At 40.2% G+C, this 72,089-nt stretch overlaps 1 long non-coding RNA gene across 1 annotated transcript; it reads left to right on the forward strand.

The window, feature by feature from the left end:
- The first annotated feature begins 21,126 nt into the window (after positions 1 to 21,126).
- LOC136750617 (uncharacterized) lies at positions 21,127 to 42,357 on the forward strand. The gene is made up of 4 exons (XR_010816919.1): positions 21,127 to 21,208; positions 22,004 to 22,068; positions 40,706 to 40,749; positions 42,057 to 42,357. It is a non-coding gene; the product is annotated as an uncharacterized LOC136750617 (long non-coding RNA).
- Positions 42,358 to 72,089: the final 29,732 nt, after the last annotated feature.

The following is a 72,089-nucleotide window of genomic DNA, read 5'->3' on the forward strand; positions in this document are numbered from 1 at the left end:
TCTCGGTGCGTAAAGGGCAAGGCCGAAAACCACTTCTGAATGCGCGTGATCCCATCCCTCAGACGTCACTGTCTTAAAACCGTCATGAGTCTGTAATGGATATCTTGACATGGGCTCGGGAATACTTTGGTAAAACTTTGTCAGTCAACACCATTCGCCGCTGCATCCACAGATGCAAGTTAAGGCTTTACTATGCAAAGCAGAAGTCATACATCAACACTGTCCAGAAGCGCCGCCGACTTCTCTGGGCTCGGTCTCATCTGAGATGGACAGTAGCACAGTGGAATCGTGTTTTGTGGTCCGACAAGTCAACATTTCAAATAGTTTTTGGACAAAACAGCCGTTGTGTTCTCCGGGCCAAAGAGGAATAGGACCGTCCAAGCTGTTATCAGCATCAGGTCCAATAGCCAGCATCTGGCATGGGTAACTTGCACATCTGTGAGGGCACCATTAATGCAGAAAGATACGCACACATTTTGGAGCAACATATGCTGCAATCCAGACGTCGTCTTTTCCAGGGATGTCCCTGCATTTTCCAGCAGGACAACGCCAAACCACATTCTGCCCAGATTACTAGCGCATGGTTGCGTAAGCAGAGAGTGCGGGTGCTAGCATGGCCTGCCTGCAGTCCTGACCTGTCTTTGATTGAGAATTTGTGCTTCATAATGCGCCACACAATAAGGCAACGAAGGCCCTGTACAGTTGCACAGCTGAAGAAATGCATAATGGATGAATGGGGGAAAATTCCGCTTGCTAAACTTAACCTTTACTTTACTATGTAAGACCAATATAGTGCACTATTCTCTACAACCTTGTTATTCACAGTGTATTTTTAACAGTGTAACATAATCATTTCCAATTCAGTGCAAATAAGTGTAGCTTCACAACTTTAAATTCGTTTATTTTCACAAATATGAGAACACTGTAAAACTGCACACACACATATGAGATATAGATATATAGATATAGATAGTAGACTGAGTAGACTCTGCTCTCTCTTTTACATTTTACAGGCCTATGAGACTCAACTTTACCTGGATCACAATAAAAAGCAACCTGTAAGGCTATGACATGGAAACATATTTTGACTGAAACAATGTAGACTTTTTCCATGACAAAACATGCAGTCTTATTTTATATTCTTTTCATCCTATTCCCTTTCCATTGTGGTCTTTGTATGTTTACTATTCTATTATTACTATACTATTAATGATAAAAAGCATAATAGGTCACTAATATGTGGGTATAAATATTGGTGACATTGGAACTAATATATCTAGTCATGTTAGATTGTTCAGTGAACAATGTTCACACACTGTGGTACAATAGCTCTACCTTCCACAGCAGGGATCCTTCTGGGCACATTACTGGGTCCTGGCACTGTCTCTAACACTAAATCAAATTTTAAAAATTAAATTGTTATAATTTAAGCCCCTCCTCCCTACAAAACAAAAGTATTCGTCTTTAACATTTAGCAGTCCTACCTGCCCACTCTGGAGTTATGGGCTCATGGCTGGCGTTTGGTACTGCCTCTTCCTCAACGCCAGCAGCAAACTGGTCTACTGGCTGCTGCTTACTAGAGACTACAATAGACAAGTCTCCCACATGCGTCGTGACATACCAGTGTAGCGTAAGGTACACTTATACATTTCAATTAAAGAAATTAAATTCAATCACGAATCCTGGAATCTTGTAGAACTCAATTTCCGTAATAATTGGACGCAGACACCAATTCTAAAGATATAAATTGTCAAATTTATTAAAAACAAAGACTAAATGTAGCACTACACTAATCATACAAAAAGGGAAAAACTAATAAAAATTCAATTCTAGATCAACAAATCAAAGACAAATCACTTCCGTGACCAAATCAAAGACCATGGGATCGCATATGATAACACACAAATCATTTAACAAAAAAGGTTATAAACACATTGACTACAATACCAGTTAGTAAGACGAAGGTGAGTCTCTCATTAGTATTGTTAGTCGGACATCAAATAACTACGCAGGATAGTATTTATGTCAGGTAACTTCTCGTTATATATATATCAGTCTCATTTACATTTAGGTGCCAAGAAAGATCCTATCATTACTTGTTACCACAATTTCCCTTAACTGATTATTATTCAATGATTAAGGATAGGCAGGGCCACCAATAATCTAATGTCTATTAACGTGTGTCAATTTCAGACTAAACAGTTAAACAGGAATGAGAAGATATTTCTCTGCGTTTACAGATTTTATTTCTAAAATTGTCAACAAAACAGTTTAATGCAACACACATTGATATTTAAGCAAAACTAAATTATATTACACATTCTAGAGTTATGAATCACAGATTAATATTTCTAATTGATTTCTCAAATGTCATGAATGATAAACTCCAAACTGTTAAACTTATCTGAACTTCGTCACAGAGAGGCCTCTCTGTCTTCGGGCTCAGATAACAGCACACGGCACGAGGTCCGTGTGGTTTGGATCAAAGGCAGTCCGGTTCGGCTTTGTCCAAGAACTTCCACTCAGTCGATGCACCTGGAAGTTGGGGTTTCGTGAAAGTAGAGTCTTTTCCAAACAGATTTTCCACTGGTTTGAAGGCTCCAAGGTTGTGCACAGGATCTTCTTTGCAAGGAGGGTTTCCACCGTAGTTACTTGAAGACAAAATGTTTGAGGAAAGCAGGGCCCTGTTAGTTTCCAAGGGTCAAGTTTCTTAAGACTCAATAGCTATTTAAATGACTGACACTTTCATATTGCAGTCAAACTCTACTGATCAGATGGGTACAGGCGGGCATGCGCAGTTTATAAAGTTCTTTAATTATTAAAGTCCTTTAAAATAATTATTTGTAGGGATCAAACTCCTTCTGCCAATTTAACTCTTCTGTTGCCGGCAAAGACTTAGTTGGTTTCCTGATTCGGTTCTGGCAACAGATCTACAAGTTGAGCAGTGGCAGCGGGTTACTGGTTCAGGTGAGAGAGAGAGAGATGCCGTGCGCTAGCTTTTATGCCCCTTAAATCAAGAGGTGATTGGTTCTTGAGTTTGCGAGATTGGATTTCGGTTTCAGCCCCCAGTGTCCTATTGGAGGGGGCTCGATTTATGACTGATGTCAATCCATGCCATCCATGCCGTTTGGCCTAGGTTCCTAGGGATTTCGGCTCTCGTCCACTTCAAAGAATTTTATTTCCTCCACGCCATATTCCCCAGACATTTTCACAGCAGAGATTCCTAGCCATTTGCCCATTCTCAGTGCCAACCTCCCAAGACTGCCACTTTGATATAGAACAGTTCATGTGCCGATGAGCTCAAGAAATCTGGTAACTTTGGGGGAGAGGTCTTCTTCAGATCAGAGCTTCAGATCAGAGCTAGAATGCTCTTATCACAATACACCCCCCCTTAATGCTACAGCCCTAACACAGACTTTTTATTTAAATGCAAACTGTGTGAACATTGATGTGTAACGAACCAATTTTAAATAGAAATCAGAACTCAAAATTGTTTGCATTTCTAAACCTTGTATTCTTTTCACTAATTTAGCCTGTTTTTGGTGGTATGCAGAGAGCACAGAGAGAAGCAAGATAATGTTTTACTTCTCATTGTGCTTGGGGTTTGTTTGCTGCTTTTCCAGAGGGTTCTTATACTTTTGTACCTTCAATTTTTTTCCCAGAATTTAACCACTTAACCTGCACCAAAAACAATGTTTCTGTGTAATACCAAGTGTACTGTCAACACTGTTGTGTTGTTTCGCCGAGTGTTTGGTATCCCATGAAAGCTGAGACTCTCAACTTTGAAATATTCTGAAACCAGACAGTTTACTGATAAAAACACTACCATCCAAGTTTTGGTAGAATCTTGTACCAAAGTATTGAACCAAGTATTATATACTTGATTACTCGTTAGGGTGTTCTGAACAAAACAAGTCTATTTGCAAAGAAATTTGATTGAATTTGAGGGATCTATGCCCATCTCTGTGGGTCCCCCCTCCTGCTGCGCCATGCCCCTATAGGCACAACGTAGCGACGTGTGACAAGAAAACACTGATTGTGATGTCAGTGACATTGGCACAGGCATGTAGCCAATAAACTAAGCTTTCAAACGATGTGCAGATTTGACGGTTAGCCAATAGCATCTCTGCACGAGAGGAATGTGTAAACCTGGATTAAATTATCAATGCCTGCCAGTACATTCACACACCGCTGGGAGGCCTTGTGGAAGGACTGGATCCTGCCGTGGATTTGCAAGTATTATTATTTGGATTTTTCTATTTCAGTTTGGCCACTTAGATACGTGTTTGGACAGCACCTAGACACCACTCACAAAAGGACCCCCTTTAGAGTGGGTTCTGCTCATCCTGTCAACACACAAATTGGTACAGTTGTTGTCAATATGCCACTTGTTATGGACCCAGGGTCAGGTGTTATCAAGCAGGGAACAAGTAGGACCAGATAGACAGTTCTCCAGAAGAAAGTAATTTAATTCAGTAGCTGAACAGAATGATTGTAGCAAATCTATCCCTCCACAAGAGACCACAAAAACTCCCGAGAGCAGGGAAAACAAGAGCTACCCTCTGCACTAGCCACCTCCATGTAGTAACCCAACCTTCCAACTGCCCCCTAGCAGTTCTCACAATTCCTCTTTATACCCCAAGGTCTAGAACTTCTCCCCCCAGAACAGATCATTAATCAAATATAAATGTCTCAATATCTAAAAGTATGGACACAAATACAGTATTTATATCATGAGTGGGTAATGTAAACAATTATGTCTAATACCATAAAAGTAGATAGTAGGGTTTTTTGGGCGCGGCCTATTTTGTTATGACGTATGCCCTAAGCTTATTAATATTCCTACGTCATAATTGGGGGGCGTGATTTTAGAGTTATTTCCTTAATTATTCCTACGTCATATCCGTCAGAAAGTGTACACCCCTAAAACCCTGAACAACAAGGCCACCCATAAAGACCCCCCCCCCCCCCCCTCCCTCTGAAGGCAACGCCCCGAAACTCTCCTCTCTATTTAAGACCCCGCGCTGCTTTTAGGCAATACCTCTTTAATTCTCAGCATCTGAAACATCCCGCTTCTTCAACATGTCCAGCGACATCAACATGAAACCCCGCAAGAAACAATCCCGGGCAAGGGTTCCTGTACTCACCAATTTGAAGATTGAACGCTCCTGGGTGTTGTTCTGGGGGGGTCGACGGGGTTACCGCTTTAAAAGGGATCCCAGCTATGTTGGAGTGGATCTTTTTGCTTTGGGAGAGAAGGAGGGTACGTTGGAACCTTTTGAGACGGTGATTGAATACTCTTTTGAGGACTGGTTGAAGGTGATGGCATGGAGAGACCTGGGGCTTGTGGATAAGACTCTAGAAGGCTTGCAAGAGGGTCCAAGAGAAGGCGAAACTGAGTCTCCGTCTCAGAGTTTTGAAAGGTGTGAATGGGAAAGCTTGCAGAACTACGGTACAGTGGTGAAGAGTCTATCTCTAACTACTGATCGTAAGGTTTTGTTTAGCAGTACCCTGATTACAAACCCTATTGAAGGGGTTGTGGAGGATCCAGAAAAACAGGTTACTGAAATTATGTTTGACGCCGTGGACTGGCCGTTCTTGAAAGAGGTCATAAACTGTATAAATGATGGTTTTGACATCTTGACCAAATGTTCACAACTGGATTCTGTTAGAAGGAGAATATGCTGGATTATGGATTATATATCCCCCTTGAATGACGACGACGATGATAAAACAGACGACCTGTGGGGGGTTGGAGGGGGGTCTGACGGCTCAGGGTCTACTCTCTTCTAAGAGGGCGGTGTGTTGTGACGTAGTGAAGAGATAGGATAAAAGGCGCAACAATTCATTCATGGTTTAAAATTAAAGAGAATGTCTTACCCGAAAGCTGTGGACGTCGACAGGCTCTACAGGCCTCTTCAAACCCGGGATCACCCCTGGTTCTATTCCCCAGATTTTGTATACACTCCGGAACCCTCTGACTGCGGTTACCCTCCAAGACCTCAGACCCCGGTCCCTCAGGACGAAACAACATGCGGAGCGATGGATGTCCAAATGAGTCTCGGGGATCCCCAGCCTCTGGAGCTCATGGAGGGCCTCGATTTTGCCGAACTGTCTACCGTCTGTGCGTCTCAGGAGGGGGTCAGTCCAATGGATGTAGAAACACCCCACAAACCACCAGGCGACCCAATGAGCATCGGCCTGTCTCGGGGGCGTGATGAAGACGCAGGATTTATGCCCGGGGTAGGTGTCCAAGTAACCAGAGTGGTTAAAAGCACCCTGGTGTATATTCTGAGTGCTCTCATCGACCGAGCTCTGAAAGAAGTCTGTCGGGGGTGTGAAGTGAATCACCCCAGTCAGTTGAGACACAGTTGTTTGTTTGAACCAGACCGTTACTATTTCCTGTTCTATTTCAACGTGTTTTACAGAAGACTGAACAAACCGTGGCTGAAACCGGCACTAATCAAGGCTCTGTCTTACTCCCACATACATGTCACTGCTGGACAAGTCCAGAAAATCATAGATGAGATTTTGCTGGAGCTGAAAAAGGAGCCGTTTATAATAGAGAAACTTGGGCAGCTGCTCAATGACCTGGATGAGCCAAGTAGAAAAACTGCTGGCAAGCTAAAAGCTTATTTCTTCCGTAAAGAAGTTAAAGCTGGGGGCAGCGACGAAGAATTCGACATCTACGCCACTGATTCAGACTCTGACCTGAACTAAGGGACTTTGAACATGGGGAATGTTCTGGACTGCTGCTGCAACTGGTTCTGTCATCAACACTCTGCAGCTAACCTGAGAGCGCTATTACACCATGTGCTTGACAGAAAAGTAGCCAACGCGAGCCTTTTCTCTACAGATTTAACCATCGATGAGGATCAACTTTCAAACCTGGAAAAGTTAATGGTTGCTGTAACAAAGACCGGGGGGTACGAACACTGGGATGAAGCGCTCAAGGGGGCCAAGAATGATATTAGGCCATTTCATCAACATCTGTATGACCTTTTACTGAGCATGTTTAATACCCCTCTGTTTACTTTTAAAATAGGTCATATTGTTGTTTTATTTACATATGTAACTGAGGTGTGTGCCTACAAGATAAAGAAACAGGTATTTGTTGATATAGATCAAGTAACCAATCATCTGATTTCTTTTTGTCTGGACCGTAGAAAAAATTGTTGTGTATGTTATACTTTTCTCAAATGTCTAAAAAGGGGTATCTGCTCTCCTGAAGTTGAATAAAAAACCTTGTATAAAAACTTTGCGCATAGTGTTGGTCTGTGTTGTTATTTGACAGAATGACTCGGCAAGCTCCCCAAATGCATGAACTATACTACAACCCAGCCAAGATTGGGGGTTTGGCGGGTAAGAAGGGTTTTCAAAGAGGACTCGCTGAGGCCGGTGTGAAGGTTAATGATGTGGTTGTTTCAGAATGGTTACGGGAACAAGACGCCTATACCTTACATAAACCTCTCAGGATTAACTTTAAAAGAAACCGTGTATATGCAACTGACATAGACTCACAATGGCAAATGGATCTAGTCGATATGTCAAATTTATCAAAACATAACAATGGTCACAAATTTATGTTGATGTGTATCGATGTGTTATCAAAATATGCCTGGGCTCGCATTCTACATAATAAAACAGGTCGGGCGGTGACAAGGGCCTTTGAGGATATATTGTCCCAGGGACGATGTCCTAAAAAACTGCAGACTGATAAAGGAAAAGAGTTTCTCAACAGAGAATTTCAGAATCTACTGAAGAGACACAAAATACATCATTTCACCACCGGTAATGAGCTTAAGGCATCGGTGGTGGAGAGGTTTAACCGCACCATAAAGACCAAAATGTGGAGATATTTTACAGCGGTCAACACGTTCAAGTATTTTGATAAAGTTCAGGATTTTATCGATGCTTACAACCAAGGGTATCACGCCAGTATTAAAATGAAGCCTATAGATGTTGATCAAAGTAATTCTTTTAAGGTCTATAAAAAATTATACGGCCCATTTATTAAGAAGGGGAAAACTACTTATAAGTTCAACATCGGCGATGTGGTTCGCGTTTCAAAGCTAAGGAGTACTTTTGCCAAAGGTTATGAACAAACATTTTCTGACGAATATTTTACAGTTACCGAACAGGTGGCTAGAGACCCCCCCGTGTACCGGTTAAAAGACTATGACGGGGAGGATATAGAAGGAACGTTTTACGAAGCCGAGTTACAAAAAATTATTGTGGGTAAAGACATTGTATACAGAATTGAAAAGATATTAGCTGAGAAAACCCAGAACCGGAAAAAATATGTGTTGGTGAAATGGCTTGGATGGCCTGAAAAGTTCAATAGTTGGGTCCCGGAACAACAGGTTTGTGATATTCAAGCCTTATAACAACATGCCCGCTGGTGTGAGGGGGTCATTACATTCAATACTCAATATGGAATCAGGAGGCTTCTACGTGACTCTACCCAGTAACGCCTCTCTCGATATATACCCTAAAAATGAAATATCCAGTTACACGGTACAATTTGGAAAATCTATAGATCTAAGGGGGTCGTGGGAAGTGGGGTTGGCGGAAATACAGTATCCTTACACTTGGGCTGTTTTACAAGATAAGGATGCCACCTTCGCCATTTTTGACGATGTTAAAAAGAGTCAATGGACATTCACGATGCAAGGAGGTTATTATGACAATGTGGATACAATATTAGATGAGATGCATAAACAGTTCTCAGAAGGCACCCCTAACATCAAGCTATATTACAACCCTATTAAAAACAGAGTGTACAAGGTGTCAAAACCTGGTATTAGCATTCAAACCAAAGGACAACTGGGGCGTATATTAGGGTTCTATTCTGACACAGAGAGCAGGTTCTCAGAAGTGGTGGCACCCTTCCCGGCTGACATCAGGGGCGGCTTTTACACTCTTTATGTGTATACGGATATCATAACACACCAGAGGGTCGGGGATAGCTATGTCCCCCTTTTGAGAAATGTACTTATTAAAGGTAAAAGCAATGACATGGTCACAATTACTTATGACAAGCCACACTACGTACCAGTCTCAAAGACCCACTTTGACAACATCACGATCGAAGTAAAATCGGATCAGAATATCAACGTACCCTTCCGCTTCGGTAAAGTTATTGTCAAACTACATTTTCGACCCCTGAAACAGTGTGTACATTATTAAAATGGCTACCTCGAGGGGTTATGTAGATCCTAGCGCCTATGTGGATTATTACAAGATGCAAGCCGGGAACGGCTTGCCCGGTTTTGTAGGAGCCCCCACAATGTATGGAGCCGGTCTAGGAGGACTCTTTCGTGGTCTCTTTAGAATGGCCGTACCCCTGCTTAAGAGAGGCTTTGCTATAGCCAGACCCCACTTGAAATCAGCGGCTAAAAATATTGTTAGTGACGTGTTCACCAATGTTATGAACCGGGCAGCTAGCCATGAGCAGCAGGAGGGTTCGGGTCTCATTGTAATGGCGAGGAGGGGGGGTAAAAGAAGAAACAGTATGTGTCCACCAGGGCGACGAAGATCCGTGGCTAACAAAAAACGAAGAAGCTCTCATTCTCCAACATATCGTGGAAACACTCGGAGAAGGAAGCAGCACAAGAAAAAACCTGCAAAAAGAAAGTCTCAAAGAAAGACAAATAGAGCCTCAGGATACATCTTTTAAAAATGTCTTTTGTCCACAGTCTATCGGAAGAATGCGTCAAATCAGAACTGGATCTGTTTACAGTTCCATACACTCAAACGAGTATAGATAAGAGCATATATGTAGAGATACCCCCTCTTTCCGCAATTTCAGATACGGCCCCTCTGGAGTTTTTTATAGCTGGCAATGGCGAGGATTATATTGATTTGAATAACACATTTATTTTAATGAACTGTAAAGTGACTGATGAGGATGGCGATGCAATCGAGAAGACGGCCAACGCTGGGGTCATCAATTACCCGGTGGCCACCATGTTTTCACAGGTGGATGTGACCCTGGGAGATCGGCTCATTAGTCAAAGCAGCAATACTTACCCCTATAGGGCCATGATGGAGTGTATCCTTAATTATAGTGAGGAGACCCTAAGCAAACAGTTCAGCCCCGGCCTTTTCTTCAAAGACACCCCGGAAGCTATGGACGACCAGGATCCAGAGGGACTCAATAAGGGTTTGCAAAAAAGAACGGCCTTTTCAACAGAAGGGAGGACCTTTGAGCTAATGGGACATATTCATGCAGACATATTTTTCCAAGAAAAACTCATGCTCAACGGGGTAGACTAAAATGATCCGTAGTAAAAGTGCTTTTTGTCTGATGACCCCTGATACTGAAAAATATAAACTGACCATATTATCGGCCTCGCTGTTTGTGAAAAAAGTATCCGTCTCCCCGGCGGTTAAACTAGGACATGCGCAGGCTTTAATGACGGCAAACGCCAAGTACCCGATCGAAAGAGTCTATATGAAAGTCCACAGTATCCCCGCAGGGACACGGGTGATGAACCAGGAAAATCTGTTTCTAGGCCAGCTCCCAAAACAGGTTATTATAGGTCTCGTGGATAATGATGCATTTACCGGGGTTTACAACAAGAACCCCTTTAACTTTAAACATTATAACGCGGAATTTATAGCACTGTACGTCGATGGTGTGCAGGTTCCATCCAGACCTTTTCAACCTGACTTTGAAAACGGCAACGCGGTTCGTGAATATTACAGTCTAGTACTGGCTACGGGTCGCCATCTCAAGGATCAACCTCTGCTGATCGATCGCCGGGAATACTGCAGCGGTTACACCCTGTACGGTTTCAACCTGACCCCTGACGAAGAGTGTGGACAACATTTTTCACTGATGAAGACGGGCAATATGCGTTTGGAGATGCGTTTCAAGCAGCCTCTACCACGCACTGTAAATATGGTCGTGTATGCTGTGTTTGACAACATTATTGAGGTGAATCAGAGGAGAAACGTTCTGTATGATTATTATTAAAATGAACACCAGAGAGCTCAACCACATCATGAATGCCCTGGACGGCTCACGGAAAGTGTTTCAAGGAGTCTACGCCTGCGACCAGCTGCCTAAATTTAAGATCAAGAATTTACCTGCAATGTACATAATCAACACACACCCTAAAAATATGCCCGGAGAACATTGGCTGGCTATTTATCTAAGGGAGGACCGCCGTGGGGAATTTTTTGATTCCTATGGAAACCCCCCGGATTTCAGACCTTTCCCTCGGAAGATCAATAACTTTCTGCTCAACAACTGTCAAGAAACCATTTACAGCGGTCGTCAAGTACAAAGTCTTCAGACCTTCACTTGTGGTCAACACTGTGTGTTTTTCTTATATCATAGATCTAAAGGAAGGTCATACCCCGATATTATGTCCTTGTACAGTGAGGATTTAGGCCAAAATGATAAAAAAGTGGCAGAGTTTGTCAGGACACTGTGGACCCCCCCTTATAACACAATTACTTACGACCCTAGCCAGCCATGTATACAGATGGGGTGTTCTTGTGAGGATTTTAAAAGATGTCATGCGTGTTAAAGTGAAAAAATAATGAAAACAGCCTTTGAATCATTAGTTTTGTTTTTATTCAACACAAATCTTATACAAAGCAGGGTTATGTTATAAATAAATGTACAACATTTGAAAATAAAAATAAAAAATAAAAAAATGGTTTGTCGGTTCCTTATTTACAGGGGAGACAAATAAAAACATGAGATTAATAAGCTTCCCAACGATGGATAGATCCTGAGGAGGGTTGCTCAACACGGTCAGAGTAATGAGATATCGGCGTCAGATCAGTCACCACCTCTTTACACAGACGGATTTTTTGTCGCGTTTCCTGGTTAGGAACTGTTGATTGGGGCATGTTCAGACAGGCCATCGCCTGTAGGAAAGCATTCCAGCCTACAGGTCGGCGACTATCGGGTACCTTATTAGTGCTAGTGACACTCTTCAACAAATCAAACATGTGTGAACCTTTGATCAGTTGTCCTTTAAAAACAAATTCACCCTGTTCATTCAAAGTCGTTACCCGCGGTTTCTGAACCATTTTGTGCAGAATATATTCTGCATGTCTTTTGCTTCTGGCCGGCATGTTTCTCAAAACATCCGTTACAACATCTCCCTCTGAACTCTCAACAGGTTCGGGCACCGCAACATCTTTATCAACCGTACCCCCCGCATCAGTCCCAGAACCATTTTCTTGAGAGGCCATGGTTAAAGTTAAAATGTTTTGATCTTTTTCACCCTGTCTAACCAGACGGAGGTAGCGCTGTAACGTGTTGCTATACATCTGGGCTTTGGAATACTGATTTAAATCGGCCCTGGCCAGTATAGCTTTCATTTCAGAGTCCAGGTTGTTTTCGGCCGTTTGTCTAATGGGCTCTGGCCCGACAACATTTTTTCTCAGTTTCTCAAGCTGCTCCTGAGGGATCAAAAACATTTTCTGAGCATATTCCATTATTAACCCACTCTGGAAGCTAGAAGACTGGTTAGGAAAGGCACGGCTATGCTCAACAGCGGTCCTATAAAACCTCCGGTTTGATTAATCTTCTTTCTTTTTCTTTTAATAGAATACTTCTTATTAGCGATGATCTTGATAACCGCTTTTTGTTTTTTGAGTTTAGAATGTTGAGAAGGGGTTAGGGGTATATTACCGCGTAAGATGTTAAAAGCTATTTCACACAGGGTCTCGATCAAATCCGAGGGGGCCCCTGCCAGCACAGCTTTCCTATGGCGCGGGCTCCCCTCAAATAACATTTGCAAAAGCGGCAGATTTCTTTTAATCCGAACAGACATTCTTATTTATTTCCTTTTCTTTAGCACATACACTGCCGGCCAATCGGGCGGGCACAAACCTGTTCTGAGGCGAAAGTCTTCTGGGGTTTGTGCTTTTAAGTCCACAATCAAGTACCCGTAGGGTTTTTTGGTGGCATCCTCAAATGCCTCCAAAAAGAATTTGGTCTGGTTAGGGTACATTTGACGAGCCAAGACGGTGACCTGTAGTTTATCTCTGGGGTTTTTAAAAAGAATTATATAATTGGCATTTAAATTAATAGTGCGGCTTTTTTTACCTTGAAAAAATAGATTTTGAACTAAATAAATAATACTTAAATTCCTATGATGAGTGTACTTTGTGAAAGCTTTTTCCACTTCACTGTTGTCACCGGCCTGCTCCATCAGGTCATCAAGGATCACTAGATTAGTTTGTCCGGGCGGGAACAGGTCATCGTCACACAACGAGGCGGGGAGACCTTGCACAAATTTCAGATTTTTTTTTTTTGACGCCAAATCATCGTAGAGAGGTTGCCAGCAAGAGTAACACCACACTATGTTGTCAAGAGCTTGGGACACGGTTGCGTCCACATCTTCTATGATGTTCTTTATAAGATAGCTCTTACCCGAATTGGAGGGACCGGCTATAATACAGGAGAAAGGGTGTTGAAGTCTGTTATCAAAACCACTGCTAATATCCATAAGGCAGAGTGGTATAATCAGTCTTCAACACTCTTTTATTGTACACCACCCTGAACCGTTTGTTTAGTGATCTATTTTCCAATGTGTACCCCTTTTTATTGCGATAGATCTGATTTCCGGATGTAATAATCTCGGGAGGAGGCGCGTCTTTCTCGGTTACAAAACTTTGTACCAGGGTCGTCAGAGACTTGATGTTAATGAGCTTGTTGTTACAATGGTTCAGAGTGAAACCCTTAACTTTCATACAGGTCTTACCCGCAGCCGTTCTGTATGCGTAAGTCTTAGGACCCCCTGAAACAAACTCCACTATGTGGTCCTGAGGATCTAGCTCGCTCGTTAACTCCCCAAGGTAGTCCCCGAGGGGAGGGACCCAATCCCCTGGCCTGGTGACAAAGATTACAGAGTCAGTATCATGATAGAGCGTGCGTTCCTGCAGCTGATCCATTAAGTTGTACAGTTCAAGCCGGGCGTAAGCCGTGGTAAAAACTGCTATGAAAACATTAACGTTTCCCTGTTTGGTGGGGAAATCTTTAGGGGCCCTCCACTGGACCTGTGCCACGTGGTCATTTAAGAATTGAAAGTGTGATACTGCATGTTGTTTGGAAAACATAAATTCTATAAACTGTTCAGGGGTTTTAATCAAGGTTGTGTTTAGACGGTTATTTCTTTCCCCAAACTTACCCCACAGACTGTTTAAAATCAGTTTGGACATTTGTCTCTTGGCGGGGTTTACAGTTATGTTCCCCGGCTCTAGACGGATCCCTTCCTTTTCAAAATATTGCTGAACGTACCGCTCTTTGGCAGCGGAGTCAACAGACCATGAGGGATAGCCCGATGCCTCCTGTTTCCCTTTCAGATGGGTCATAATGTACTCAGCAAAAAGAGTATCAGATTTTTCAGAAAAATGCCAAACCTCATACACCTTACCGACTCTGTAACCTTTCTCCACCGCCTTGTCAAGCTCAATGCTACACCAGACACCCGTCAGCGCTCGCTCGTCATCACTGTGCAGACAAGAGGTATTTTGATTTTCAGTTTCCACACACGTTCTACACAGAGGGAACATCAATTTTCCCGAACACCTGTAAGGCAACACGGGTAGGAACAGCTCGCGAGGAGGGTACATGGTGACTTTGATCAAACCAAAGTACTGTCCGATTTCGAGAAAGTCACGATAAACAATGGTTGGATGCCCCACCGGGTACATTTTGGTCTTGTTGACATAAGGGTACAGACTGGTGAAATCATAGTAATCTACTCTCTCACCCTCCTTTACCTCATAATGTAAACAGAGGGCGTTGGTACGACCCCCAAATAACGCATCCCTGCGCTCTAGACGTTCAGGAAAGTCCAAGGTTTCCATAAACCGTTGTACCCCCACATCCTGTTGCTTCAGGGTCGTCCACGCGTGTTCCCAAATCACCAGTACATTCAAACCATAGGTGTTTTTTAAAGTTTCAATTCGTTCCTGGAAATCATAGTACATATCATATCAGTTTTTGTGTTACGGGGTTAAAGGTGTTTGGGTCGAAGCACTGAGGACAGCCATGGTAAATACAACCAGCAAACTCATAAGCGGTACGCCGCCCGGACACGTCGCTAAAACCGTCTAAGTAGTAAGGACCCATTTTGACTTCCCCTTGATTTAAAGCATGTCTGATGAAGATGTTATCCCGGGCACTCAGATATTCCAGCCACTGTATGGAGACAGTCGAAAAGTTCTTTTGTCTAGCACGATAGTTGTCAGAAGTGGTGACCGCTATAGTGTTTTTCTGCAAGAAATTGGATCGATACATTTTCATGCAGAGAGACGCTATGGTCACACTTTGCAAAGGGTCGAGACCCGACGTGTTGATAACCTCGGTGCGGAAACGCAAACAGGCTTCTTTAAGGATCACCACATCATTTTTACAATAAGCGGCCATCTCTTCTCGGAAATCAAAAACACCCCCCTTAACCGTATTGTACCATTTAAAGAATTCCTCCCTCTCATGAGACATCATAGTATCAACCCCATAATAAGAGGCGGGCGGGTAGGACCCTCGATAATTTTGAGTGTCCTTAGTATTAAAAAAATGGCAGAACCAACCTTTCTTCTGAGCCTCAAAACCCAGAGCTTTAGGCAAAGCGCTCAATTTCATGGGGAGGAAATTTAACGAGTCTATGTAACGTTGGTTGAAAGCCTCGTCGGTGAAACACATGATCTTGCTACCCTGAGCTATTATTTTTGGGGTCACCCCATTTTCCACCAGATACTTCATCAATATGTAAGAATCATAACCCTTAGCATTGTGGGCAATAAATGTGTAATTGAGGTATTTTGGACCGCGATACCGCGTAAAGAAATCCCTGACACAACTCTCACCGCTAGCTGACCACTCACAATCCAACATGTCAATACAGTGTATATAATTAGCAACATGAACCCCGTTTTCTTGCTGGCATTCAAAATCAAAAAAGACATACCGGTTGTGCGGCGGCTCCTTTTTAACCGGCTGAATAAAGCACTGGTGTTCAGACCCCGGGGTTAAATCCGCATTACAGATCCTACATCTCGGTTCCAGACATTTGTGTGGTTTAACCTCATGAAAACGGTACTGGAGGCAACACTGCGGGCAATATTTAGTTTGATCACAATAACTCAGTTTTTTAACCCCCTCAGCAGCGGCCCTCTGCACCTTATGTTCGGAAAAACAGAACGCGGAGAGACAAATCCTTAAGCAATCTTTACATCGGATGGTAGGGGCCAAACCCTTACGACATTGCGGATTGAAACAGACGTTACAGTAACCGTCACAGCGGTGCTTAAGCTTATCATTGAAGGCCTTATAACACCAATGACAAACATACGAACAACCCAAAAAAGCCGTCAAACTCTTTATTCCAAAGTAATGACTATCACTTAGGAAGAGAAACAGTGTCTGAGTATGGGTTTCAGGATGTGTCTGAAATTTCACAAATACTTCCTTTACCTCACAACGGTACCACACAACAATTTTTAAAGACAACAACTCCTCAAACATGGCAATGTCTGAAAAGGCAACCATCTGTTGAGAGTTTAAGCCGGCCCTCTGATGAAGCATTAAAGCCTCTTGCATAGCTTGGGGTTCAGGCATGTCGGGGGTGAGTAGTTTTATTAAACTGTAAGCAAAACAGAGCTTATTGTCCCCATTGGAACTCACCACTAATTGCCTGAGCTTGTTCCTAATTATGTCGTTCTTCAAGCATTTCGACAGTCTTCTAAGCGCCCCACCCTCAGGGTTACGAACCACATTCATTACCAGAGACAGACTTTCATCAGCTAAGATGGATGCGTTACTTTGCAATAACGCTTCGATTTTAGCCAGAAATTCATCAACATCTAAATTATCTCCACTCAGCATTACAGATAGGTTGCTAAACAAATCATCCCCTCTGAGTTCTAACTGTACAACATCTCGATAATATAATAGGGGCAGAATTTGGTCGGGGTAGCGTCTCCAAAGCCTCCACCATTTCAAACAAATCGGGGTGAACTAGGGGTTGAACCTCTATAAGCGCTACCGTTGGGAGGTGGTTATTTAGATCATTGACCATCTGTAACAGGTCGGGGTTCACCGGTAAGTCTGGTAATTCACATTCTATCGGTGGTGATTGGGGGTTATTTAAATCATTTATCATTTGTAATAGTTCCTGGTTCATTGGGACATCAGAGGAGTTCACAACAGGGCCGGGGGTGTTCTCTCGGGAAGGTCTTTTTGGGGCCCTAACTTGTTCATAATCCTTTAGTTTGTGAGTTCTTTTACCAAGTCTGGACATTTTTATTTTTTATTTTTCCAACAACCCACAATAGTAAGGCGTTTTGTATCTATTAAAACATTAAATACGGTACAATTCGTTAGTAAGGGTATTAATAAGGGTGTTTTGGCTCTCTATCACAAGGTTTTGCCCCACTAACACAAGTCTTTGATTTAGTAACAAGGTATGTAGCAACTCATGCCGACCTTCAGGAAGTAGCTCCGGGGGATGGTGTCCTGGCTCAGCTGCAAAGGATGGTCGCTCCGGTAAATCTCGGTCGAAGGAGGCAGGGAGCGAGCGTATACTCACGGACGGAGACCAAGAAGGCCTTTGCGGTGACACCCTGGCCAATCGCGGTGTACTGTTCAGCGTTTCTGTAGCCAAGAAACGGGGCTGGGGGGACGATGTTGAAACCAGTCCGTCGTTGGGTGGTGTGTCAACCCTGACTGACGGCGACCCCTGAGGTTGTTGGTTGCCTGTATTTGTTCCGCCCGACAATGCGGCGGGCTGAATCTGGATTGTTGAATTACCCCCAGAAGGCTGTGGCCTGAGTAGATGTTGGGGGGTCTCCAAGACCACCGTGGGGGATCCTCTCGGTGGTCTCTCCGGGGAAGATGTTTGATCCCACTTAGACGGGGTAATTGTCCTCAATAGCTCATCCACAGAATGACTATCCCAAGAGTCTTGGGAAGAATAAAAATATACATTACATTTACATCTTTAAACGGCGACAGAAATCAAACTTAAAACAACATGTCCAGGACCTTCAAAACCTTTAGCTTTTTTTAGACCTTTGAAAATAGGCTTAGACATTCACTACAACGCCTTATTATTTACAGACAATATATTTATTAGGACTTGATAATAAATGTAAAACAGAGAAGCCTCTGTAAATAAACTGTTTCTTAAATGTAATATTGTTAATAAAACACTTTTTATACACACACACACACACACACCACATTTCATTTTTAAACGAACCTTCCAAGTGTAAACGCTTCCTGATCCCGGGACTTCCTGTTTCACAAACGTTTTCACGATCCGTTTAAATATTAAATACAATGAACACCTTCAAGCCTTTTCCTACAGCCACTTTAAAACAGAAGTATAATTGCGGGAGATAAGCCAAACAACTTACTAAAACCTTTCGGACAGCTTTACTTCCTAACCAGACGGTCGGGCAATCGGTCATTTCTAAACACATGCCCCAGAAACAAGCCTAGACCTGTCCGGACTTCTAAAGATCTTTCCCAGAACCCCCAAGACCTACAGGAAATGGACACCCCTCGCTTAAATATTAGCCCTCAACGGGCAAACAAAACCCTTTTAAAAACATTACAGTTTGAAAGATCTTACTTACCTCCAAAGAATAATCGTTTCTTATGTTTTTCAGCTGGTTTAGCTTTTTGCACTTCTGTGAAGGTAAGAGACATGTTTAACCTTTAACCACCCCGCTTTATAAAAAGCTTTAACCTCTTACAAGCGGCAGATATATACTCACCGCTATCAGATACAGGGGCTGACGGCCTTTCAGATTCTTGAAAGGTTACGGTTCTCGAAGGTAAAACGAAACAAGCCCTCGATGTGGAAGGTCTTTCGTTGTCTCGAACCACGTTTCTTAATACTGTTAGAAAGGATATTTTTTAAAATTAACAAAACGGGCCTCAAACATCTTACAGAAACGTTATACAAACAAACAGGGGTTTAGTTCTTACCCGGTCGGCAGACAGCCTGTCTAGGGACAACCACTTCTCTTGGTTGATCCTCGGAGACATTAATCACAGGCCTTTCGATAGTTTCTGTGTAATTAAAGAGACCGCCATTAATATATATTAAAACGTTTTCATAACTCTAATGAGCCGCTTCAAAACCACACACACACCCATACATAAGAACCCATGAGCGCAAACACAAAAATCTTAACGTCGTTGTTCCAGATGATCTCCTCAGCGTTGGGAATTAACTCCTGTTGACTGGCTGAAAAATAATTTTACAGAACTTAAAACAGATGTTATAACCTTATTTACAATACATGCCCACAACCCGCTCTGAGTCAATGAAAATAATCTGAAGACTTACCTAAAAACTCGTTTAAATCGAAGTCGTTGATGTTGTTTCCGGACATTGTTGATCTTTAGGCTTAAATCGAAAGGTCAGTATGAGTCTGTCGAGCTGAAGACCAGACCTTCATACTTATACTGATGGCCGGATGCCGGATCTGCTTGTAAGGCATTGTTCTGGGCTGGCCTTTGTGCCGTCCTGTTACCAATTAACATATCAAAACCAACCAATAAAATGACCCTGCATCAATTTCAAATAGAAACCAAGATGGCGACGATCTCTCTCCTCTCTACTCTAAACTTTTATTAGAACCTTTTGGTCTCTCAAAAAAACATTTTTAAGCATCAAGACCTATAGTCAATAAACACTAAGAATATTTCAGGCCTTTATACGCGCTAAAAAACAACCTGAGCCAAGAAAATAACTATAAAGATCTAAAATAAGTAGCGCTTTTACAGTGATTTTTTTTTTTTTTTTTTAATAGCGATGCTTTGTTTGGTATTAAACAAGTCACAAACTACTCAGAACAGCGTTTATCCCCACAAAAGAGATATTTGGGTTTATTTTACAAAGCTTATAAATTATATAGTTTAAAAGTATTCTGAATGTTTTGAGACCACACGCCATGCCTACGTTTGTCTGAGCCCACCCCCGTCCCCCGTGGTGTGAGTGATTTAGCCTTGAGTGTTGTGATCTATTTAGCATTGAGTGATCAGTTGTTTTTATTTTTTAAATGATTCCTTATCATCAGGGATTGAGCCTGCTAAAATACCTTAAAAACATATCCTTATCTTAAGTCTAACTCTTATGAGCTTTAAGACCCTAGAATGTATTTAAGTAAAACGAATGAACACATTATGTGTGAGATAAAATATAACCACAGCTTTTTTTTTTTTTTTACAAAAACAATTAACCTATACCCACAAGCACCCACACACACACACACACCCTCTTTTTTTAAATTTTATTTTTAATTAAATTTGAGGGGAGAGACAGAGCCATATACATTGGGGTTAACATAAGTACCCTATGCATAACAGGAATTGTTAGGACCTGTGACCATTACAGACAACAGAACTTGTTGATCTTATAAAATGATTGGGCGAGAGAGAGAGAGATATAGAGACAGACAGAGACAGAGCCAGTGTGAATATGATAAACGCACTATTCAAAATGGCATTGTCAAGACCTGGGACCATTACAGACAACAGAACTTGTTGATCTTATAAAATGCTTGGGCGAGAGAGACAGAGAGAGAGAGACAGACAGAGACAGAGACAGAGACAGTGTGAATATGATAAACGCACTATTCAAAATGGCATTGTTAAGACCTGGGCCCCTTACATGTATATTTAAAAAAGACCCCCAACCACTACAGGAAGAGCCGACCCATTCACACTCTACAGTTGACCAACAAGAACAACAAGAACAACCGGTTATGGGTGGCCTTGTTGTTCAGGGTTTTAGGGGTGTACACTTTCTGACGGATATGACGTAGGAATAATTAAGGAAATAACTCTAAAATCACGCCCCCCAATTATGACGTAGGAATATTAATAAGCTTAGGGCATACGTCATAACAAAATAGGCCGCGCCCAAAAAACCCTACTATCTACTCATAAAGAAAAAAACAACAACATTAGTACAAAGAAAATAAAACAAACATTATTGCAGACACCGCTTTCCTACAACCCCTTGAACCCTTCCCTTGTGGCCAGAGAACTAAGAGTGGCTACCTTAATACAATAAATATGGTAATGACCAAGCATATATTGCACTTCTCCTTCCTGGCCTCTGTAACCACTTTTACCCTTCACCAACATGGCCACCCACACACCAACTCCAACAACTCCAACAACTCCAGCCCAGCTCCCCCTTTCCCTCCACAACAGGTAAGTTCATAAGTGAGTTATTAATACCAACCATGCCCTTTTCTTAATACAACAAATTACCACCATTAGTAACTTAGTAAAAAACTTTTTAACTACAACACACTGCATCACACTAAACCAGCAACGAATAGTGTGGTTGTATTGGAGATGGGTTCACTCCATTACACCGCTAAATGGATATTTGGAGCTTCAGCCAGCTATACATATAGGTGCCTTCTTTATGTGTTGGGAAACCTAACTTTGCATTTTGAAGCAGAAAAAACTATTTTGTGTTATTTTTGTGTTATGTATTGTGTTACTCCAAGCTATGTCCTGAGCATTCAAGCAATTTCCTTTCAAATTATACCATCCATATGCATGTGATATTTTCAGAGCTATAGGTTTTTGAAATTGGGATGGTCCTTTTAGGAGGAAATGTAATGTCAGCTGAAGATAGGGGCGTAACAATTACAACCCCCCCAATATTTGTATCATGATCACATGAAAAATATGTAGAATTTATTTATTTTGTGGCAATATTTTTGTTCCTAATTGAATGTGAGTTTGTCATAATAAATCAGACAAAAATACTTAAGTCCCCCTCCATTGCACAAATTGGTAACACCCAATTTTCCTTTGCAAACGTTTATGCTTTCCTCAACACAGAGCTGAGCGCTTTGTCTGTAGATTGGGGAGCACAGGTAGCAGCTCTGAAAATGAAGAGATATACTTTTTATTTTAAAATAATTTCACAGCTATGACGTTAGAATTTAATAAAGTTATGCAGTCTGTAAGTTTTGAATGTTTTTATATCAGATTCAAGGTGAATATAACAGCATGGTAGAACAGTCAGAAGAGGGAGAGGAGAAACAGTTGATCAGGTAAAGTTGATGTTATTCAAATAATATACTATAATATATAATATACAATACTTATGTACATGTGCTTTTTTTGTTTTTTCTTTTTAATAAATTTGCAAAGATTTAAAACAAACTTCTTTGACGTTGTCATTATGGGGTATTGTCTGTAGAATTTTGAGGAAAATAATTAATTTAATCCATTTTGGAATAAGGCTGTAACATAACAAAATGTGGAAAAAGTGAAGCGCTGTGAAAACAGCCATTTCAGATGAGCAGGCAAGAATTAATCATATTTTATAGGGAATATTTTTTATATGATAAACTGTCAGTTTCAGGGTGAACCTAATGTTAGTGATCAGCTGAGCATAGGCAACAGGGACAGCGAAGGATTTAATGATTCAGAAATCATCACTTGCTTAAAGCCTGCACACCCTGATCCCAAGTTTATAGTACTACAGACTAGATCAAACTATGTATTACACTTTCAGATGTTCCCCTGGCTGCACTATAGTGCCACTTTAAAAGAAAACAATGCTTGGTTCTAAGTTAGATGCTGCCTTTGTGAGTACTGGCTTTAGGAACTGGAAAAAGGTAGTCGAAAAGTTTACAGCCCATGCTAAAAGTCACTCCCACTGCCATGCAACAACTGTGTATGCTCAGGAAACTAACAGCATAGCTTCACAACTCACCTCATCTGTTTCTAGACAATAGGAGGAAGCAAGAAATGCATTGCTAAAAATTGTAGGATGTATTCAGTATTTAGCTCGAAAAGGTATTGCACTGAGAGGTTATGATGAAGAGAGGGGAAATTTTTCCCAACTTCTAAAATGCAAGGCAGCAGATGATCCAGCCCTAACCATAATTAAAAAATCCTCAAATTCAAAATGACATACTCAGCATAATGAGCAATGACATCATCAGAGGAATAGCTGATACAATTCATTCACTTCCAGTCAGTCACTCAGTTGATGGAACACAAGATGTCTCAGGCACAGAGAAAGAGTCTGTTTGTCTTCATTATGTTGACCACGACTTGATTCCGCATGAGGAATTCATTGGTTGTTACGCAGTGACAGAAACTACAGGAGAGAGTCTTCCAAAAATGGCAATAGATGTAATCGAGACAATACATTTGCCATTAACTGCATTGTGTGGCCAGACATATGATGGTGCAGCCAATATGTCTGGCAAATACTCAGGAGCACAGGCTGTAATTAGAAAGAAACAGCCTTTTTCTTTATATGTGCCCTGTGCAGCTCATTGTGTAAACCTAGTTACTCAAAAGGCATGCACAGCTTCAAAACAGCTGAGCGATTCTCTTGACTGGGTGCATCAGCTAGGAAATCTGTGTAGCCTGTCTGGTAAATTCAAAGAAAAGTTCAACCAGATTGCTACGGCAGATCATGTTATCTCAAGCACTCTAAAGCCTCTGTCAAACACGATGGACAGTACGACACCAAGCAATCTGTTCTCAAGCAGTATGATTCTGTACTCACTTCCTTAGAGGAAATGTCAAACAGCAATGCTCCTAGTGCAGCCACCGCCAATGGCTTGCACCAACAGTTTCTCAAAGGCAATACCTTACTGGGTCTTGTGTCGGCAGGAGCTGTGATTGGAGAGTTGGAATGTTTGAATACTTCTCTCCAAAGAAAAACACAAACTATCTCTGGCATGAAAAATGCTGTTTCTTGTGTTCAGTCTGTTTTGAAAGACAAAAGAGATGACGAAGCCTTTCAAAGTCTTTTTGAGCAAGCCACTGTGATTGTGAATTCTCTAACTTAGAGGCTATCAAATTACCAAAACTAAGACAACCACCTAAGTGTTTTAGAATAGAAGCAAGCACATACTGCAAAAACAGCAACAGAGCATTACAGAGATGAGTTTTATCGGGTCCTTGATGTTGTTGAGGCAGAGCTCAATTAACGTTTTCAGCAGGAACAAATTGATTCAGTGTGTGGTGAGTATCCTGAAATCAACAGACAGTTACTTGCGGTTCAGTTACCCATGTTTAGAAATAACAACCAGTTTGGATCCAGTATGGAGGCAGCAAACATTCTTAAAGGTTTGTCAGTGGAAGTCTGTGGCCTTTTCAGTGAAGTGGAAACTCTGGTCAGGTTGCTCCTGGTTGTACCAGTCTCATCTTCTGAAGCAGAAAGGAGCTTTAGTGCCCTTAGAAGGTTGAAACCGGGCTACGCTCGAGTATGTCGCAAAAGAGACAAAATCATGTGACAGTTTGTCATGTCCACCAAGACAAGTTGGACCTCTTAGACAAGAAGTTGGTGTGCCAACAATTTGTTTGCTGGTTGTGAGAGACACAAGCAGATATTTGGTTCTTTCACTTGAACTGTTTAATCATATTCACTGTTCTGTGAATAAGTGTTAGTGTATCCGAATCCCAAGTTTACAGTTGTGCAAGAGCTGACTACTGTATGTGTATGTCTTTCAAAAGGATTACAGTGCCTTACAGCGGCATGTAAAAATCTCAAAATACATTTGAATTTGTAATCAGTTACAGTGTGCATTCATTTATTCAAACAAACATTTCATCATAAATGTTTACAGATAGATAGATAAAGCAGATATAGATATTATCCAATAACACTGCACATATAACAAATATGATTTTTAAACTTATTTATTATTTTTCTTATAAAACAAATATCAGGAAGCATACCCACACTTCAACCCCCCCAATGATCAAACCAAATCTACGCCCTTGGCTGAAAAGGTTAAAGTATGACCAACCTCCAATTTTCTTGGCTGTTGTGAAAAAAGTTGACTGATGGTGAACTGCTTGTAGAGAGGGGTGGAGGTCCATGTGTCAACCCTGATTTTGATGGTCTATGGGTGGGTTTTCTCCTTAGACCTTCTGACTGAGTGTCTGTCTGCGGTTTTGCCAGACTTGAATTGATTGGTTGTAGGTTTTCCATTTTCCCGGATAAACTTTTGTGGGATAAATACTTTGACTTTCTCTCTATTATATTATCATGATTGGCATGCAGTCCCACTTCCTGTTTGTATAAAAGGTGACGTGTATAAATAGAAGCAAATAGGTCAAAAGTTGCGATATAAATAAATCACATATACCTGTAAGCATGCGTAATGTGTAACTGGTTTGATTTCGTAGATTTGTTTAATTCCCGGGATGCATTTTGTTTAATGGAGGAAGAGACTAAGAAAAGGTTATAGGCAGTTAGAAGGGGGGAAGTGGAGAAAAGGAAAATCAAATAAAAGCTTCAGACATCAGATAAAAAAGATCTAGGACCCTTCTGTGAATGCCTGAGAATTCTGGGGAAACAAAATACAAATCCAGATTATCCCCGCAATGACACGGATCAGGATTCCAGGATCAATTTATTTTCTAGCATCCCAACAAAGCACAATGTATGTATAAGAATAATTTGCCGCGGTGGTTCTAATTAATGCAATATCAACACAACCAACGTAACATCTCATCTTTTAGTCTCTATATACATAAATTAGAACCAGGAATGGAATACTGAAGCCCGGAGGATACATCTACTCAGACTGCAGCTCGCCAAGGCTTCCTCGTTCACCAAGAAATTACACCATCTTCTGGTATGAAACCCTATAATCAATGGAGATCTTTGTTGCCGCACAATGCCCTCTCACCCAGCCTCTTCAATCCTGTTGGTGACTGCTGGGCTGCTTATTACTGTAAATCATACAACCTTACTGTATTTTGGCAAATACATACAGAAATGCATATACCTTCCGAACAGAGAAATGTAGGCTTGTGGTAAAGGACTTCAGGAGACCGCTTTGAAGTTCTGTGTTTAATGACAGGCCTGTGCTCACCAAAGTACAGGTAACACGTCCATGCTGGAGACCCCCCAACTGACAAATGGGCTGCCATGCCTGTCTCCACAGACACCAGCACCACAATTGAAGATTTATTTTGTGAAACACAGACATTCATGGTACTTTATATATTCCATAGACCAGAGCAACAAACCCAAATACAAACTACATGCTGATAACAGAAGTGTTACCCAGCTTCTTCCCCAGTTTGATAACAAACAATAAAAGGTGACTTAATACTAACTTAATGACACTTAAGTAATTCTATCTCAGAACCAAAACATGCTCAAGCCATGCTTGGTCTTAAAAGAAAGACCATTAGCTAAAACAACCATTGGACCATTTATATCTCACATACAATGCACAATTAACATTTGGTAAGAGAAGTATTCACACATCCTAATTGATCCTCCACTGACATGGGCATCAGACAGCCCCCCCCCCCCTGGAATTCCAAGAAGACTAAAATTTAACATTACTGAAAAAGAACACCTGGCTTGTTTGGTATCACCTGTGAGGTCATGCTTGAGGGACTTGAAAATGTAATTTATAGAACTAAAACTAGACAATATAGAGAATTAGAAACTCTAACATTCAGGGTTCTTGCACCATTTTTAAAGTCAAATTCAATGCTTTTTAAGACCTTTTTCTCTGACCTTACAATCTTGTTCAGCATCTGTTTTCCATTGCTGGAAACAAAATCTAATTCTGTTTCTTTTTTTACTTTATTGCACATTTTCCACTTACAGTATATATTATTTTAAGTACATAATACTTGCATAGCTGAAGCTGCTCTGAATCCATAGATACCACATATATAGCAGTAGCATCTATAATAGCTGAGATATGAGCTGAACGGTATAAGCCCCCCCCCTCTCTGGCGCTGCTCGGTCTGTAACCCCACACTGATCAGCTGCTGAGACAGGGTTTTTGTGATTGGCCAGTAATGGCAGATTTCCATGACACACATAGTAACATCCTCTCCATTGGGCAACTCCAGCCCCATGTGCTGCACTGCGTATTGAATTTCTAAAACCAGGAAGTGCGTGATGTAAACACACCGGATATGGCTCTTTTCAGCCGAATCTGATACGCAGCTAAAAACACTGCATGTCTTTATCTGAAATCGTTTATCAGATAATTAATACTTTGTCATCGATGCCGAATTTTGAGCGGATCCGCCTAAGTCGTCTTTTAATCAAACAAATACACACTAATTAGACGTTTTACCTACCGTGCCACTTTGCGTGACACATTTTCCCATCAGCCTTAAACCCACCATCCGCAAATTTAATACCTACAGCAAATGTACGGTACATTTAAGACAATTCATGACCTTAATTTCCCAGATTTTATTTTAAGACCTTTTAAGGAGCAGCAGGAACCCTGACATTTGAACCACTTTTCACATTCCTCAAAGCCATCACACCCCTATACACATTCTATAGGAATCAAGGGAGAGGGATGGCAAAGACTGCTTTGATTCGAATTTCAATTCTATTACGCCAAAACAGACTAATCTGAAGTTTGGAAGGAAAGACATTAGAATCTATTTGTCTAAAATGTATAAAAACACAAAGCTAAAACTACCAATTCGGAGTGACACAACCTGGGAGAAGAAATCAAGGAGAGAAATACAGGAACAAGCAGTCAGCCAGCCCTCCCTGCTATCGACCGTCTGCATAGCTGAATCTCAGTAAACCACACAGGTAGAATATTTTGTGTACTAGTCAAGAATTAGGCAAACCACAATTGCATAAAACCTAGTGGTGTATGAGATCTAAAGTTTAGGAACGGGCAGCATAATCATAATACTTGTTTGTTATTTTACATGTTTTGTGCCTCGAGTCAAAACTCGAGTATTGGACAGATCTCCTCTCAGTCTCACTTGAAATATTATCCACCTCTGTCATCTTTGCAAATACATGTTGTCTATTTGCATTTTTAATAAACCTATGTCTTGTATAAAACAGCCTCAAGGTTAATTCATGCAGATCAACCTCAGCGCTAATCTGAATTTGTATGAGTCAAGTATTGTGGTAACTTGCATATCAACCCGGTCTCGTTTTCTTGATTTATTCAGCAACTATTATTTCTTCTGATATTTGATCAAAACGAAGACTATAGTTTAAAGTCCTAGGCCAATCGAAATTACTTACTAATAAAACAATAACTGTAATGTAGGCATGCATGATGATATCGGCACGACATCGGTATCTGCCGATAAAAATTTAAGAAGCGAATTATCGGGATCAGCAGATATGAGCGTTTCTGCCGTCGCGCCTGGCCGATAAGGTGACGCGTTAACTGTGCGCACACATGACGCTAAATGTTCATTCTGAGCGCCAGCAGCTTCATCATGTCAGCTGTGTGGACGTGTTTCCAAGTATCTGAAACAGATAACAATTGCTATTTGCCAGGGTTGGGAGGGGTACTTTTAAAAAGTATTCCGTTACAGAATACTGATGACCTTGTTTTGAAAATAATCTGTAACCTAATCCAATACATTACTCAAGTCAATAACGTAGTCAGAATACTTTTAGATTACTTTTGGAATACTTTTTTTCCCTTTATTAAAAAAACAAAAGAAACAAAATGTACTACACATTCTAATATGGATGACGTATTGAAATTGTTTATTTGTATCCACAGTACAGACAATTAAAATGGTAATTAAGATTTGCATCTGTTAAATTTTCTTGCATATTGTACTTTGCATTTTGTAGTGTATGCATTTTGATAACCTCCGTGAAGTTGGCACCACATATAATTAAATAATCACCAAAACTATTCCATTCATTTATGCTGTGTTTGTGCTGATTTGTGCCGCAAAACTGAACATTTGTGCTGGTTTGGTCTTTGAGATATTAAGCATTATTTTTTGGGCTGTGTGACGTCATTCTCCACCCCATCTCGCTCAAATCGCTCCGAACCGGTGTCATTCGTTTGTGCTCGATTTGTGCCGGTTTGTGCCGTCAAAACAAACGCTGTAACTATTTCCTTTCCTTAGATATAGCAAGAATGTTTTCGGGAGCGGTGACGTCACACCCCACCCCATGTTGTCCAAATCGCTCCAAACCGGTGCCATTCGTTTGTGCTCGATATGTGCTGTTAAAAAAACCCTGTAACTATGATAGTTTCTTAAATATAACAGAACAACTTTTTTTAAGAACAGTGACGTCATTCTCCACCCCATGTCATCCGAATCGCTCCAAACCGGTGTCATTCGTTTGTGCTCGATTTGTGCCGGTTTGTGCTGTTAAAAGAAACAATCTACGTAATTCCCTTTACATAGAAATAACAAAATTATCTCCCGGATCTGTGACGTCAGTCATGCATTTACCCCATCTCGTCCAACGAACTCATTTTCTGACTCGTTCGTTTGTGCTCTCGATGCAGGTTTCTTACTGTCGCTGTCATTGTTTTTTTTGTTTTTTAATATTGACAGTTTGATCATTGACAGTAACTTCAAGGCTCAAATCCAAATCACATATGCCCTGTATCTGTGCTCGTGTAGCACTTGTTTGAATTCACCTCGTGTATATTGGTACTTAATATAATGTTGTTTGTGTTCTGGTCCATCGCTGAACCAAGTATTACATCTCGTTTATTACCATCATGTTTTAGGAGTTTATTCAAAGTAAAAGTAGGCTAACTTTGCCTCAGTGAATATATCGTTAAGTCATCTCTGCTTGCAGTTCTCAGAGAAAGCTGCATAAACAGTGAAGCAAGTACAGGTGAGGTGTGTGTTTTATTATGTTTCAAATATTTTACAGTGGAGACCGCTTATAGCGATCACGGTTATATTGATCAACCGCTTATATGGATCAAAAAGCTTGGGACGGAATCGTTCCTATACAAATGCTATTCAAATAATTTCTTATAGTGATCAAGTACTCCGCTTATAGTGTTCATTTGGGTCTTTTCATACATTTCAACATATGGAGAAAAATAAATAAAACGACGAACGTGATCGTTATAAGGGGTCTCCACGGTACTAAAAAAGTCTAAACATAGATGAGTCTTTATTTGATAGCTAGACAAATCTTATACAAGTTAGTAAAAAGTTAACTTGGTTTTGGACACAACCATGATCCAGGCATCAATTGACAAGTTTGTGAATTGACTTTTCCAGGCGGCCAAGAGCCGATATATAATACAGACATACAGCCGGCATTGATAGTCTACAGTTTATTTATTGTAAAACCACCGGCAAGCTGTGTCTTAGCCTAGTCTATTTGCACTACCGACGTATTTTGAAAGTATATCAAATTCAGGTAATAGCGAAGCTTTCAGTTTCATTACTTTATATTAATGTAATAAATATATAAATGTTAATTAAATGTTAATCTGCATGAGAAATAAATAAAAAAATAAGAAATCGGTTATAACGATCATCCGCTTATAGTGATCAATTTGACCCGGACTGAAGTTTAAGCAATTGGTCGGGAACCTGTCACCCTTGTGACTTGTACGTTTTGTTTATTTATTATTAATTGTTTTTCATTAATTCGTTTTGAGCACTTTATTTTGATTTGGACTACTTATTTACTTCACTATTATTTTCTTTTTTATTTGATTGCACGTATTCACGTTTTTAAAACCATTCGCTTTTATTGTATTTTCTATTTTTATTTTGAGCGCTGTTTTATAATGTATTTTGTTTCTCACGCCGCAACTCAGCCAAGGGCACAGTGAGACGGACGGTAATAGAGATTTCGGGTAGTCCCCTGTGTTCCTTGCGGTGGGAGCTGTTAAACCTTTTGTACTTCTTATATTTGTATGGATCTTCTACACGAGAGCAGCAGAACTTGAGGGGGAGCAGAGCAGCAATGAGCTCGGAGGCGCACAGTCGGGAGACGAGATAAGGACACCTGTCCCGAGTACCAGCCACGGAAGTGGAGGCTGGTGCTCCGCCGGCTGTGCTGTTGCAATTATTTAGGAGCTCCTCTTACTCGACTGGTTGTTTCTTTTTTTCTCTGTTCTCCTTCTGTTGTGTTTTTGAGGTATTGCGGATGAAGGCCGGATTTTTATCAAGAGGCTCGCCTACCGCTCGAGTGGAAGACTCGAGTGGGAGCTCTGGTGGACGAGTCCAGTAATTCATATGTTGTTTTAAATTCTTTTTAACCTTTGTATGAAACGTGGGAAGTAATTTTATTAAATTATTGAAACCCATCCCTTTGTACTGTTCTGCTGCAACTGGTGTGTGGACCCCTGGATAAAAAATCTTGGAAGAGGTATTTTTGTAGTTGGTTGAGGCTGCTCGGGGTGTTGCAGCCCTAAGACTCCTGATACTCAACAGCCGAAATTCAGGTGGCTAGTACGGCTACTTTTATAATTTTGCCTCGTCTTGCGCCCCTCCCCGGGTGACGCGTTTTAGTTCCCGGCCAAAAGTAATAGTTTGATGAAATAACGCCAACCATATGAAACTAACCTTTGCTGGTTTTCTACTTGGCTGGTTTAACCTGGTTTCCCAGTCTGACCACTTGAAGTGTACAAACCCCTTTAAACCCAGCCGAAAGACAAGGCTAGTAGACCAGTTAAGACCAAAAAACCATCTTATGCTGTTGTAAGTTCCTTTTTCTTTTTTTCAGCACAGTATCATCTGAAATATCATTAATGTCAAATAACTTGGTAATTAGTTATGTTTAAATTTCAACATGTAATCAATATTGAAGATTAAAGTATCAAGCAGAATGCAGCTTACAGCATTGCTATTTAAAGATGGAACAAAGAACAGACAACACCCAATAATTGTGTATACTTTCAAATGCAAAGATGAAAAAGCTTCAACTATCTCCATTTCTTATGAAACTGTTTATCCTATCCAATCATTCCACCATCGTCCTTGCATAATGCAATAACCATTGTGAACATAAGCTGCACTTGTATCAAGTCACACACTAACTAATCGAGCAAACGGTTATTATAACGCAGTGGCCTTAACGATATATTCACTGAGGTAAACTTAGCCTACTTTTACTTTGAATAAACTCCTAAAACATGATGGTAATAAACGAGATGTAATACTTGGTTCAGCGATGGACCAGAACACAAACAACATTATATTAAGTACCAATATACACGAGGTGAATTCAAACAAGTGCTACACGAGCACAGATACAGGGCATATGTGATTTGGATTTGAGCCTTGAAGTTACTGTCAATGATCAAACTGTCAATATTAAAAAACAAAAAAAAACAATGACAGCGACAGTAAGAAACCTGCATCGAGAGCACAAACGAACGAGTCAGAAAATGAGTTCGTTGGACGAGATGGGGTAAATGCATGACTGACGTCACAGATCCGGGAGATAATTTTGTTATTTCTATGTAAAGGGAATTACGTAGATTGTTTCTTTTAACAGCACAAACCGGCACAAATCGAGCACAAACGAATGACACCGGTTTGGAGCGATTCGGATGACATGGGGTGGAGAATGACGTCACTGTTCTTAAAAAAGTTGTTCTGTTATATTTAAGAAACTATCATAGTTACAGGTTTTTTTTAACAGCACATATCGAGCACAAACGAATGACACCGGTTTGGAACGATTCGGATGACATGGGGTGGAGAATGACGTCACACAGCCCAAAAAATAATGCTTAATATCTCAAAGACCAAACCAGCACAAACGTTCATTTTTGCGGCACAAATCAGCAAAAATACAGCACAAATGAATGGAATAGTTTTAGTGATTATTTAATTATATGGGGTGCCAACTTCACGAAGTATTTTGATACCATTTACATTTTTACAAACCAACATAAATCAGACATATCAATAATGCGTTATTGTCAAAGGTGCATCTCATTCACTGTCATTATAATGCAGGCACATGGTTTGTTTTCTGCTAATCAGTGATATGTGAAACGCATTTTCTTGAAAACTTAAACGGGTATCTTCTCTAAATTGTAAGTACGTTAAATACACCCGGCACCGAAAACACACATTGAAATCAGTGCAATTAAGGCGGTATTTTTTAAGTATCAATTCATGTTATGCATCTTGGTTCTGCAATTAACACATTATTGATGTCTTCCCTTCTTGTAAGTGATATCTATCGGTTTGTAAAAGTTTAAAGGTTTGACATGTGAGGATCCCCTGAACGCACACAGTTAATAAAAAGAGCACGGCACGGCAAGGCACTGGTTAGGATGAGTTCATTCAGTTTATGCGATTTATTTTGTTTTAGACTATTAACACGTTGTATGTTGTTATTTTGGCATTATATTAAGTATTGTATTGTTAAGATCACAGAACCAGCTAGGATGCACAGGAACTATTTGTAATTTACATGGATTTATCTTAAATTTGGATAGGATAACGTGTTGCCGTTTTGCTTATTATGCTTTTATAAAAATATGTAATTATTAAATCGTATTTATTATCATTTTTATTAAAATGTGTATTTTCTACTCGCATGTCAAGTATAATTCTATTAAGGCTGCACACATTTAAAAAATCTTACCTCCAGATGTTTGTTTTTTTAGATTTGAAGTTGAGTCATTTATGACTGTACATTGTCCCGTGGTGGACACATTTTGCACTTTGTTCCATTTTCTTTCTTTGAAAGTGAACAATTGCCTGTACTTCAACGAGTTAAATCCCTGTCAATACACAATGTTGCCACAACGTTGTAGAAACCTAATTTATGTTGACACAACGTGGTAGAACTGTGTGTTATTTCCATTCTGCTGCCTGTTGTACAATTTGACAAAGCTAAAAAAAAGATGTGTATATATCGGCCAGAATGAGTTTGAAAATATCGGCATATGGAATATCGGCAAAAATCCAATATCGTGCATCCCTACTGTAATGATAAATTTAAACAATTTGTCCATTGAAACATTTTGACTGTATCTTATCAGATCAGCAACCTTTCATTTAATTAAACTATTTACATTTATTGGAGGTCCCACCGAGATTAGCAATGAATTGTTTCAAATTGAATCTTACCTGAGCGGTTTCATTGGTATTACTAAAAGCTTTATGCAGCTCAAGAAAAGCAGAAAACAAGCTGCGCCGTCAGTTTTTAACACAACTAATCAAAGCATGGACCCTGTTGTTAGTATATGTATTAACACATAATTACATTACTAATTCTACAACAGTTTCTAGATACAACTGAAAATGTTGTCTCTTATCCAGATCATTTAGATTCATTCTAACAATTTCTGTGATACATCCTGACATGGTTTAATACTGATTGAGTGACTGTTTAAGTGACACCGCTGTGTCCTTCTGTTGTGAGTTGCTGCTCATGGAGTTGCAGTCTCAAACCTGGCTATAGACCCATCTATATGCTAGTTCTTGGTTTGCTGCAGAAGGAAGTCACATTAAAAACACATTTTAACCCTTACAAATACAGCAACCATAAACATTTGTCATTAACCTATAACTACAGCATTTATAACAATCCTCTTGTTTAGTATATTGTATATTTTTACATTTTGCATAATGACACTTACGTGCAGAGAAGATATCCACTCAGATGATGTTTGATGCCAGCTACATGTGTGTGCTCTAACTATAAAAGCGAGAGCTGATTTTCCATTGTTCCCACAGAAGTGCCAGATTTTCTCAAGAATCTGCAGGTTTGTAAAACCTCAGAGAGATGTTTTGGTTTCCCAAACTCTGAACATAATGAATGTCTAGACCTAAGTCAGATGAAGGAATTGTTAGCTAAATGCTTAGGAGAGGACAAAATCAGCCTCATTAATGGACAATAACAGCTAAGCTACTTAGTGATGCACGTTTACAGAAAATGTGCAGACTAAACTGAATAGGAATTCAGAACACAGAATAGACTCCTCTTCTCTACCTGATTTTGCATTGTATTTTATTTCTCCCACATAGAAATAACAGTAAATATAACTAAACAATGATTATTCCTATGTTACTATAGTGAAGCATAGAACTTGCATGCCTACCTGCAAATACCTTTCACAAAGGAAGACTATTTGCATATCGAAATAACCTGTAAACATAAAAAAAAGTTTACTTGTTCCAAACTAACACTCATTAGCTTTTTTCATTTCTGTAAAACAACACAACCCTGACAACTAGTGTGTAACTATTTCCTTCGAGGGAGGTAGTTACAATAACTGCATTTAACAGTCTCTCTTTTGTGCACTCTTCTAAAGCTAGTTTGTATTTCCCCACTGAGTGAAGTACAGATAGTTGAGAGACTCCTCTAAATCTGAAGCAAAAGGATTCAATCATCGCCAACTATCTACCATCATTCCTGTCCTGTCTGTAACAACCCTGAACTGTCCTGCCTGCCCCTGCTGCACACTGCACTGCCTGCCTGTTGCTGAACCCACAAGCGTGCTGAACACATTGAAAAAGGAGCACCCTTCCACAGAACGTGAGTGTACACCCTTTTTCTCTCCAGCACCACAGACAAATTCACACTTGTAAGCTCAAGCACTACAAACACGCTATGTCCCAGACCTAAGATATTGTAGGCACACAAAATGGCAGTACAACTAGACATTTTCCAGATGCTTCATGCTGCTGCATCCCAAGGATCCAACAAAGCATCCGATCTTCAGCAATCGACGACTCAGACCAGTATGGACCTGATAGCCCACCACTGGATCACACCTGGGAAATACAGCACAACCCCAGGATGAACTCCACCAGAGAGGCAGCTCACCTTGCAGCAATAGGATATGCTGCACAATGTGGATGCCAGAAATCCACCCAGGAATTACATCTTAAAGACAGACCAAGAAAAATTATTCTACACACAGGAAATTCCCACATGGACCGACGACATCCAGCGAACAGCACATCAACTGAGTAACCAGGACCAGTACCTGCAGGGACCCACTGGGACACACCAGTACTCTCAAAGTCCTGTCTCCACAGACCAGACTCCTGCCGCCGTGGACAACCAGTGCCACACATCCCCACACCAGCAACATGACAGTCTGCACAAATCAACCAGCTACAGACCCATCCAGCTCATCTCCCAGAAGCCACAACACAGTGATGTACTAGGGCAATAGCAGCCTGCCTTCTTCACAGAACCCTCAACCCTGCCACCCTGGCCTTGGCAGACACAACTGCCCACCTCTGCCTTCATGTCCCAATCAACTCAACAGCTACAACCCTGGCAGCAGTGTGAGCCATCTCCATTGGACATGCACAAGGTAGTGCCCCTTATCAACAAATTTGAGGCAAACAGAAAATACTCTAGAACTGAGGCTCACATAACCCATATTCCTGGCAACCTATCTCCGAAGATGAGGGCAGCCCTGTGTGTGTTTGTTAGGCCAAATACCCCCATGCAGGACATTGTGGAAGCAGCTCAAATAGTGTGGCAAACCACACAATTCCACAGCCATTTCCTTAAAAAGACACTTGACACTCAAATCTCAGCAGTGAATACAACAAGAATAGATTACTTCCTGCACTCTGATGGTAGCGAACTACTACACAAACCGCACACCGAGTGCCCATCATTCCCCTACAGACATCAACTAAGAAAAAAAGGAAAGCGCACAGACTATGTCAAACCTTTCAGTTCGCCTCATGACAAAATAAAGGTCATCAACAAGAATCCCAAGAAGCCTACCAAAGCAACCTTCTGTCATTCCGAAGACAATGACCTGAGTGATGCAAAGATGCACCACTTGAAGCAGGAAATGCAGAAGCTCCAGTGCCAGGCATAAAAAGTGTTTGGGCATGAGGAATACAACACAGCTACACTCAAAAAATAACTCTCACCTTCTAACTCTGACTACCATTCCTCGCTGAATCAACCCTATCACAGCTGACTAGGCCTGCTCACCTCTGCACCCACATCACCAAAGGCAATTCATTCACAGGATGCAGAGGGGAAAGTGCCCTCAACAGAGATCAACGCCTACTGCCTGCCCCTGCTCTTCCGTTCTAACAGTGACTCTCCTCCTCAGACTTGCCAAAAAATCCCACGCTGCACCCCACACTATCACTCAGCCTCAAGGATGTAATACTTTCCTACCCAGCTGCCCCAGAAAGCAGGTTTCATGTGAGAGCAGGATAGATAGAGGGGAAATGATAAAAGGTGTAAAAGGATAAAACAATAAGGTGACTTAAAACTAACTTAATGACACTTCAATAATTCTACCTCAGAACCAGAACATGAATAAGCCATGTTTCTTAAAAGAAAGACCATTAGCTAAAACAACCATTGGAGCATTTATACTCCACATATATTGCAAAATTAACATTTGGTAAGAGAATTATTCAAACATCGTAATTGATCCTCCATTGACATCAGGGGCGTCGCAAGGGGGTAAACATCCCGGGCAATTTGGGGGGATTAATTAACTTGCCTGGGGCCCTCACCTAGAATCGCCTCTGACTGACATGGGCATCAGACCAGCCCCTCCTGGAATTCCAAGAAATCTCTCAGTTAACATTACTGTAAAAGAACACCTGGCTTGTTTGTTATCAACTGTGAGGTCATGCTTGAGGGACTTGAAAATGTAATTTATAGAACTTCTAAATATAGAGAGTTAGATTTTATTTTAAGACCTTTTAAGACTTTTTAAGGAGCTGCAGGAACCCTGACATTTGAACCACTTTTCACATTCCTCAAAGCCATCACACCCCTATACACATTCTGAATCAGGGGAGAGGAATGGCAAAGACTGCTTTGATTCGAATTTCAGTTTTATTATCCCAAACCAGACCAATGAGTAATTTGGAAGGAAAGACATTAGAATCTCGTTGTCTAAAACGTATAAAAACAGAAAGTTAAAACTAACAATTGGGAGTGGCACAATTGGGAGTGGAGTGGAACCACCTGGGAGAAGAAACCAAGCAGACAAAATCCAGGAAGACTGAATGGAACCAGAACCAGAACTCCTCCACCAAAAACCTGACAGATTTGCAACCGTCCTCAAGTCGACACAGTCTGCCCTCCCCGCTATCGAACGTCTGCATAACTGAATCTCAGTAATCCACACAAGTAGCATATTTCATGTACTAGTCAAGAATTAGGTAAATCACAATTACATAAAACCTAGTTGTGTATGAGATCGAAAGAGAGGAAATGATAAAACGTGTAAAAGGATAAAACAATAAGGTGACTTAAAACGAACTTAATGACACTTAAATAATTCTACCTCAGAAGCTTATGGTCTATCGTTTATATCGTTGTATCGCAAATCCCACTCTTTATGGCAGTATTTTTGGACGACACTTTGTGTTCTTCCCGGTTCTTCCACACGTGGTGGGTGCAGGCAAATGTGCATCAGAAACACAGACAGACATGGAGGAGAGTGAACTGACACAGAATAACCAACATAACCAAAAGATACTTTAATGCACAAGCGCACGTCTGCCCCGCTCTCGTCACCAGGCTAAACTCAATCTGCAAGCACCCCCACCCCTGCTAATTTAGATGTATATATTGTGTATAAAATTAAAGAATAAAGTTTGTTTGTCTGCACCTGTTTGCATTGCTTTCCAATTTATTAAAATGCAGTTTCATTTTCTTTATATTAAGATGGTGAAGTGGTACAACAGTCTTATTATTATTATTATTATTATTATTATTATTATTATTATTATAACTATTTTGTATTAACACGTGCTGTACCGGTAAGCAGAATCGAAACGGGACAGTCAGAGAGGAAATGTCCCTGTCTAGCAGATGTTAAATGCGCCACTATAAACCCGGATGTGGTAAATCTACCTGAATCTATACCATTTTACAGAGCATGTGATGCGTGATTACTATTACTTGTGTTATTGTTGTTATGTGACAGTAAATTATACTGTCACATAACAACAATCGTCACTCTGTCATGGTAAATATATGCAGAATGCAACACATTGCTCATGTGTTGTGTGAGCAATGTGTTGCATTCTGCATATATTTACCATGACAGTCTGCATGTAGTATTTGTTAGTTTTGCATATTTAATGATTAACAAAATATTTGTAGCTTTAATGTCTTTGGTTTTATTTTGTAGCTTGATTGGATAAAATCAAGAAATATCGAGATACATATCGTGCATCACCCAAACTTCTAAAAATATCGAGATATTATTTTTAAGTCATATCGCCCAGCTCTACATACAACATATACACACAACTTTACTAGTACTTAGAATATGTCGAAGAATTTTGGTGAAAACCTGCAGAGTGGTTCATATGTATGCTGTTTCATTTTGTCCATCTCTGGCATAAATCCCCATTATGCTACACAATTGTAAATAGTTTTCCCTTATAATATATCTTATAAATATATTAATTATTATAAAATAATAATAATAATAATTAAATAATAAATAAATAATAAATAATAAAATAATAATTCATACATTGTTTCCATTGATTTTAGTAGTATAGCTGATGTTAGTGAATTTTAATGTTTGTTATTTAGATTACATACTGTACCACTAGCAGGATCTGGGAACAATTTAATGAAGCAAACCGCCATGATTATTACTGAAAGAACAGAGCGAGGGCAAGATGTGCACATTAAAACACTGTACTAGCTTTCTGTAGTGTAACTCTGAGCACGTTATTAAATCACCTACTGTACCTGCAGCACACAGCACAAGAGCACGGTGCTCAGTTACAGCACCGCAGCAGTTACAGGACAGAAGTACTAAAGAAATAGTGTTGAGGTTGAGTATACCTGAAAATTAAGCAGCTGGAATCTAAAAGTATAAAAATCCACAAAACTAAAATAAAGAAAATGTAGAAATCCCCTTGTCATGTAAAAATCCCACACACAGCCAGCTTTAACAAACAAACAAAAATGTGGACATGCTTAGGTTTCTTTCAACAAAAAAACATAACAAAAAACTACCACTAGTGAAACAACTACAGCCTATTTGATAACTTTTTGTAAATTATTATTTCTATATTTATGTTTTATGATCACATGTTTTTAACAAACACAAATTATACAAATGATGTCCCATTTTTCATGGTTAATAAGTGTAGCTTAGAGTGTAAAATATGGAGCCTAGACCCCTCATTTATAATTTGCTATTATATTGCACTTGACATTATTTGTTTGTTTTCTTCGTTGTAGATTGTGCAGTTTGCATTCAAAATTGATGTATCAGCATTAGAAAGTTATTTATTTTGCAATATACAAAAAGATTGGCATTTTGACTTACTTACACATTATTTATTGAAAAAACAAAACAGTAAAACATGTTATGCTTCATTGTTTTAATGGAATATGGTGCAAAATGGCAGTACTGGCAGTATCGTGATACTAAAATTAGTATTGGTATCTTCACGCAAAATATTGGTACCGCCCACCACATGAGTCAGCTCAATTGTGATCCAAAGAAAGGGACCAGGAATTTCAATCTTGCCAAAAATAAAGGGAGGATTGGCTGTGATATGATGGGGAAGTTATGTGGTGTTCTGCGTGGAGAACAACTGAAATTGAAGGATTAAAAACATAACAAATACATCAATAAACCTTTCTTTAACTAATGCACTAGTGTAAATGTATTTATTTACTTCACGTAGCTCTTGTCACAATGGTGACAATATTTTGGGCTAGTAATACTTGCTAGTAGAAATGTCAGGCTACTACCCAGCTGGCTTGTGCCAAAAATCCTTAAATTCCAGCCTCGTGTGTATTGTTAACACTGATCTCAGACTTTGAAAATGATAAAAGTAATTTTATTAAAAAAGCAGACAAGTTTATGAATGTTTATCTTCTTAATTCTCTTTTGTAGAGTTTAAGTTTAAGATTTTGGTGTTGACTTTATTTAAACATTGATCCCGAATCAATACATTGAACAATACAATTCGAATGCACTGTGACATCATCACCCCTTGCCTGTCCATTTCTGCCTGCAGGGAACTTCAAATGTAAGCTGCCCTGGAGGACATTTCAAATGCATGTAAGATGTATTTTTCCTGTCTTTCCATGTTTGGTCAGAATTTTGTTTTTTCTGTAAAACATCCAGTTTCCACTTTTCTCTTTCAAAGAATTTCCACTTTATTATTATTATTGTAATGCTTCAGAGGACAGCTGAGGTGGACCCAAGTGCAAGTTCTATACAGAGGAGGCACGGCTGACAATGCAAAGGGAATATCCAAAAGACAAGGTTTAAACACAGTCCAGGGGTCAATAGATGGGGTAAACAGGCTGAAATAGGTAAGCCAAAGGGATGGTCGAAAAGGCGAAGGTAAAATGTCTGGAACACAGGAAAGTCGAAAGTCAAAAGCCAGAGGAAATGCTTAGAAATGCAACAATGAATGAGACAAGACTGTGCAGAGAGTGAAGGGCAAACAGGGGTTTAAGTGCAGGGCAGTCAGTGGAGCTGGAAGAAAGAGGTGGAACCAATGAGTGAAGAGGGTTAGTAGGACAAGTGCACATGGAAGGTGGGAATGTTAACTGAAAGACTGCAGGCTGAGTATTCGGGTGATGGTGACCTCTGGTGGTGAACAGGGGAACTGTGGCTGGCAGGTGTGACTATTTACCACATCATACAGAAAATAATCAGTGCTTTTATAGTGTGTTAGTCTATTGATTTAGACCAATCCCCCATCCCCACACACAACGTTTAAGTTAAGGCATGTTTATGTATTATTATTTATACTAATACTGTATAATAATAATATTATTATTATTATTGTTATTGTTATTGTTATTATTATTATTATTATTATTATTATTATTATTATTATTATTATTATTATTATTATTAATAATAATAATAATAATAATAATAATAATAATAATAATAGTAATGCATTGTTAGAGGCATCTTCAGTTGCATCGTTTAAACCTTTAAAACTGTGAATACCATTCGGCAGTTTTACTTTTAAAATGTCTCACTTGAATTGATCCAAGTCTTGAAATGATCTCAGATCAATGCATTAATTACCCAACTGGAACAGGGATATCACTGCAAGTGCTGACCTGAGGACATTGTTTCATTATTTATTTTTAAATATACATAGGCTATTTGTTATTTTTAATCAATCTTATATGTTGCTTTTAAATGTGTTGATCACCGTCTTGCCACAATCATAAAGTACATGGTTAAAAAAGCAAAATGAACTTGTTGACTATTTCCAAAAAAGCCTTCAAATATTGATATTCAAACTCCAAGTTCTTGGAAGGTCACTAACTACTTCAGCGATTTCAATGAACCATCAGCGTATTAATGACATTACTGACATGCATGTTTATATTTTTCAGTGAAAACGCCATACGATGTAAAAAGCCGGTACCAGTCGGTTCTGAATGTGTAAGAAAAGGGAATCGTGGCCAGAGCCTCCCAGCAGTGTGAGCTGGACTGGATTACTGCTCCCACTGCAGAAGTGCTGATCGCCTCAGAGATACAGATCAACAGTTATCTGTGTTTGAGTGCAGCAAGGAAAATCTTCAGTTATGTCAGTGGGAAGATGTTTTGTCTAATTTAGTTTTAAACAAATAAACAGTCCTAATCCATTTGTGATGTTTTTTTTAATTTACTTCCATGGATTGTCTATTGTTACTATTGGCAGAATGCTATCATATGAAATTATAGTAGTCTTTCGAATGAATTAAATGTTGTTTTGTAAATTTGTTGATTCACAGTGTATTTATATATACCACTTTCTGTTCTATTAATGTGGCTTTACATTTACGTACATGAGTTATCTACTGTCATTACATGGAAGAGCTATCACTTTATAATACAGTACTCTTCCTACTGTATTACACTGAGTTACAATCAGTTTTATTGTAATTACTATGATTTACAATACTTTCACAGATACCACTTGTTCAAGTGTGTTTGAGTTTACTTGCATGGAATGTCTGTTCTTATTGTCAATATTGAAATTGCAAAACATACCATTTATTTCATTCTTCACAACATGTTTTAGTGTTAAATGTTTTAAGGTTTATATAAAATCATTTGCTCACATTACAAAACGGTGAATTTAGGCCATGTATGCAGTGTAAATTCAGAATGTGAGAAGAGTGGAAATCTAAACAAACCACAAGTCTCGAGTTTCTTCTTCACTGCTACAACCTACTGGTCTGTCAGTTTGTGAGGTAAGAATGATTCAAATCCAAATCCGTATCCTTTGGAAGGACTTATAATTCACTATCTTTGTGTTCATACATGAAGGGAAATTTTCCTGCTTCGTTATACAGCTGCTTCACTGTGCACTATATTTCTCATAGGGGAAACAATTGTTTTATTCTCTAGCTTTCTTGGAATATTTTATCCCTGGCTTGGATATTTGCTGTTTTTACTGGTAATATATTTGTATGTAATTACATGCAAGAGGGAAGTGCTGATCATCACATGTTGTTACACTGTAACAAGAGTTTAAAGTCATCATTAACATCATAACGGTTTGCACCATTTTACATGAATATGGAAGTGAACTAACCCACACTACATGTGACTAAGCCATACTGCTTGTTGTTAAGTGTATGTAAGCTTGTGCTGTAATAACATTATTGATACTAATATTTAATCTTTAACTATACATGAAATACATGTTCAATTCACTCTTGTTACTGTGTAATTACAGTGTAAGTAAACTCAGCTCAGTAAGGGTACTGTATTATAAATGTTTCCTCAGTTCCCAGCGAGGCCTCTGGCTTGGATGCTGCGATATGTGAAACAATGAGGACAGGGCAACACAAACTGTAACTAGTTATGAGACTCAACCCAGGAAGGGTGAGCGATGGGAATGAGGAATGCAGAGATTGGGGGGAAGGATGGGATGACATTTTAGCTAAGCAGAGACAGCGCCAAGCTGGGAAACGGGATAATCTACCCCTCTAGAAAGGGGGCGGCTCCCCCACCATGTGCCTGCCAGAGAGTAGTATCACAAGAAGTCCAGACTGCAGTGAGAGAGAGAGCAGCAACTGTGGGACTGGACTTGTGTGTTCATGGTGTAGCATACTGTTCACTTACAACTGTGTCAACAAATTGCAGAGTACTTGGGGCCTTCATTGGAGAGAAAAAGCACACGCCACAAAAGAAGCAATTGCTACATTTCCAATTTCACTACAGTGCACGAACTATGTAGTGTGTTAGGGTTGCTCAATTATATAAGATCATGTACTCGGCAATATTCTAAAATAGCTGCCATTTGATAAATACAAACAAATGCTACTCAACACTGAATGCCTGGTTATTTTAAAGCCTTTTAAACATATTGATACTGAAGTTGATACAGAAGATTCAAAATCTAACTCTCTCCGTCTGTCTTCACATGGGACAGAAACAAACAACTGTCATAATCATCCCACAGGTCTCTACTCTGAAGCTGTCACGGTTACCTCGTGGGAGGACCGTAAAGCTGTTAGAGACAGGACCCAAGTGCAGAGCTACTGCAATGAGCAGACAGAAACCAAGGAGAATCAAAAGGCGAGGTCGAGGTCACAGGCAAAAGGTTGAAATCCAGGAGGTCAAGAGAAACAGATACAGAACAGAAAGAGAGAGATAGAGACAAGGACAGGGCATAAAGCGAAAGAGGAAGGGCGAGAGAGCGGGTTAAAGGGCAAGGAACCAGGAGAACACAGCTTGATGAAGCAGGGAGAGCTGACAACACTTTGCCAAGAGTGAGGGCAGTGAGGGGTTTATAAAGGAGAGCAGAAACTAGGAAGACAAGAGCAGGACCAATGAGAACAAAGGACAGGAGCAGAAGTGCACAAGGGTGAGGAGTAATGTTAATTGATAAAATGAAAAAAGGAAAGCAGTGAAGGGAGAAGGAAAAGGCAAGGGAACATTGGCGGCCTCTAGTGGGGGAAGAGGGTCAGGGCTAGGGAACTGTGACAGAAGCCCTATCCAGTAGAGGTCGGATGATTAATCGCAGCCGATAACAGCTTTTTGAAATAGTTTTTTGGGGTTGTACGCATTAATATCATTGTTATAGGGGACAAACATGAGTTATTAAGTCTTTTATTTGTAGATTTGTATATCTGTTTATGAACTTGTTCGTTTCAATTATTTATTTTGAATCGTATTTATTTGTGTAAATCAAGTGCATGGATTACAAACACTGGGTGTTTGTGTACATGGTGACGCACTAATATGATTCCAGAATTATTTTCTATTATTCCTTGCTAATCCTGTTGTTAAAAAACTGTGAAAATCTATAAATAAAAGTAATACAATGTGCAGTGCAGTCACGTGTTTATTTACTTCTATATGCGTTTCTTTGAGAAATAAAAAGCAGTTCTACTAAAAAAATCTACAAGATGCAAAGTGTGAAATTCTGTCGTGTCTGTTTAGCAGCCGCAGCTTTATTCACATCTCTGCACATCCTACAGCTGCACTAATATCTGACAATCAGTAAAGAACGCAAAGTTTGATATTCCTGGAATTCCATTATTTGTAGTTTATTTTCATCGATGATCCAAAAAGGCTAATGTTGAATTAATGCTGTAATTTTGTCAAAAACTTTCCAATAAATTAATAAAAAACTCCCTAATTCTGTATCAAATCTTCACCATTTTCCAGAATTTGGACTGTTATTATTTTGTCATTTATTTTGAATTAATCTATTTTGTGTTATTTATTATATTTTGTTTATACTTTTTAGTTAATACTGTTATTTTGTTACATAATAAAGGTCAAATTGTTGCAATTGTACATTGAGTGCTATGTATTTTATGCAATATATTGATTTTATTGACAAAAATTGGAAACAAATAATACAAATCGGCCAATCAATGGGATATCAGCTTTTCCCCCAAGGAAACAAGTCTGAGACAGATGGATCACTGACTGTCAGTTAAAGGGATCAAGTGTATCGTGTGCACTGACACTAACCTGGGCGTGAGTGTGTCTCTTCTTCGACAGTTTCCGGGCCACAACGAGAAGATCAAGGACAAGACTTCAATACAGCAGTGCAATACAAACCACTTTTACACAGAACATGGGGAGAAGCCAGATTTGGACCCCGCTTGTGTGTTACAGAGGACAAGGTACTACATGAATGTCTCATGTTGTGTCTTGTCTTGTGTCTGTCCTAGAACCCACTGAGGGTCAACAGAACTGAATCAATATGTCTAAAGATAGTCAGAATAAAAGACTGCTCCACAGGGCATTACACTAACTTATTTTTGTAGGAGCACAGGTGATCCTATATATATATATATATATATATATATATATATATATATATATATATATATATATATATATATATATATATATATAAACTAGAACAGACAACACACAAAGACTTCAAATCTACCTGTATGTAATTCATATGCACAATTAACTTCCAACTTTGTACTAAAATTGAGAATATATTTCTAATATCAAAAAATGAATAATTATTCAATTTTGTGGAGAAGAAAAAGGTAGATTCAATATTTTAGGCTAAATGAAATGAATGCAGATTAATTGTATGAAGAGACAATGTATGCTTCTGTTATGCTGTTGTAACCCTACATTAGTGTGTAACATGTCCAGGGATCTTAGGTGCGACAGGAGACTGGTTGTGCAAGTTGTGGCACAGTGCAATACTAAACCCCTGAATAAAAAACATACCAGTGGTATGACTTTCCTTGAATGGTATTTTACTTTGCTTTGTTATTTCCCTCTTAAGAAATAATTAGCAATCAGTAAATTCCAATAACAAAAAACAAAAAGACATGAAATGCTTTGTCTCAATCAGTTTGTCCTACCACTCCTGCAGTTCAAAAGCAGCTCAGTGCACAGCGTCCTGTGTGTGGAGAGGTGGAGCCGTGGTGCGATGGCTGACGTTGTCGTCGCTGGATGAAAGTTCATGAATGGTCATCTGTTCCAAACGGTGTAGCGGTGCTGCGCATGCGCTGGAGCTGCGATGGGTTTTCCAGGAGAAACAACCTGCACACAGGAATACTGATTACTATGCCGTATTACTTCTCACTTCCATTACAATTAAACAGTGTCCTATTCCTTTTCAATTATACTTATTAAACACTGGGTCTTCGAAGGTCCTGTCTCCAGACCTGCTGAGGTTTTTACAAACCTTCGAAGGTTCATCACGCGACAATCACAGCAGGTGGAGAGAAACTGACCAAATTAGATATGAGCCACGCATATCATCACATTGCTCTGGAAGAGGAGTGTGACAGTAAATACACACAAGGGCCTGTACACGTACAATGTCTTACCTTTTGGAATATCCTCAAGCCTGCAATATTTCAGAGAACCAAGGAGGGGCTCTTGCAAGGCATTTCCCATGTGGACATCTTTCTGGATGACATCCTCCTGATGGGACAAACTGATCAGGAGCATCTGCAGACCCTTACAGACGTACTTCTCTGGCTGGAAAACGCAGGATTCTGGCTAAAGAGGAGAAAGTGCACCTTTATGGGCAGTGAGGCGGTGTTTTTGGGGCACAAGGTGGACGCAACGGGACTACATCCCATACAAGATAAGGTAAAGGCAATCCAAAATGCACCCACACCAGCCAATGTAACAGAGCTGAGAGCTTAGGTCTTAGGTCTTCTAAAGACCTCGTTACAACCAGGAATCTCAGCCACCTAAATGGATCCCTGCATTCACTGAAACTACAGCGGGTCCTGTGTCCCACAAAGTCAGGCTGGGGGATGGAAGGGTGGTAAGGAGACATGTGGACCAGTTGCACTCCAGACTACAGGGATCAGTGGACACTGAAAATGGCCAGACAGCGGACTTGTCCTTTCCGAGTCACAAACCCACCATCACTGTGCCACCAACCCTCAAAACCCACCAAAGAAGACTGGTGAATAATAATTTACTGGCACTAGGAAACAAATGAAAACAAAAAACAATAAGCTCATACCTTATCCATATTAAGATCTCTTTGTAGTGGCCTTACATAGATAATGGCAGAGCCAATGTGGATTTCTGGGTCCCTTCAATATTTCACGGAGTGCCCCACATCAGGGCAAGGAATAACATCCAAGATCTTGAAATCTTCATGAGTTCAAATCCAGCTTTCAAATTGTAATAGTTGATGATATTTCAGTAGCACAGAACAGTGCTTTAATAAAACATCAAAAATATCCAAGGTACATATAACATTACATCTCACTCATATACCTGTCTTGTTTTCCCAATGAAATGTGTATACTTATGTCTCTTGTGCTGTCCAGTATATGTACTACTAAATAACCTGTTTTCATTTTGACAACATCTTTGCATTAACGTACCTTGAAAGGTTATTCTTCTGTCCCGAGTGCTGCTAGACTCAGCTTGTCCTTTTGTTGTCTATAGGGACCATGGCCTCGTTTTTCCCTCTTACAGCAGCAGTTGTGCATCAGTAACAGCGTGGCGCTGGAGCGGGAAAGTGCGCTTATTTTTGCACATCCTCTACATGCGCGAAAAGCCTTGACACTTGGGCTAAAAAAGAGAGACAAAAATAGAAAGTGTGAAATATGAACGTTAACATTGTAGCGCATACATTGGGCTTCGAGCCATGTGTAACAGACAGTGCGATTCAGAACAAAGTAAAAAAATAGCTTCTGCACAACAATACAACTCTTAGCTAGTAAATTCATGTGGAAAATGGACGCCCCGTCTACAGGGCTGCGGCAAGTCGTGGCCTATTTGTTGGGGAAGGAGTTTGAGCTCCGTTTTCCAAACGAGTCGCTGCATATTGACCTATGTCTATTGTCTAAATGTCTATTTATTTGTTTATTTCAACATGTATTGATTGATTCATTTATGATTTTCTCTGTGTAATAATTTCAAATTCTGGCATGGATTATCCTCCATAAAAAAGCAAAGGCCCGAGACAGTGCGAGCATGACTTATACAGCGCAGTGCAATCATGGTCGCTGCTTGAGATCATCCTACAAATAAAAACACATCGGCTGGATGTCAAGTCACACATTACCAGGCCAGACCTCGAACCTAGATCTTCCAGATCGCCACCCTGCTGCTCTCCAGCTGAGCTGAATATGAGTGCGGAAGGCGCTATTAACTGTGCGCTGTTTCTGTCATCACTCATCTCCTGCAATGCCGTGTTTATGTGAGAGCTGTGACGCACTGTAGCAGCAACTACATGTTTACTACAACTCCGCTGCCAGAGTAGCTCAGCTGGAGAGCAGCAGGATGACGATCTGGAAGATCCGGGTTCGAGGTCTGGCCTGGCAATGTGTGACTTGACTTCCAGCCAATGTGTTTTTATTTGCAGGACGATCTCAAGCAGCGACCATGATTGCACTGTGCTGTGTAAGTCATGCTCGCACTGTCCCGGGCCTTTGCTTTTGTATGGAGGATGTAGAACCATGTCAGAAATAAGTGGAGAAGTCGCGAAGATAAAGCAAATAGAACTTTAATCAAGCCGGCTCGGAAGCTCCAGTCAGAAATAATTCCTTCAGTGAGACTTAATGTTTACAAACATGAGTACAACTTTATAGGAAAAATGACATAACATCTTATGGCCGTTCATCCAATCAGAAGGTACAGGTCCGGGTCCGTTTTACGATCTGTCTTCCTGTGAAGAGGTGATGGATCCAAAGCAGATGTCCATCTTTGATGTGCACTAGGAAGATGCGATCCCACGGTCGTCATTTACCTAGTGTCAATCGCTCTTTAACAGAAACAATTCCTGCCTATCTGGAGAAACGATTAAGTCATAAACAAATTCACAGCAGACATCTGTAGGCTATTTCGGAACTGTGTAATCTTTCATTACTGACAGGAGTTTCTAACAAATCGACCTTGTTGACCCTTTACTTGTCCTGCTAAATCTAATCTGCTCAGCCTGTATACAAAACTACTTCTAATGCTAGTATTACAATAAAACATTATATAATTATCACAAAACACTTTCTTCAACTTCCTCCTTTTCTTCATTCCCTCCTTTTTGGCAATAGAGCGAAGCGAAAAGAAGCCAAAAGAATCGTGTTTGTCAGTTACAATAATTTCTTCCTCCTGAGGGGCAGGTGGTATAGTGCTGTGTTTTCAGCTTCCATCCATCCCAACCTGCCACCTACGAGGTGTGTATGTATGTACGGCGAGGTATTCAAATAATTAGGGGAAAGGCAAACAATTATATCATAACTATACCTTAATGAATATTGAGCTCTCTTATGGAAATTGCAGTGGCCACCTACAATTTCCTGGAGCTTTACTGTGTATCTCAAATTATATTTCATCCTGCCCCAGGTCATAAAGGTCAATCCCCAGTTACATAATACATACATTGTTTTGCTTCTAAAGGAATACAAAAGTCAGCAAAAATGTTATTTTTACAAATTCAGTTATTCACATATATTTCTGTTGCATTTTAATTTATAAACATTGTACATTCCATACATCTCAAGAGAAGGGCAATGGAATTATTCTTACTTCATGACTCTTATTCTATTCATTTGAGTAATGAAAAGTAAAAGTACATTATAAATGAACTACCAATACAAGAATATATGCTACTGCGGATGTCATTTGAGCTGTTTTCACAATGTATTGCAGATTCCTATAATCTGGACAACCTTTAATTTCAGTATTTTAACTTATTTCTCCATTAAGTCAAGCATCACTTCAGTGTTGTGGACCTCAACATCAGTCTGTTCAAGATGCCGTGAGGCTGTCTTTAAAGCCACGCCCTCGGCCTGCTGTGTCTCAAGGAGAACACCAGCATCTTCTCCATATGCACCTCTGCCACTACAGGTCAGACATTGGTTCCTTCAGGATACGATTCATAATGTGCATATCTGCCATGTGGAATAAATCAGTCATCTGAAGACACAATGTGTGATTCGCACAACATCAGAGATCCTCCTTATAAAAGGCATCTCTATCACATGGACAGTAGTTGACATTCACACAATCTATAAGGTTTCCAGTAAAGGGACAATTCAAAATAATAATCTTGATCCCAATTTATCACAGATTATTTCAGTACAGCACTCAGCTGTCATCAGCAGCATCATATCTCCTGTGTTACTGAATCAACATTACTTCCTAGTGTAAATACTCAAACTTTCAAAGCAATGTGCTTATCTCTTTCCTTTTTATCTAACTTAAATATCTAAGACTATTTTAATAATTATTACAGCAGCTCTTTCAACAACATAGTTAATAGTTGTTAGGTAAATGATAGCAGTTATTAATCTTTTTCCCAATTCATTCTTTACAAATGAACCATCATTTGAAATTATTTCCATAGTTTCATTAGGAACAACTCCTATTATTCCTATTTTCATTATTATTTATTTCTCTAATATTTCCTTCCAACATTGCCAGTGTCTTGATTTGTATTTTACCCCTTAATGGACATTAATTGTCTCAATATATAAATTTACTTTGAATAAACCTTCATCTTTAAGAATAGATTATATAATTCCTTGTATAATTCCATCCTTATTCTACTAAACCTTGTAATGACTGCTGTACACATCTTTGCATAAACATTATCATTATATTTCCCAAAAGTTAGAACCAAATTGGCACTGCTCTAAAGCCAATTCTATCGCCCAATAGACTTATTATGCAATAAAACCTTTTTTAACTAGAGCAAATCTGTATTATTCGTTCATTACAAAGCATTGGCTTTGTTATCACATACATTTTTTAGAACTAGTTTTTCACTCAATTCCCATATACAATAATACAATACACCATAGTAGTATTATTCAGTGTGTATCCACTTACATCACTTTGGAACATCACATATCATTTCACATTTCAGTCATACAGCCAAACAGCACAATTCTTTCAATCCAGTAGTCACTCTATTAAACTATGGAAAGGATAGTTAATGAAATGCCCATAGTCCAACCAGACTCTGTATCCTTCAATTGTGCTTAGATTTAAAAGAGGTTGGAGTTGTATAACTATTCATGTTTCTTTTCAATCTATTTCCATATTGTTTCTTCAGGCCTTTCTCCAACTTTTCCTGAAAGATAAAATTATGTTATTTTCAGCACCTGAAATCAATTAGAAATGAATTGTTAATAATCTGTCCACCTATTCCTGGACATCGCCACCCTCCTGTTGTCAATTGGAATCAGCAGAGTTAGTTAGTTTATCACTTTCACAATATTATGGTAAGCATCGTATGCTTCCACCATCCCCCTCCCTCCTGTCCGTCCACACATACTGGCATCAGTGGCCATGAGGACGGATTATGGGCCGCAGCACTAAGAGCGGAGGCCAATGTGAGAGGGGAGACTATGCACTGATGTGTCATGGCATGTGAGTAGGGAACCTGTGGACTAAATGTGAGGGAAATTCATTGTTGCTGGTTCCTGTGAAGACAGATAATAGTAGTTATTTTTCTATTCATCTGTATCGACATCAGTATTATTAGCATTAGTAATGTAACTATTCTCAATTTCCCAGGACATTACTGTCTGTTGACAATGTTGCTTGGTTTGTAGTAGTACATTTGTATTGAGTTACAAGGCAGCTCTCTTATCTCTCTCAGTGGGGAGCTGACCTCACAGACACTTTCACTGACCCACCCCCCCCCCCTTTTTTTTGTTTTCTTTTGTTTTGTGGGGGTGAATCCCTTCCTGATTAATAGGGTATTTAGCAGTATTTAGCAATAGCAGTATTTCCATACAGTTTCAAGACTTTAGATTTTAAACTATATCTCATTCAATGATTTTTTTATTTTACATTAAGTTATACCATAAGTAACTTCCTTATTTTCCCTCATATTCCATTCAATCGCCATCAAAACTCTTGTGCTGAAAGTGGCAGCACATTTCTTTCACACATACCAAACTCCCTTTTTACAGCTTCCCAAGCCTCATCAACTCCTAAACCCCTTGTCAACGTCCTCAAACCTTCATCAACATCGCTCAGACCCTCTGAAAACATCACTCTGTATCCTAACAGCTGTTCTTTCTCCTTTTCCTAATTTCTTACTAGACAATTCAAGTTATATTTATTGACATGTATTATTACTATTTATACACATATTTCACTCCATTATTTGAGTTAATAAATTTAGATATTTTCCTAATAAAATATATTTTTAGAAAATAAGCATTTTAATTGATTTCAATAATGATTCCCAGATACCTCAGGAAAACAAATTTTCAAAAAAATGTGTTCAGTCAATGATTTCCCCAATGAAGAGCCTGCGTGGGCACTAAGACTGTCCGCCTGCGCGGCTCATATATGTCTTTATTGTGTCACTTCATCCAATTTCAGTGTTCCCGAGAGCCTTTTGGTTGTATTGAATTCAAAAGCATGGCAGCGATTGCAAACTTCAAGTTTTGTCTTGAAGACTCTGCAAGATTCAGGTAGGCCATTTCATTAATCTATCTTTTTCTTTTCATTGCAGCAGGGTATGTATAGCCTACATTTTTTAAAATGACAGTACAATTCAAGTCTGCACAAAATGTGAATAATAATGTTTTTCATCAGTACAAGATCGTATGAATTGCTCCTAAGCGTAGCTACAAATTGAACCATTATTCTCGTTTATTGATTACTGTATGAGAGGATGTGAAAATGGTGAACTGGATATGGTATATGCTGAAATGTTAGTGTTGTACTCCCTAAGACTAATTATTTAATATAATAAATTAACAATAAACCTGGGTCATTTCAACGCCGAATGGTAGGGATTTTGAGCTGATGTCTAAAATGTATTGCTTTCATTATTTCGTAATCCTCAGCACAATCAAGACTCCTGTGGAAATGTTGTTGCATTAAAATTATGTTGTAGGTATAATTATGTCCTTGACGAGAAGGAGAAAAATGAGCGTCAGTTCCTGTTGGACTTAGAGTTCATCTGTGAACAGGCTGCAGAAACTCCGCATTAGCGATGTAGTCCTGGCTAAGGTATGCAGCCCCCTGCTTGTCTAGGAGACCCTAGAGTTTTATTTTCATGTTTTTATATATAAATCCTTCTGATTTAGTTGGTTACCTGCATTGTTCTGTTGATGGATCTGTTTAATGTTGATCTTGGTCATTTGTCTCATTTGTACTCATGTACTATGTTGCATGTTTTTTGTCAACTGCTGTCTAATTGTGATTGTTATTTAGAAGACTGTATGTGTGTTACCTGTCCACCACAGCATGTTACCAGAAGACTGTTTTTTGGCTTGAAGGAATAGCAGCTTTGGTCTGACCCTTTCTTCCTCCCTCCCCTCTCTCCAGGCCATAAATACCCCTGTGCATCGCCTGGACCCCAGTCAGCTGACAGGGATGAACTCTGTCCCCTGACCTTACCCCCTCTCTTGCCAACCTTTGCATACAGCCTATGGGGGGATATGGCACAGACTCTTTGTCTCAGGAACCCAGAGTAATTAACATTAAATCAGTCAAACTAAGCAGCCCTACGCTTGTATAGTGTTAATTATAATGATTTAGTGTTTTTTATTTAATATTCATTTATATATTTTTTTCCTTTCCCATTCAGCATTGTTCTACTGTATTATCAATGCCTAGTATTTATTAAAGTATAACTGTGTGGCACAACCACTTAAAGACTGTTACACTTATTGGAATCAGTGCCTGATTAATCTGCCGATCAATCAACTAATTAACTGATTAACCAATCAAATATTTGAATCGACTGACAACCCAAGTATTTATTTTAAATATAAACAGGGTTCGTACGCTAGTCTGGATGTCTGGAAAAAGTCTGGAAAATACAAGACGGCAGCGTCTACGTGACGAGCTGCAGGAGGCCAAGTGCAAGGCCCAGCAGCACTCACTAGGCAACATCAGGTTCATTGGGGAGCTGTTCAAGGTGAAGATGCTGATGAAGACCACCATGCACAATTGCATCGTCAAGCTGTTTAAGAACCACGAAGAGTCCCTGGAGTGCCTGTGCCGACTCCTCTCCACTATCGGCAAAGACCTGGACTTGGAGACCGCCAAGGTAAGGCAGTTCCGGCCGTCGCGCCAGACTGAGCCCTGGCTAAACATCCAGCAACGTGATGAGGCCTATTGACAGCGGTATGCTGCTTCACTCGGTGGTATAAAGTTACTTCTGTACGTGCTGTCTGCACTGTTTTCTAATCGTTCTGTCTGACCTTTTCACCAGCCCCGCATGGACCGGTACGTCAGCCTGATGATGCAGGTCGTCAAAAAGAGGAAGACCTCCTCTGGAATCCGCTTCATGCTGCAGGATGTCTTGGACCTGAGAAGAGTAAGTCATGAGTGTTGGGAGAATAGAAACCATCCTTGCTTTCAGCTTCCCAGCCCCCCAATCCCTGTCGTGAAATATTACACCCGGCTCGATTGCTGCTCACTCATAATAACAGTCGGTTGATTTTCTCCACACCACAAAAGGCTGCCGCCTACTACAACGAAAACATTGCAGCACACTGATCTCAGTTTTGTCTCCTTCATCTGGTTACCTTGCTGCAGTCATCTGGATAACCTTCAACTATCCTGACTCATAGTGCACACATAAAAGTTGAACACTGAGATAAGTACCGTGTTTGTTATACTGTGCATCTACACTGTTCATTATATAAATATAGTTCAGTATCATGTTGACTCCTGTACATACTGATTATAATTATGACTTCTCGAGTTGGGATTGCACTTGACTGATATAATTTCCACAGCCTTTCTTATAGTCTGACTTTGGGGTTAAGTTCAGTCATCCTTGTAAAATTATTATTCCCTTTTTCCCCAGTTTTTTATTTTTATTTTTACTGCAGTATTAATCTAATATAAACCTTGTTTGCTTTGTTAGTTTCAGTGATTATGCAGGAGTAGGAGTGTTATAGCATAGTGTAGCGTTATGTTGGGTGTATTTTGATAAGAGCATTTGGGCTCTGAGCTGAAGCACTGATCTAAAGAAGACCTCTCCCCCCCCTAAGTTATCAGATTCCCTTAGCTTATCAGCTTGGAACTGGTTTGCATCAAAGTGACAGTTTTGGGGAGGATGGCACTGAGAAGAGGCCAAATAGTTTGGAATCCTGCTATGAGATGTCTGGAGAAAGGGGCCTGTAGGTGATAAAAACTCTTTGAAGTGGACGAGAGCCGAAATCCCAACATAGAGCTACGAACCCGGGCCAACCGGCATTTCCAAAAGATGGCATGGATTGACATCAGTCATAAATCAAGCCCCCCTCCAATAGGACACTGGGGGCTGAAACCGAAATCCAATCTCAAAAACTCAAGAACCAACCACCTATTGATCTGACAGACTATAAAGAACAGCGCACGGTCTCTTTCTCTCTCTCTCTCTCTCACCTGAACCAGTAACTCGCTGCCACAGCTCAACCTGTAGCTCTGTTGCCCGAACCGGTACCAGAAACCAACCAAGTCTTTGCCGGCAACAGAAGAGTTCAACTGGGAGAAGGAGATTGAGCCGTACGAAGAATTCTTTTAAAGGACTTTATTAAATAAAGAACTTTACAGACTGCGCATGCCCGCCTGTGCCCACCTGATCAGTGGAGTTTTACAGCTCGACAATTGACTAAGTCGACTGTATACGAAAGTGTCAGTCATTTAAATAGCTATTCGAGTCTTAAGAAACTTGACCCTTGGAACGAACAGGGCCTTGCTTTCCTCAAAGACTTTGTCTTCAAGTAACTACGGTGGATCCCTGCTTACAAAAAAGATTTTGTGCACAACCTTGGAGCCTTCAAACCAGTGGAAAATCTGTTTGGAAAAGACTCTACATTCGCGAAACCCCAACTTCCAGGTGCATCAACTGAGTGGAAGTTCTTGGACAAAGCCGAACCAGACTGCCTTTGTTCCAAACCACACGGACCTCATGCCGTGTGCTGTTATCTGAGCCCGAAGACAGAGAGGCCTCTCTGCGACGAAGTTCAGATAAGTTTAACAGTTTGGAGTTCATGATTCATGACATTTGAGAAATCAATTAGAAATGTTAATCTGTGATTCATAACTCTAGAATGTGTAATATCATTTAGTTTTGCTTAAATATAAATGTGTGTTGCATTAAACTGTTGTTGATAATTTTAGAAATAAAATCTGTCAACCCTTTTTTTACTATGATGTTCCATAACAAGGATAACCATATTGCAGACTGTCCAGTGAACTTTATTAGCTGGAATGTTAAGGGGCTTAATCACCCTGTTAAGCGCAAAAGGGTGTTATCACACCTCCAGAAACTTAAAGTGGGAATAGCATATTTGCAGGAGTCACATCTTCGCACTTCAGATCACTTTCGGATGCGTAAGGGGTGGGTGGGGCTACTCCCTTCTGTTAACGCTTGCATTTATGATAGTATAGTAATATCGGTTCACACCCCTGTTGTATTGACACTTAGCTTCTATAATCAGTCTCCACCTCGGGGTCCTTGGCGCTTTAATCCCCTACTATTGTCTGATAAAAATTTTGTTAAGTATAATGAATTTAGGACCTTTTATTCCACTCTATACACTTCTGATTTCCCTTCTGATCCCCTTCTGTACACTTCTTTTTTTGATAACTTAGATATTCCTGTAATTAATCCTGAATCTAAAGCAAGCTTAGAGCAGCCTCTTTCACTTGAAGAAATTAAGGGGGCAAGTCAGTCAATGCAGAGTGGTAAACGGGTTTCCAGTGGAATTTCATAAGAAATTCAGCCCTCAACTTGCCCCTTTGCTGAGTTCTGCATTTTTAGAATCCTTCACTTCTTTGTCCTGCCAGAGGTTTTGATCTCACTGAATGCGTAAAAAGCCTTTGACCGCGTTGAATGGGATTACCTTTTTGCGGCGCTACGAAGATTCGGTTTCAGTTTGCATTTTATCTCTTGAATTAAATTATTATATTCATCTCCAGTAGCATCTGTCCGCTTGGGTAACACTTTTTCACATTACTTCTCACTACACTGTGGCACCAGGCAGGGTTGCCCCCTTTCCCCCCTTCTCTTTGCTATTGCTATTGAGCCCCTTTCAATTTCTCTTTGCGGCTGTCAGGATGTGCAGGGGGTGGTTCGAGGTGGGCTGGAACATAAGGTTTCTCTTTATGCTGATGATCTTCTTCTTTATCTGACAGATCCGGCCTCTTCACTTCCCCTTGCCATTTCAATTCTTGAACAATTTGAAAATTGTTCTGGCTATAAACTCAACCTCAATAAAAGTGAGATATTCCCCATTAACTCAGCAGCCCAAAATGTTCCTTTTGACAACTTTCCCTTTAGAGTTTTTAATAACAGTTTTAGATATTTAGGGATATTTAGGGATATTTATAGGGATATTTAGGGACGTTACTCGTTCCCATACCAATCTTTTTAAATCAGACTTTCTCCCCTTACTAGAAAGCACAAAACAGGATTTTGCTCGTTGGAGTACTTTACCTCTGTCTTTGGCTGGGCGCATTAATTCTGTTAAGATTAATTCTCTTCCAACATTTTTATATTTATTTCAGTGCATTCCAGTCTTTATCACCAGATCCTTTTTTAAATCTCTTGACCAGATTATATTATCTTTCATTTGGAATAAAAAGTCTCCAAGAATACGCAAAGCCTTTCTCCAACGACCAAAATCATTAGGGGGCCTTGCATTACCACATTTTTTGTTTTACTACTGGGGGACTAACATTCGCATAATCTCATACTGGATGCAGTCCCATGTTCAACATGACTGTCCATCTTGGCTGCAGATGGAAGCATCCTTTTGTCATTTATCCTCTTTACCTGCCTTAGTGTGCTCTTCTCTTCCTCTCTCAATTTCCAGATTTAGTATTAACCCCCTAATTATGTGGTCACTTTGGATTTGGGCACAATTTAGAGATCATTTTGGATTTCAATCCTTAAGTATATATGCCCCTCTTAATGTAAATCATCTGTTTCCTCCTTCAGTAGCAGACCAGGCATTTCGCATTTGGTGTGAGAAGGGTATTGTATATTTCAGAGACTTGTACAGTGATAACTGCTTTGCTTCTTTTGAACAGCTGTCCGAGAAATTCAAAATGCCAAAATCACACTTTTTCCGTTACCTACAGGTTTGGAATTTCATACGAAACAAAGTACCACATTTTCCAGTCCTCCCACCTGAGTCACCATTTACTTTTTTTTTAAATTAACTCCAAATCGTAAAGGTATAATATCCCAAGTATACACCTCCATACTGTCTCTAGAGTCTCCCTCTTTGGAGACTTTAAAAATGCTATGGGAGCAGGATCTAGGGTTTGAATTTTCAGAGGAAATATGGAAATCCATGCTGTCTTGTATACATTCCTCCTATTTGTGTGCAAGGCTTGGTCTTATACAATTAAAAATCCTCCACCGCATTCATCTTTCTAAGGCTAAACTAGCTAAAATCTTTCCAAATTTAGATCCAACCTGTGAGAAATGCAGACAGGCCCCTGCCACTTTAATTCACATGTACTGGTCTTGTCCTAAATTAGTTCCATTCTGGAACTCTGTCTTTGAATCTCTTTCACAAATCTCAAATACACCCCTTGAGCCTTCACCTCTTACAGCCATCTTTGGTGTGGTTCCCAGTCATGTAACCCTGCCAATACACAGTTAGGCACATTGGCCTTCTGCACTTTGCTGGCAAGACGCCTGATTTTGTTCCATTGGAAGCAGTCTGTCCCACCCACTTTCACTCACTGGGTAAGAGATGTGATGAATTTTCTTCACCTGGAGAAGATCAGGTTTACACTTCTTGGTTCCACTGAAAGGTTTTACACTGCTGGGCAACCCTTTTTTATTTATTTTGACAGAGTGCAGCTCAAATCCACTGTCTAAATTATTGTACCTTTATTTGTCACATATGACTTTTCTTCTTTACTTTCTTACTTTTCTTATCTTTTTTATTCTCTGTCTTCTATTCATGTATCTGTCTCTGTGTCCTTCTGTTCAATATAATATGTTATATAGTGATGTAATGTTAATTTGATCTTACTGTCTACATGCATGTGTTTTGTAGATACCTTGTGTCATTTCTGTTGCAAAACTAATAAACAAATTGAAATATAAAGTACTAGACTACAAAGCAAAGCTGATGGATAGAGAGAGAGCGGTACCTGCTTGTAGTGGATTTCTAGCCAGGTGCACATGCTGTGATTGAGGCCAGTGCTCTGGTCAATTCTCAGTGCTTTGAAAACATTCAACTGCAGTAGAGCCCCTGTGACTAAGACACAGGACACTGGTAAGGATGAATACAAGACTACAGCTGTGTTTACAGGTGTGATATTTATATTTAATAAATGCATTGAATCATGAAATACAGTATTTTAATACTGGCGCAGTCTACATTGTTACAATTACATGAAATAAGGAGGGCTCTGGATGTGGCTCAGCTCCCTTCTGTCCCCCGAACCCGTAGGCCGCTGGTACCGACAGTGGAAGGGCCCTGTGGCCTGGAAGCACCTTGAACAAGACAGCCCTTGCAGGGGGTAAACCAGGGCTGAAAACCCAAGTGACACATAGGCAGGCACCTCCAGGTCAATGTCAGTCCAGCAGAACCTACAAAGAGAAACACCAAACCCATAAGACTCAGACATTACTATAACAAGACTGCTCCAGGATTAAATAAGGCCACAACACAACAACGTATATTTGGGAACATACTGGAACAAAATCATTTGTTTGAATAAAAATAAGGTAGGCCTACAATTGTGTTATGTATGCTTCTGTAAGGTAAGGACTCCTATTTGTTATGTTACAGTATTTCTATGGTATCGTTAAGTTGGGGGGTGTTTTCCTCTCAGATTCAAAAATTAAACAGGTGTTTAATGATAAATCCTGCACCACTTGGATATCGTGCATCCCTAGCAATCATCTTGATTTCGCACATGCGCAGACCGCTCTAGATTGATTTTGTGCATGCGCACACGGGGGCATGGTGAAAATCGTAAACACTCAGAAACCGGGCCCTGATGTTGACGCTTTGGTTATCGCCAAGAGATGTCCGGTGCCAGTATCAGCGAGTAACAGAAAGTGTGAGTATTAGGTTACATTTCTTTTGGTCCTTCTCCCAAAAAACGCATTTGAGATCAATTGCTGGGTGAGTATAAGCTGCTACACTGTTAGAGGCTACAGTGCATAATAATAAAATGCATAGGCCACTCGCTTGTGTGTGATTAATGTGAGTACAAGTACAATAAATGAGAGCTACAGTCGCTATAAGGAGGGATGTCATATGGACTTGTTGCACAGGTACAGTAACAGTCCTAATTAAAGAAGACACCAGAATAGTAGACTTTGTTCTCTTTTATTTAAATCACATAAAAGCAGCAATTTGGAGACAGTTAAGTTCTTTCTTTTCTTGCTTTCAGATCAAGCTGTGAACAGTTGCTAAGATGCAGCTGTTGCCATTTACCAAAACATTATCAAAAACACTTTCCAGTGAATCAAAATATAAAACAAATACAAAGTGTAAATAGTGAAAATAAAACTGAAACAGAACAATCAACCAAAACAAGCCAGTAAATTAAAACGGTGACACTTAATTCCCAGTCATAAGCAGCATTACCTCGACTCTCTACATGCAACTTGTGCTCGTTGCAGTCGTTACCTAATTTCTGTGCTCTCTGGATCTAGAAGAGCTCTCTTCCCAGCTCGCTACTTTGTCTCCAAACACACCACAGGTTTTTCTGCATGGGATTCCTTGCCCTTTTATGCAGGGGCTCCAACATCATTAAGCCTTTCCCTACCGCACTGCTACACTCATGCCCTACATTTTTTGAATCATCGCCCCGATGAGTCCCAAAAAAAAAAAACTCTATAATGAGCGCTGTTCCAGGGCTGTTAGGACTTCTGCTAATACGCTTCCTAATTTATGGAAAACCTGAGCGACATTTGCAGCCTTCAGTTCCAAACTAGAGGTATCAGATTGAGCTGCATTCCCGACCAACTTGTTGGTCAATGGAAAGTTGTACCATCGACTTTGGCATGTTAAAAGGATTTGAATGCTTTCCTGCATTGCTTCTCTTTGAACGTCTCTGCTCCCAAGCTGGACCTTCAGTTCCAAGCAACTCCAACTCCTCTTCCCCAGTACAAGTATCTTCAGTATCCCCATCTACTCCTCCTACAAAGTCCTGTTCATACAGGCAGTCCTCATTAAGTTGACCTTGAGGTGAAGTCTCATCTGGATGACTTTGGATGGTAGGCCGTCCCGAAACTTGATAAAAATCACCATCATCATCATCATCATCACTATTCTCTGCAGAACTCAGGGATGGCATTGACCCTTCTAAACTTGGTAGTTCACTTTCTCTCCCTTCCCAATTTTGAGTAGTCAGGCCAGCCAAGCGAAGTTCATTTCGGTGTACATTTCTAGGTGGTCTTGAGCCATCAACTAGGGCAATAGTATACACAGGCTTGCCAGGGTCTATGCGCCCAAGGACCCTATAAGGCATTCCTTCCCACACATCTTGAATTTTGTTCCGCCCTCTCAACTTTCGGTTACGCACATACACATAGTACGCTGTCCTTAGATGCCTCTGGCTGGCATTTTCTCCTCTGAGCTGTAACATATTCCAGTCGTTGTCTTGCCACCCCATAAGCTGTACGCAGTGTATTTTGATGTTTCTCCACCCAGTCATTAAGGGGATCCTCTGAACACGGCATTTCCCGCCCTCCTAATAAGAGATCTATGGGGAGGGTAGGTGCTCGCCCAAACATTAAAAAATAAGGTGCATAACCTGTAGTTGCATTTTCCGTGGTGTTATATGCAAACAGTACCTCTGGCAGACACTCAGTCCATCGTCTCTTTCTCTCTGGTGACAGTACGTGTAAAAAACCATGTAACGTGCGATTAAATCTTTCACACTGCCCATTCCCTTGAGGGTGGTATGGGGTAGTCCTGCTCTTTTGGATACCATAGAGTTTACACAGAGCCCGGATTAGTTCAGCCTCAAAGCACCGACCTTGATCAGAATGAATACGTCCTGGAACTCCATACTTGCAAATCCATTCCTTTACCAACACCTGAGCTACCGTCGCAGCCTTCTGATCTTTAGTTGGGATAGCCACTGTAAATTTATAAAACACGTCAGTCATGATGAGCACATTTTCCTTCCCATCTCTTGCTGGCTCAAGAACAGTGAAGTCCATAGCTACAACCTCCAAGGGCCTAGTTGCCTGTATACTGCCCATTAAGGTTCTAACCTTGGGTTGAACATTCTTTGCTACAGTACAGCGTTCACAGGATTTACACCAATTCTCCACATCCTGGTATATTCCTGGCCAATAACAACGTTTAAAGGTCCGCTCAACACCCTGGTGACCATGCCCATCATGCAGTTGTGTCAAAACTTTCCTTTTTAAAACTTCAGGTAAAAGGAGTTGTCTAGTCCAGCCCTCCTGAGCATCAGCAATAAGACGATAAAGTACTCCCTGCTGCTCCTCAACTTTATCCCATTGCCTCAGCAGCTCCACTGTTCCCTTCGACTCGTGTAAGGATTTTTATATAACATATTCATATACTAACTGTTGGGGATAATTAAGTTTGGTGGGCATACTGATTATTTAACCTACTGTAACTCATTGTATTGTATTCTTATTGTTGGATTAGCCTTTAACAGAAGTTGCAGAGTTAACATTGTTAAAATATCTCACTGGAAATGTTGCCGTGGCAAGGGGGGCTGAAATTTGTCATTATTGCAGAAATATCATAAATAACATACTCGCGCATAACTATTTCTGTGAAAGTCTAGACACTTGAACTCACGGCCTTCTCGACTCTATCTTGGAAATGTCAAACCACAAACTCCCTATATTTATATTATATTTTGAGAAATAGCTCAGAGCTAATAACATAAACAATATACATGCTGCTCTTCAGACAAACCAGAAATAAGATCAGAGTCCCACATCATCTACTACTAGGCAAACCATGCAGATGTGTCAACTGAAACTCTTGAGTGTGTTATGAATGTTATGAATTATGATATCGAACACATTTCATGTCTGCCTAGCAACTAGATCTGTAATATGTTTGTAATATCTGTATGTACCTGCCCCAGAACTCTTGGCAATCAGACTTCTGACATGTATAAAAGTGTGTGTTGTTGCAAAAATAAACTGAAGACAAACGATCTGGCATTGTGTCGGTGACTTTACTTCCCGTGCTCGTAATGCACTGAAGGGTTCCTACTGTTGCTGTGATACACTTGGGAAGCGATCCACATGTACCTGAAGGGTTTTGACTGGCAGTCAAGTTTTACCTTAACAATTGGGGGCTCGTCCAGGATTATACAATCAGGTGAGTAGTCTCTTTACTGTTTTGCCTATGTGCTGAAACCTAAGAACTGCTCCCTGATTGTATCAGTAATCGTGGGTCAGGATTATTATATTTATCACATGCAATAGTCGGGACCTGACAGTATTATATATTGTGTGTTTTTATCTGTTATTGGGTGAGTAGGAAGAACAGATGGGAGGCTCGGAAAGCAAACCTGCTCCGAGACCTGGGTAAACGCCAGGTGCATGGGTGTCACGGGTGTCTGCGGGTTATTATGTTACACCGTTTGTTGATGATCTGGCTGGATGGTCAGAGGGCATGAGTAGATAGTAGGGTCCTATGGGCGCGGCCTATTTTGTATGATGTATGACCTAACCTTATTAATATTCCTACGTCATATCCGTCAGAAAGTGTACACCCATAAAACCCTGAACAACAAGGCCACCCATAACCCTGTTGTTCTTGTTGTTCTTGTTGGTCAACTGTAGAGTGTGAATAGGTCAGATCCTCCTGTAGTAGTTGGGGGGCTTCTTAAAATAAAATATATACATGTAATGGTTTAGGACATCTAAACCGTTATAAGATCAACAAGTTCTGTTGTCTGTAATGGGCCCAGGTCTTAACAATTCCAGTTTTGAATAGGGTGTTTATCTTATCCACACTGTCTCTGTCTCTGTCTCTGTCTTTGTCTGTCTCTCTCGCCCAATCATTTTATAAGATCAACAAGGTCTGTTGTCTGTAATGGTCCCAGGTCCTAACAATGCCAGTTTTGCATAGGGTACTTATGTTATCCACACTGTCTCTGTCTCTGTCTCTCCCCACCAATCTCTGGAAACATCTGAGGATGTTCAGTTTGTTTAATAATAAGACAAATTTAATTAAAAATTAATTAAAAAAAAAGCGTGTGTGTGTCTGTATAGGTTCATTGTTTTTGTAAACAAAAAAAACAAAACAAAAAAGCTGTGTTTATATTTTATTTTATATTAGCTCTCTCACATAATGTGTTCATTCGTTTTACTTAAATACATTCTAGGGTCTTAAAGCTCGTAAGAGTTAGACTTAAGATAATGATGTGCTTTTAATGTATTTTAGCTGTCTCAATACCTAATGATAAGGCATTGTTTAAAAAATAAAAACAGCTGATCACTCAATGCTAAATAGCTCACAACACTCAATGCTAAATAGATCACATCACTCAAGGCTAAATCGCTCCCACCGCGGGAGGGGGGTCAGACCACAGTAGGTATGACGTGTGATATCAAAACATTCAGAATACTTTTAACCTATATAATTTATAAGCTTTGTAAAATAAACCCAAATATCTCTTTTGCGGTGATAAACGCTGTTCTGAGTAGTTTGTGACTTGTTTAATACCAAACAATGCATAGCTATTTAAAAAAAAAAAAAATCACTGTAAAAACGATTAGAGTGATGGTTATTTTAGATTTTTATAGTTATTTTCTTGGTTCAGGTTGTTTTTTAGCTCTTATAAAGGCCTGAAATATTCTTAGTGGTTGTTGACTATAGGTCTAGATGATTTAAAAATGTTTTTTTGACAGCCAAAAAGGTTCTAATAAAAGTTTGGAGTTGAGAGGAGAGAGATCGGCTCCATCTTGGTTTCTATTTGAAATTTGATGTAGTGCCATTTTATTGGTTGGTTTTGATATGTTAATTTGTAACGGGGCGGCACAAAGTCCAGACCAGAACAATGCCTTACAAACAGCTCCGGCATATGGACAGCTGTATAAGTATGAAGGTCAGGTCTTCAGCTCGACAGACTCATACCGACCTTTCGATTTAAGACTAAAGATCTCACAATGGCCGGAAACAACATCAGCGACTTCGATTTAAACGAGTTTTTAGGTAAGTCTTCAGATTAATTTAATTGACTCAGAGCGTGTTGTGTACATGTATTGTAAATAAGGCTATAGCATCTGTTTTAAGCTCTGTAAAATTATTTTTCAGCCAGTCAACAGGAGTTAATTCCCAACGCCGAGGAGATCATCTGGAACAACGCCGGTAAGCTTTTTGTGTTTGCGTTCATGGGTTCTTATGTATGGGTGTGTGTGTGTGTGTGTGTGTGTGTGTGTGTGTGTGGTTTTGAAGCGGATCATTAGAGTTTTGAAAATGTTTTAATATATATTAATGCCAGTCTCTTTAATTACACAGAAACTATCGAAAGGCCCGGGGTTAATGTCTCCGAGGATTGACCGAGAGAAGTGGTTGCCCCTAGACGGGCTGTCTGCCGGCCGGGTAAGAACTGAACCCCCGGTTGTTTGTATCACGTTTCTGTAAGATGTTTCAGTTCAGTTTTGTCAATTTAAAAAACGTATCCTTTCTAACAGTATTAAGAAACGTGGATCAAGACAACGAAAGGCCTTCCACATCGAGGGCTTGTTTCATTTTACCTTCGAGAACCGTAACCTTTCAAGAATCTGAAAGGCCGTCAGCCTCGGTATCTGATAGCTGTGAGTATATATCTGCAGCCTGTAAATAAGAGGTTAAAGCTTTTTATAAAGCGGCGTGGCTAAAGGTTAAACATGTCTCTTACCTTCACAGCGGTGCAAAAAGCTAAAGCAGCCAAAAAACATAAGAAACGATTATTCTGTGGAGGTAAGTAAGATCTTTCAAACTTTAATGTTTTTAAAAAACCCGCTGAGGGTTGAGGGTTAATATTTAAGGGATGTGAGCCTGTTTCGTGTAGGGCGGGGGGATCTGGGAAAGACCTGTAGAAGTCCGGACAGGTCTGGGCTTGTTTCTTGGAAACGTGTTTAGAAATGGCCAATTGCCGTACCGTCTGGTTAGGAAGTTAAGCCGACCGAAAGGGTTTAGTAAGTTGTTTGGCATATCTACTGCTATTATACTTCTGTTTTAAAGTGGTTGTTGGAAAAGGATTTATTGTGTTCATTGTATTTAATATTTAAATAGATTGTGAAAACGCTTGTGAAACAGGAAGTCCCGGAATCAGGAAGCGTTTACACTTGGAAGGTTCGTTTAAAAATGAAATGTTGCTGTGTGTGTGTATATAAATGTGTTTTATTAATAATATTACAGTTTTTAAAGAAACATTTAAGAAACAACTTATTTACATCGGCTTCTCTGTTTTACATTTATTATAAGGTTTTAGATTTTATTAAGTCCTAATAAATATAGTGTCTGTAAATAATAAGGCGGTGTAGTGAATGTCTAAGGCTATTTTCAAAGGTCTAAAAAAGCAAAAGGTTTTGAATGTCCTGCTCAGGTTGTTTTAAGTTTGATTTCTGTCACCGTTTAAAGATATAAATGTAATGTATTTTTAATTCTTCCCAAGACTCTTGGGATAGTCATTTGGTGGATGAGCTTTTGAGGACAATTACTCGTTCTAAATGGGATCACACATCTTCACCAGTGAGACCACCGAGAGGATCCCCCACAGTGGTCTTGGAGACCCCCCAACATCTACTCGGGCCACAGCCTTCGGGGGGTAATTCAACACCTCAGATTCAGCTCGCCTCATTGTCGGTCGGAACAAATACAGCCACCCAACAACCTCAGGGGTCACCGTTAGTCGGGGCTGACACACCCCCAACGCCGGTCTGGTTACAACATCGCTCACCCCGACCCGTTTCTTGGCTACAGAAACGCAGAACAGTACCCCGCGCTTGGTCAGGGTATCACCGCAAAGGCCTGCTTGGTCTCCAGCCGTGAGTATACACTCGCTCCCTGCCTCCGTCGACCGAGATTTACCGGAGCGACCATCATTTGAAGCCGAGCCAGGACACCAGCCCCCAGAGCTACTTCCTGAAGGTCGGCATGAGTTGCTACATACTTTGTGTAGACTTGTGTTAGTGGGGCAAAACCTGGTGATAGAGAGCCAAAACACACTTATTAATACCCTTACTAACGCCTTGTACCATATTTAATGTTTTAATAGCCACAAAACACCTTACTATTATGGGTTGTTGGAAAAATAAAAAATAAAAATAAATTAAAAAATGTCTGGACTTGGTAAAAGAACTCACGACCTAAAGGATTATGAACAAGCTAGGGCCCCAAAAAGACATTCCCAAGAGAACGTCCCCGGCCCTGTTGTGAACTCCTCTGATGTTCCAATGAACCTGGAACTATAGAGGTTCTCCCCCTAGTTCACCCCAATTTGTTTGAAATGGTGGAAGCTTTGGAGGAGCTACCCCGACCAAATTCTGCCCGTTATAAATGATTTGAGTCAATTAGAACACAGGATGTCGGCAGAAGCCGCCATCTCTATAGAGGAGGATCTTGACATTAACCGGTTGGATATCTTTGAAGGGCTTTTACAGGCTTTAAATGAGACTCCTCAAAAGGGGGGTTTTGTAGATGGCGGCAGTGGTGGTGTTCGGGATGTGGAGGGTTCTGAGACTTATAAGGCTGTGGAGTTCCAGTGATCCTGTGATTATAGATAGACCTGCCTATAACAATTTTGAAATGATTCAGTGTTTTAATTTTGCAGACCTTTTAAATTGTGACAATTATGCGGAAATATTTGTCAACATACACAAGGCCTTGCAAAACATGCTTGAATGGGTTGCTGAAAGGGTCAGACCTCGAGATGTTGTACAGTTAGAACTCAGAGGGGATGATTTGTTTAGCAACCTATCTGTAATGCTGAGTGGAGATAATTTAGATGTTGATTAATTTCTGGCTAAAATCAAAGCGTTGTTGCAAAGTAACGCGGCCATCTTAGCTGATGAAAGTCTGTCTCTGGTAATGAATGTGGTTCGTAACCCTGAGGGTGGGGCGCTTAGAAGACTGTCGAAATGCTTGAAGAACGACATAATTAGGACCAAGCTCAGGCAATTAGTGGTGAGTTCCAGTGGGGAAAATAAGCTCTGTTTTGCGTACAGTTTAATAAAACTACTCACCCCCGACATGCCTGAACCCCAAGCTCTGCAAGAGGCTTTAATGCTTCATCAGAGTGCCGGCTTAAACTCTCAACAGATGGTGGCCTTTTCAGACATTACCAAGTTTGAGGAGTTGTTGTATTTAAAAATTGTAGTGTGGTACCGTTGTGAGGTAAAGGAAGTATTTGTGAAATTTCAGACACATCCTGAAACCCATACACAGACTCTGTTTCTCTTCCTAAGTGATAGTCATTACTTTGGAATGAAGAGTTTGACGGCTTTTTTGGGTTGTTCGTACGTTTGTCCTTGGTGTTATAAGGCCTTCAATGATAAGCTTAAGCACCGCTGTGACAGTTACTGTAACGTCTGTTTCAATCCGCAATGTCGTAAGGGTTTGGCACCATCCGCTGTAAAGATTGCTTAAGGATTTGTCTCTCGTCGTTCTGTTTTTCCTAGCATAAGGTACAGAGGGCAGATGTTGAGGGGGTTAAAAAACTGAGTTATTGTGATCAAACTAAATATTGCCCGCAGTGATTCCTCCAGTACCGTTTTCATGAGGTTAAACCACACAAATGTCTGGAGCCGAGATGCAGGATCTGTAATGCTGATTTAACCCCGGGGTCCGAGCACCAGTGCTTTATTCAGCCGGTTAAAAAGGAGCCGCCGCACAACCGGTATGTCTTTTTTGATTTTGAATGTCGGCAAGAAAACAGGGTCCACGTTGCTAATTATATCCACTGTATTGATATGTTGGATCTTGAGTGGTCAGCCAGCGGTGAGAGTTGTGTCAGGGATTTCTTTTCACGGTATCGTGGTCCAAAATAACTCAATTACACATTTATTTGCACACAATGCTAAGGGTTATGATTCTTACATGTTGATGAAGTATCTGGTGGAAAATGGGGTGACCCCACAAATAATAGCTCAGGGTAGCAAGATCATGTGTTTCACCGACGAAGCTTTCAACCAACGTTACATAGACTTGTTAAAATTCCTCCCCATGAAATTGAGCGCTTTGCCTAAAGCTCTGGGTTTTGAGGCTCAGAAGAAAGGTTGGTTCTGCCATTTTTTTAATACCAAGGACACTCAAAATTATCGAGGGTCCTACCCACTCGCCTCTTATTATGGGGTTGATACTATGATGTCTCATGAGAGGGCGGAATTCTTTAAATGGTACAATACGGTTAAGGGAGGTGTTTTTGATTTCAGAGAAGAGATGGCCGCTTATTGTAAAAATGGTGATCCTTAAAGAAGCCTATGTGCATTTCCGCGCTGAGGTTATCAACATCTCAGGTCTCATCCCTTTGCAAAGTGTGACCATAGCGTCTCTCTGCATGAAAATGTATCGGGCCAATTTCTTGTGCTAGACAAAATAACTTTTCTACTGTCTCCATACAGTGGCTGGAATACCTGAGTATCAGGGATAAATTTTTCATCAGACATGCTTTAAATCAAGGGGAAGTCAAAATGGGGCCTTACTACTTAGACGGTTTTAGCGACGTGTCCAGGGATGCGTACCGCTTATGAGTTTGGCTTCGACCCAAACACCTTTAACCCAGTAACACAAAAACTCTGCGGTGATATGTACTATGATTTCCAGGAACGAATTGAAACTTTAAAAAACACCTATGGTTTGAATGTACTGGTGATTTTGGAACACAAGTGGACGGCCCTGAAGCAGCAGGACGCGGTGGTACAACGGTTTATGGAAACCTTGGACTTTCCTGAACGTCTAGAGCCCCGTAGATTACTATGATTTCACCAGTCTGTACCCTTTTGTCAACAACACCAAAATTTACCCGGTGGGTCATCCAACCATCATTTATTGTGACTTTCTTGATCAAGGTCACCATGTACCCTCCTCACAAGCTGTTCTTACCCGTGTTGCCTTACAGATGTTCGGGAAAATTGATGTTCCCTCTGTGTAGAACGTGTGTGGAAACTGAAAATCAGACTACCTCTTGTCTGCACAGTGATGAAGAGAGAGCACTGACGGGTGTCTGGTGTAGCATTGAGCTTGACAAGGTGGTGGAGAACGGTTACAGAGTCGGTAAGGTGTATGAGGTTTGGCATTTTTCTGAAAAATCTGATACTCTTTTTGCTGATTAAATTATGACCCATCTGAAAGGGAAACAGGAGGCATCGGGCTATCTCTCTTGGTGTGTTGACACCGCGGACAAAGAGCATTACGTTCAGCAATATTTTGAAAAGGAAGGGATCTGTCTAGAACCGGGGAACATAACTGTAAACCCCGCCAAGAGACAAATGTCCAAACTGATTTTAAACAGTCTGTGGGGTAAGTTTGGGGAAAGAAATAACCATCTAAACACAACCTTGATTAAAACCCCTGAACAGAATTTATGTTTCCCAAACAACATGCTGTATCACACTTTCAATTCTTAAATGACCGTATGGCACAGGTCCAGTGGAGGGCCCCTAAAGATTTCTCCACCAAACAGGGTAACGTTAATGTTTTTATAGCGGTTTTTACCACGGCTTACGCCCGGCTTGAACTGTACAACTTAATGGATCAGCTTCAGGAACGCACGCTCTATCATGATACTGACTCTGTAATCTTTGTCACCAGACCAGGGGATTGGGTTCCTCTCCTCGGGGACTACCTTGGGGAGTTAACGAGCAAACTAGATCCTCAGGACCACATAGTGGAGTTTGTTTCAGGGGGTCCTAGGACGCATACAGAACGGCGGCGGGTAAGACATGTATGAAAGTTAAGGGTTTCACTCTGAACCATTGTAACAACAAGCTCATTAACATCAAGTCTCTGACGACCCTGGTACAAAGTTTTGTAACTGAGAAAGACGTGCCTCCTCGTGAGATTAGTACTGCCGGAAATCAGATCTATCGCAATAAAAAGGGGTACACGTTGGAAAATTGATCACTAAACAAATGGTTCAGGGTGGTGTACAATAAAAGAGTGTTGAAGACTGATTATAACACTCTGCCTTATGGATATTAGCGGCGGTTTTGATAACAGACTTAAACACCCTTTCTCCTGTATTATAGCCGGTCCCTCCAATTCGGGTAAGAGCTATCTTATAAAGAACATCATAGAAGATGTGGAAGCAACCGTGTCCCAAGCTCTCGACAACATAGTGTGATGTTACTCTTGCTGGCAACCGCTCTACAATTATTTGGCTTCGAAAAAAAATAATCTGAAATTTGTGCTAGGTCTCCCCGCCTCGTTGTGTGACGATTACTTGTTCCCGCCCGGTCAAACTAATCTAGTGATCCTGGATGACCTGATGGAGCAGGCCGGTGACAACAGTGAAGTAGAAAAAGCTTTCACAAAGTACACGCATCATAGGAATTTAAGTATTATTTATTTAGTTCAAAATTTATTTTTTCAAGG

This window comes from Amia ocellicauda, chromosome 5 (genome assembly GCF_036373705.1).
Source record: "Amia ocellicauda isolate fAmiCal2 chromosome 5, fAmiCal2.hap1, whole genome shotgun sequence".
Lineage (NCBI taxonomy): Eukaryota > Metazoa > Chordata > Actinopteri > Amiiformes > Amiidae > Amia > Amia ocellicauda.